Source organism: Carya illinoinensis, chromosome 3, assembly GCF_018687715.1.
Source record: "Carya illinoinensis cultivar Pawnee chromosome 3, C.illinoinensisPawnee_v1, whole genome shotgun sequence".
Classification (NCBI taxonomy): Eukaryota; Viridiplantae; Streptophyta; class Magnoliopsida; order Fagales; family Juglandaceae; genus Carya; species Carya illinoinensis.
Genome location: NC_056754.1, coordinates 10,399,200 through 10,465,071, shown reverse-complemented (window position 1 = coordinate 10,465,071; position 65,872 = coordinate 10,399,200). Strand labels below are relative to the sequence as shown.

The 65,872-nt window shown below is 35.0% G+C and overlaps 3 protein-coding genes, 2 long non-coding RNA genes, 1 other non-coding gene and 1 pseudogene across 12 annotated transcripts; 5 read left to right on the top strand and 2 right to left on the bottom strand.

Moving 5' to 3' along the window:
- The first annotated feature begins 6,768 nt into the window (after positions 1 to 6,768).
- LOC122303204 (F-box protein At4g00755-like) lies at positions 6,769 to 10,499 on the top strand. Of its 3 annotated transcripts, XM_043114848.1 has the most exons (7): positions 6,769 to 6,938; positions 7,103 to 7,139; positions 7,240 to 7,407; positions 8,221 to 8,634; positions 8,741 to 8,919; positions 9,310 to 9,428; positions 9,900 to 10,499. In XM_043114848.1, the coding sequence occupies exons 3-7, from the start codon at positions 7,272 to 7,274 to the stop codon at positions 10,153 to 10,155; spliced, it is 1,104 nt and encodes a 367-aa protein (XP_042970782.1). In that variant the 5' UTR covers positions 6,769 to 6,938; positions 7,103 to 7,139; positions 7,240 to 7,271; the 3' UTR covers positions 10,156 to 10,499. The 3 variants fall into 3 exon arrangements, with proteins under 3 accessions (XP_042970782.1, XP_042970781.1, XP_042970783.1); XM_043114847.1 differs by having other exon boundaries at positions 7,103 to 7,407; XM_043114849.1 differs by having other exon boundaries at positions 7,103 to 7,407; positions 8,210 to 8,634.
- Positions 10,500 to 11,253: 754 nt separating this feature from the next.
- LOC122303205 lies at positions 11,254 to 14,975 on the bottom strand. The gene is made up of 2 exons (XR_006240634.1): positions 11,954 to 14,975; positions 11,254 to 11,870 (listed from the first exon to the last, which is right to left on the bottom strand). It is a non-coding gene; the product is annotated as an uncharacterized LOC122303205 (long non-coding RNA).
- A 685-nt stretch (positions 14,976 to 15,660) lies between these two features.
- Positions 15,661 to 23,463, bottom strand: LOC122303203 (probable transcriptional regulator SLK2). Of its 5 annotated transcripts, none has more exons than XM_043114843.1 (11): positions 23,305 to 23,463; positions 21,387 to 22,666; positions 20,815 to 20,946; positions 20,220 to 20,268; positions 18,747 to 18,961; positions 18,588 to 18,656; positions 17,438 to 17,538; positions 17,203 to 17,296; positions 17,030 to 17,099; positions 15,905 to 16,841; positions 15,661 to 15,785 (listed from the first exon to the last, which is right to left on the bottom strand). In XM_043114843.1, exons 2-10 carry the CDS (start codon positions 22,332 to 22,334, stop codon positions 15,943 to 15,945), a joined length of 2,577 nt encoding a protein of 858 aa, XP_042970777.1. In that variant the 5' UTR covers positions 22,335 to 22,666; positions 23,305 to 23,463; the 3' UTR covers positions 15,661 to 15,785; positions 15,905 to 15,942. The 5 variants fall into 5 exon arrangements, with proteins under 5 accessions (XP_042970777.1, XP_042970779.1, XP_042970775.1 ...); XM_043114845.1 differs by having other exon boundaries at positions 15,661 to 15,782; XM_043114841.1 differs by having other exon boundaries at positions 15,661 to 16,841.
- Positions 23,464 to 28,864: 5,401 nt separating this feature from the next.
- Positions 28,865 to 29,003, top strand: LOC122305934. Its single transcript, XR_006241365.1, has one exon. It is a non-coding gene; the product is annotated as a small nucleolar RNA Z247 (small nucleolar RNA).
- Positions 29,004 to 33,995: 4,992 nt separating this feature from the next.
- LOC122304461 lies at positions 33,996 to 34,586 on the top strand (annotated as a pseudogene).
- Positions 34,587 to 34,592: 6 nt separating this feature from the next.
- On the top strand, positions 34,593 to 38,877 carry LOC122303202. The gene is made up of 2 exons (XR_006240633.1): positions 34,593 to 38,196; positions 38,448 to 38,877. It is a non-coding gene; the product is annotated as an uncharacterized LOC122303202 (long non-coding RNA).
- A 7,579-nt stretch (positions 38,878 to 46,456) lies between these two features.
- On the top strand, positions 46,457 to 48,934 carry LOC122303201 (BAG family molecular chaperone regulator 1-like). The gene is made up of 4 exons (XM_043114840.1): positions 46,457 to 47,356; positions 47,545 to 47,801; positions 47,921 to 48,067; positions 48,162 to 48,934. The coding sequence occupies exons 1-4, from the start codon at positions 47,128 to 47,130 to the stop codon at positions 48,573 to 48,575; spliced, it is 1,047 nt and encodes a 348-aa protein (XP_042970774.1). The 5' UTR covers positions 46,457 to 47,127; the 3' UTR covers positions 48,576 to 48,934.
- The last annotated feature ends 16,938 nt before the right edge of the window (positions 48,935 to 65,872 follow it).

Genomic DNA, 65,872 nt, shown 5'->3' with positions numbered 1-65,872 from the left:
AATTCAAGAAAGGATGGAAGAAGGGCTAGGTGTCTTACTTGGCTTCTATGGAGGAAGGTGAAATGAAGATTTCCTCCCCTCCACCCAAGGAAATCCAAAGGGTCCTCAGGGATTATGAGGATGTCATGCCTCAAGAGTTGCCCAAACAACTACCACCTAGGAGAGAGGTGGACCATCAGATCGAGATGGAACCCGGCGCCAAACCACCGGCCAAAGCACCTTATCGCATGTCACCTCCAGAGCTTGAAGAACTAAGGAGGCAACTTAAGGAGCTACTTGATGCCGGATTCATCCAACCCTCCAAGGCACCATACGGGGCACCCGTGTTATTTCAAAGGAAGCATGATGGGTCTCTGCGGCTGTGCATCGACTATCGGGCTCTAAATAAGGTAACCATAAAAAACAAGTACCATATTCCTTTAATTGCTGATTTGTTTGATCAATTGGGTCATGCAAAGTACTTTTCCAAACTTGATCTAAGATCAGGATATTATCAAGTGAGGATTGCGGAAGGGGATGAAGCAAAGACAACTTGTGTAACTCGCTATGGAGCATACGAGTTCCTAGTGATGCCATTTGGCCTCACAAATGCTCCAGCCACCTTCTGTACGCTCATGAACAAGATCTTCCATCCCTATCTTGATCAATTCATGGTAGTCTATCTAGATGATATCGTCATCTATAGTTCTACTCTTGAGGAACATGTGGAGTATTTAAGGGTTGTTTTCCGTGTCTTGAAGGAAAACCAACTCTATGTCAAGAAGGAGAAGTGCTCATTTGCTCTAAACGAAGTCCATTTCCTTGGCCATAAAATCCAAGGTGGAAAACTCAGCATGGAAGAAGGGAAAGTTGAAGCCATCAGGAAGTGGGATCCACCCACTAAGGTTACCGAGCTTCGATCCTTCCTTGGGCTTGTCAACTATTACAGGAGATTTATAAAGGGATACTCCACAAGAGCATCCCCCCTCACCGACTTGCTCAAGAAGAACAGGGCCTGGGAGTGGTCATCAAGGTGTCAGGAAACCTTTGACGATCTGAAGACAGCCATCACGGAGGAACCGGTCTTGGCCCTACCAGATTGTACTAAGCCTTTTGAGGTACAATCCGATACATCAGACTTTGCCATAGGGGGAGTTCTCATGCAAGAGGGACACCCCATTGCATATGAGAGTCGCAAACTCAACGAGACTGAAAGAAGATACACCGTACAAGAGAAGGAGATGATGGCTATCATTCACTGCCTCAGAGTTTGGCGACACTATTTGCTTGGCTTCCGTTTTGTGGTCAAGACAAACAATATTGCCACTAGTTACTTCCAAAGTCAGAAGAAACTAAGCCCAAAGCAAGCTAGGTGGCAAGACTTCTTGGCAGAATTTGACTTTATCTTGGAGTACAAATCGGGCAAGGCCAACCTCGTTGCTGATGCACTAAGTAGGAAGGGGAAACTTTCTGCTATCACTCAAGCTCAAGGGGAGCTACTTGATATGATCCGCGAAGGCATGGAGCATGATCCCTTAGCCAAGAACTTATTAAACATGGCTAAGGAAGGCAAAACCAAGAGATTCTGGGTAGAGGACGGTCTTCTCTACACCATAAGGCAGCGAATCTATGTCCCAAAGTGGGGAAACCTACGGAGGAACCTTATCAAGGAGTCCCACGATTCTTTGTGGGCTGGACATCCGGGCCAACGACGTACTCGAGCTTTGCTGGAAGCTTCCTACTATTGGCCTCAATTGAGAGACGAGGTGGAACTCTACGTGAAAACTTGTCTTGTGTGTCAACAAGACAAGGTGGAGAATCAAAGTCCTGCAGGATTGCTAGAACCACTACCCATTCCTTCTCACCCATGGGAGAGTGTGAGCATGGATTTTATAGTGGCTCTACCTAAATCCGAGGGTTGCGGTACCCTCATTGTGGTGGTAGATCGATTCTCCAAGTATGCCATGTTCATCGCGGCTCCTAAGGATTGCTCAGCTGAAGAAACTGCAAAGTTATTCTTCAAGCATGTGGTGAAGTATTGGGGCTTACCACGGAGCATCATTAGTAATCGAGACCCTCGCTTCACAGGAAAGTTCTGGTCAGGACTATTCAAGCTTATGGGGTCTGCCCTACATTTCTCTACCAGCTTTCACCCTCAGACAGATGGGCAAACTGAGAGGGTGAATGCCTTGTTGGAGTTATACTTGAGGCACTTTGTAAGTGCCAACCAATCCGATTGGGCTAAGTTATTGGATGTCGCTCAATTCTCCTATAATTTACAAAGGAGCGAATCCACAAACAAAAGCCCATTTGAGATTGTAATGGGCCAGCAACCACTTACTCCCCAGTCATTGGAGACAAGCTATGCGGGGAATTGTCCAACAGCCTTCAAGGTTGCTAAGTCTTGGAACGAACAACTGGATGTGACTCGCTCCTACTTAGACAAAGCAACCAAGAAAATGAAGAAGTGGGCTGATCAGAAGAGAAGGCACGCGGAATATCGTATAGGCGACTTGGTGTTAGTAAAGATCTTGTCGAGCCAACACAAGTTCACAAGAAAACTGCACAAGGGGCTTGTACGACATTATGAGGGACCATTCCCAATCATCAAGAAAATAGGGAAGGTCTCCTACAAGCTAGACTTACCCTCCAAGTTCAAGCTTCATCCGGTCTTCCATGTCAGCTGTTTGAAGCCTTATCATGGTGATGAAGAGGAGCCAACACAAGGAGGGTCCAAGCGTGCACCATTGGACATAACTACCACTTTCGACAAAGAAGTAGAAGAAATCTTGGCGGACCGTGTCATGAGGCGAAAGAGTCATATGCCACGCCAAGAATACTTGATCAAGTGGAAGGGATTACCCGAAAGTGAGACAACTTGGGAACCAAAGGAGTCATTATGGCAGTTTGAAGATCACATCCAAAGGTTTCATGAAGACACCGCGTCGAGGACGTCGCGAAGTTTGGTGGGGGAGAATGTCACCACCTAGATTTTTCTAGAGAATTTCCTAACCTTCTAGAAGCCTCCTAGTCCTTTGTAATCTTGTGGAATTGTGTAGAGTGATCTAGAAGGGGCGTTATAGACAATTCTAGAGTAGTAATCTAGAAGGGGCGTTATAGACAATTCTAGAGTAGAAATCTAGAAAGTTCTTTACCCTTAGATTGATGACAAGTGTCACAATCCTAACCATTCTTTGTACCAAGAGTTCCCTATAAATAGAGGGGCTCTCATTTGTGTAAATCACCAAGCAATAAGAGAAACAAGTTCTCTAGAGCATCTCTCTCTATCTTCTCTCTCTAGTTTGTTCTCTATTGTCTTGAGTCCTTTAGAAGGCTTACTTAGGAGTTTTGGGGAGAGAAAGCCTCCTAAGGCCGCACAGGTCGAGTGAAGAAATTCTAAGTCCGTGACACATAAGATGAGATAAGATATAAATGTGTTGAGAAATAAGTCTCACATTATATGTGGACAAGTCTTAGGTATGTTTATAAGATTAGAGTAAACATCTCTTTTTGAACCAGTTTAATGAGATGAGTAAGGCTCATGATCAATTTCTTTATGGTATCAGAGTCTGCCACAAGACGAATGAGATCCCACACTACTTACTATTTGATAAGTACAAGAAAAAATATTGGTTTACACGTGAGGGAGGGTGTTGATTAGGAATAAATCCAACATTGCATATGGACAAGTGATCTTGAACATGTTTATAAGGTTGAAGCAAACATCTTTCTTTGAACCGATTTAATGAGATGAATAAGACCCATGATCAATTTCTTCAAAATAAGATAAGATAAAAATTTCGTGCCTTAAAGAAATGTTCATGGACCAGGGTGGTGGTGGTCTTTAATTGTCAGGTAGTTGGATCGACTGTTTATGGTTTGAAAAAATGTACATGCATATATGCAAATTATCTATCTATAATAATAAATGTCTATCACATTGCTATAGGAATGAACAGGAAATTCTAATTCCGTTTTTGTTTCCGTGTACATAGAAGATTTAGGCACTGCTCCGTTTACATTCCGTACAATCTCCATCTTCCTCTCCGGCTCCATCAACCCCACGAACCCTAACCTCCAACCAGCTTTTCGTGGTTGAGCCGGTAGACGCCCGATCGTGCTCCTTCGTCGTAACCTACGAATACGTGGCATCGGAGGTCGCTCTGGTAGATCGCACGGGAACACCGTTGATTGGTGGGCATTCGGGATCTTCATCGAACGCCCTTCGTACGGCCGCACGCCCTTCCCAACCTCCACGCCCTCCGGACTGGGTCTCAAGCTTCATGTTTGGAGGCAAAACAAAGGACAATTTCAGGAGCCAAACAGATCGCGATTCAAGGGGAAAAAAAGAGAAAAAGTAAAGTTTTTACACCACAATAACAAGAAATACGTAAGACAACAAAGAAGAGGAAAGAATGTGCGAAATGAGGCTTCGGTCAACCTGCAGAAAATATAAACATAGCAAAATGAAAATACAAAAATGAGAGAAGATTTAATCGATTATGCAGAAAATTATAGAACCAAAATAAGGAGAAGTGAAAGGTAGAAATTACCAGTTGAAGAATGGTGGAAGAGAGCTGCAACAGTTAAAGGAAGAAGAAGAAAAATGTGAACAGCGCTGAGAAGGAAAAAAAGAAAAGAAGAATAAGACCTAAGGCATGCCAAGCGACGCCGTATTGCCAAGGGGAGAGGGTTGGGTTTCATGGCTCACGGGCTAGGCTGGGTTTCCGAATGAGCTTGGGCCCAAAATGAAGGCTCACGGGTTGAAGGCTCACGTGTTGGGCTGGGTCCAAAAGAAAACTAAAATACACTCAAACAGGCCCAGTCCGAAAATAGAAAAGTTTAACAAAAGAAAAATGCACAATAAAACAAATAAATAAGAGCCAAATAAAAACACTACAACTAAATATTAATAAAATAAAATAATTAAAGTCCAACATCAAACTAATTTAAAGTAAAGACCAATTTAAATGTAAAACAATAATTAATACCAATAAAACACATCAAAATAAATTTCACAACTTAAAATTCATAAAATAATTTTTTCATTCCTACAGTTTCTATACTATACGTGAAACATTTCAACTTTAAATTATAATAAAATACTAATTATTTTTTTATTTTACTTTTTTTAAAATTAATTATTTACACATTTATTTATTTTCTAATCCCATTAAATATATAACATATAGGAGCATACTAATTATTTTTTTATTTTGCTTTTTTTGTAAATTAATTATTTACACATTTATTCATTCTCTCATTCTATTAAATATTTAACATATAGGAGCATCTACCGTTTATAGAGAGTGTTACAGTACAAGTTTCAGAAAAACAATAAATGATTCAACTTGCTACAAATCTAAAAATATTCAATCAGCAACAACAATAAAATTTCAATATTCTCTCTATTGGCCCTGTGCAATATGGCCAAGAACTACAATAATCATGAAAAAATAAAATAAAATTCTATTTATATTTTTATTTTTTTGTTCAAATTTGCTCTGAACAAATATTTGTATAAGACAATCAAAAAATACAACTAAGCAAACGTGCACAATTGGCCTCCACTAGTATGTATATATATATATATATATTTCTTTTAAAATACAATAATCGAAATATATACATCTTTATATTCATAATTAAAATGTTTACAGCCCTTCTCCAAAACACGACCTAAATCCTAGACTCCTAGTATTTGTAGTCCCAGCCCACAAAATATATATAAACATTAATCTATAATATTCACAATTAATATAAGAATCGGATCTAATGATAGTTAGTTCGGTCGATCGCAAACTCTTTAATTTTCTGTTAACTGAAAGAAAAGTAATTAAATTATGAATCATATAAAATGATTTTTTTGAGTCTTTCTTTATTTATATTTAAATAATTTATATAAATTATCATAAATATTAAATACTACTCTTAAAAGAGAAATTCTTGATCTTCTACAAAAATAAATTTAGAGATATAATTTAATTATCAAACATTAAATATCTGTAATAAAATAAATAAATAATAATGTTACTTGGTCATCTATTTGATGTGGCACTGCCATATGATGCCACATGATTTATTTAAATATATATATAAACACAAAATAGGTAGAAGGAATTTAGTTTTTTAGTCTTAATATTTTTTATCTCTTGCAGCATTCTTTTGGTTTAAATATATATATTTTTTATTTTTATAATAAACTATGTGGCATTACCCAGTGGTACAACGTAAGTTTCGACGCGGTCCATTATAATAAGTAAATATATTTTACAATCTTAAATATAAGGTAATTTATTTTGAGTTTTGTTATATATAAGTATAGTCGCGTACTAATTTGTGTATCAATATTAATTTATTCATACTTAAAATTTAAATTAACACTGTTTTCAATAAAATCTACTTTTTGATCAATCACATCATATTAGTACACAGATTAGTGCACAATTGTGCTTACAACTATATTTTTCCATTTATTTTTATAAAATTGAATAATAATCATTTATTTTATTTTAAAATTTATTATGACCAATATTAATTCTTTTATATTTAAAATTTAAATTAGTATTATTTTATTATATATAAACAAAATCACGTACTAATCTGTATACTAATATTAATTTTTTATATTTTAAACTTTAAATTAATATTATTTTTAATAAAATTTATTTTTAGATTAATTATATTTAATTGATATATACGATTGGAACTAGATTTTTTCGGGTGGGAATTGCAATTAGCGCATTATCCGTACTGATAATGCGAGCCTGCAAAGTGTAAATAATTATCAGGATGACACATTTGCCGTTTCAGTTTCGCTCCTGCTGGGCATATTGTCATATACTCTCTTTACCGGTAACAAAGAAACCAAACGCAGTCGGTGGCTCCGATCTCTCTCTCTAGCTCTTTCTCTCTCTCTTTCTCCGTTGCTTTAGATTCATCTCTTCTCTGCGAGAAAGGTAAATATCTTTTCTTCCTGATTACTCTTTTTCTATTGTAAGGATTTTTTATGTTTTATAGAAAATTCATGTCACAAAGAGATTAAAAGAGATTTCCGCTGACTGTTTTTTGGATATCTCTGAATGATATGCCTTTTCTAATTGGTTTTTGCAATGTTAATCAGGTTTCTGAGTTGCTGCAAAGTCTTCGAGCATTGTTAGGTTAAGGATTTCTTTTCTTTTGCCTCGGAAAGTTAGTGATTTATAAAATTTTTTTCTGAAATCATGTAATATGCTGCTTATTGTGTTCTTCCTATATTAGTCGGGTCTCGAGTTGCCAGAACGCAATGTAATATGCTAAAAATGGATAATCGAGGTGACTTCCTTCAATTATTCGGACTTGATATGTCAACGAAGATTCTCAACCATTTGGATGACCCATCTGACGTTGTCCGGGCTTGTTCTGTTTCGAGATCTTGGCACCGATTTGGTAATCTTATTGGTTAAATAATCAAGTTCGATTGGGTTTACTAGTGTGTTGCTTGCGTTATAACCTTGGTGCTGATTTCGAACATTATTATATTTGCTCTTCTCTCATATCATTGCCTTAATTTGAATGATGACTATTACTTTTAAGTCGCCAATGCTTTTTATCATATCATTGGATTCTGTTCTTATGTATTTTCGATGTAGGCGCAGATTTTATCTTGCGATTTTGAGGGTATGGGATTTTATAGTAGGCCCGCTGTATATATGGATTTCATCCTGCATCCCATATCCGAAATTGCTTCTCTCACAGTATCCATCAAATTTAGTTATCTAAATAGAGATCTGCAAAAATTATGTCTTTGTACTTGTCATAAGCTGTTCTTTTTTTTTTCTTTGTAGTAAGCAGATGTGTCTGAGCAAGGAAAGCCTTTGCTCCAAAAAGTGAACAATGTAAATAGGTTATAATTGTGTGCATGACAAATTAATATATTTCAGAGACATCAATTTTTTAATTGCTGATTACAATCAGATACTGACTCCCCCCTCGTGGTACTTATGACAATAATAGAGGGAAACAAAATGCAAGCCCAGTAACTTTTTACAGCCTTGGTTCCAATATGAATTAATAAGAATGCATGTTGACTGTTTTCTGAGTTATCTTTTCATCGTACCCTTGATTGAGTTACAGCGATTTTTTTTAATATATATATATATTTGTTTGATAAGTTGTTTTAAATAATTATGCTATTGAACAATGTTATGTATGTTTTTCTTCTTGATTGGTACCAATGTAAGTTTGTTAGTCTTCGTGCAGTGATTGAAAATGGCCTTTCCAGGCAACTTTGCTTGAAAAGTTTTCCTGAGATATCTAATGCCACACATATTATTGAAGTGAACAACATGATTGAACCTGCAAAAATCAGCAGTGATGATTCTGCAGAATGGGAACGCCTTAAGAGGGATCACAGAGTATATGCCTTCTTAACTCGAGGCCTGACCCCTTTCATGAGACGTGATTGTATATCAGAGCCCATTAGTGCATCAAGCACAGATCATTATCCTGGCGAAAGCATTCAGAATACCTTGGAACCAAGAGATAGAGTTGAGGACAGAGCTTCCTACTGGTCAAGTAAAGGGGCAAGTGATCCCAAAGTTCCTGAAACATTGATCTATAAGTTGGTTGCCAATTTGTGTGTTGTTACTGAAATCCATGTTCAACCATTCCAAGGTAATTCTTATAGCCTGTATATATACTTGTGTTGTAACTTTGATATTAGTTTGACTCATGAACATTTTCTATATAACTGACCAAGATGATTATGTTTACATATCAGCATCTTTTCAGTATGACTTTCCTATATATTCATCTAAGGCTGTTCGATTTAGAATGGGTTATCCCAGACATCCATTGAGGTTTGATGAGGACGACAGAGATGCTTTTTTAGCTGCACACAAATGGATGGATGATGAGTTTATTTGGACTTATACATCGCCAGAATTTCCGATGGTTCAGGTGAGTAGCACTGTCGAATTTGATTAGCTCATTGTTTAGTGAGAAAGGGGGGTGATGGGGATTTATTGGCACTTTCTTTTGTTTACTTAGACTCACCAAACAAGAGGTCCTAAGCTTTGTATAAACAATAATAACTTTTTGTAAGCTGTCTTCGTGCTTGTAACATCTTTTTTCCACCCAAAACATGTTAGATATGTCTATTTTGATGCAAGTATAACTGTAGAACGCTTGACCTGTATTCTCATCCATGTTCTCTATTGTATTTTGGTCTTTTAATCTTGGAATTTCCCATATAGGTTATGTAAAATGAATACGTATTGATCAATAGAATATAGTTGTCACTTACGTAAGCAGGCACATCTTGTCATCATTGACGTAATAATGAAACAGGAGAACTGCTTGCAAAAGTTCAAGTTACCAGAACCTGTTCTTTGCATTGGAGGGATTCTGCAGGTTGAGTTATTGGGTCGGGTTCAGAGACAAGAAATTGATGGATTATACTACATATGGTCAGTTTCTAACCATTCTTGAGCTCTCCCCTCCTGCCCATAAATGATAATTATTTCAGTAGTCCAAGCAAAACTCAAGCCTGGAAGTGAATGTTGAAACTCTTTCTTACTCGTAAAAAAGGGTACTCGATCAAAATTTAATTTGCTTTCCAAGGAAAATAATGAAACTCAAGACTGCAAGTAATTACTTTCCAAGGGGGAGAGAGACACTCTTTTGTCTTAAATAATAATTGTTCTTTGCCGCCTATATTTCATCCGTTGTCCATTTAGTTATAGGGAAAAAGAACCTTCTATCAATTGTTGTCTACTTTCCTTTTATGCTATTAGCCTTGAATGCATCTCAGTAAGTCTAAACTAATCATTGACACGTTACGCATGATATGTTTGTTAACAGAGTGCTTATTTTTTGTTGCATTGTCAGATTTTTTTGGTTGGTTCTTACTTCCACTGGCTCATTTTTTTGTGGTGCAGTGTTTCCCATGTTCAAGTTGTGGGACGATCGCTCTTACTGCCGTTTGATATTCAAGTGCTTGACCCCTCAGGATTGTGTGCCCTAATATACAAACCGAAAACAGAGTGTTGCAAGTCTTCAACACAATCATCTGTGACAGAGGCAAGCAGGCCTTCTCACTTCCACGCATTAACCGAAAGATTGATGCAGCTGCTGAGGAGTAGGGTTGTTGTTGCCAACCGTGAATCAGACAAGGACCCGTCATCTGGTGTATGATATCTCGCTTTCCATTGCTTTCTATCTTCTATATAAATCCAGCTGGGTCTGGAGAGACATTAGTACTATCTGGTACTACTGAGATGGTGTTGGATCAGTGATAAATATTGTTGATGCAAAGAATTGTCTTCATAAATCAAGCTCTCAGCAAGGTATATTGTGCGGTCTGTGTCCCGTTTGACCAAGGTTTTATATAGTCTATGTCCCAACTCCTAAACAAGGTCTTGAGAAATTGTCTGCCTATTGGGACCTACTCAGAGCCATGCAGGAGCAAACTGCCTCCTATTTCTGAATTTCGATGATAGTGTTTTAGCATAGAGAGCATTTTCTTCAGCGAGCCCAAATTACTTTCTTCATCTTGTATTTTTTTTTTTTTTTTTTTTTTGAAATTTGATTAAAAAGAACACAGAATCGCGTGACATAAATCTAAACATGTCATGATTAGTAGAAGATAAATAGTTAAAAAATTAAACAAATACATAAGAGAGTAGATAACAATTACTATTTTCCGGGCAAAAGAAATAACAATTGCACTTGAGAGAAAAATGAAGTTGAAGATGATGGGGAATTAAAAAAAATAAAATAAAATAAAATAAAAATAATGAAAGATGGAAAGAGAGATAAAAACATTAAGTGGGCAACAGACATGGTAAATTATAATATCTTTTTAAGAAAAAGTCCAGTGATTCACAATTTTTTTTTCACTGTCCCATTAAACGACTACAACACAGGATAAGATTGACCACGGCTCTTGCATCCCATGAAAGACACGACGAACCGCATTAGCTAGCGTCGAGCGACGACTCCAACCAGTCCTACTTTGAACGATAATGTGCCAAAACGAATAGAGCATCTCTCTCTCTCTCTCTCTCTCTCTCTCTCTCTCCGCCTTTTGCTTCTCCGCGACCACTCCTTTTCTTGCTCACTTTCTTTTTAAATAATTTTCAAGAATATGGGAATCTGTTGTTATTCTATGTAGAATAAAAAGCTTTATTCTTTTTGTTTTGGTGAATTATCACATAGCACACCTTAAGTGTTTGGCAAAAATACACAAAGAAAAGCTCACTTTGAGGGGACCTCAAGAAAAAAATGAGGAAATGAGGAAAGAGAGAATAACTTTGATTCAGTTTTTGCATGCCATAACTAGTGTGTCCTCCCACTACAAATACTGACACTCCTCTAACTAACTAATGGGCCCAACGCCACTTAACAAGACGGTGAAATAAAGACAGTTCAAACAATTCAAACAAATAGTAAATGGGTCATGACCTGGCTCTAGAATAACATCCAAATAAAATAAATGACGTCGACACAACGAACAGTACCGAGACCAAAACTTCTAAACCTTTATTACTCAAACCAAAGCCCACAATAAACTTCAATCCACTACTGTTGATGTAAACTGAACTGTAATGAACTTTACTCCCTTGGATTGACAATAATCTTCATAATAACTTGCAGACTTGGGAGTAAATAAACGAGCCCTGGAATTTTCTTCCGGAAAACCCCTCGTTACATTTATTTTATTGATCGCCAAAAATGCAGCCCACTCCATTCCAATGTAGCCACCTTCTTGTTTCATCTTTGAAATTAGTTCAATGGCTTCCATTCCATGACCATGAGCCGCAAGTCCTGCAGTCAACGTATTGTAGGAAATAGCATCGCTTGTCACCATTTTTTGGGATATCCTCTTGGTATCTTCCATGCTCCCATATCTAGAGTTCATGATATTAAAGAGTTGTAAATGAGATGCTGAGATTAATGTAGTTTTTATCAAGGATGTTCACAACCCAATTACCTAATTTCAACGCCCCCAAGATTTCCACAAGTTGGGAAAACACTCATCTGGTTTTGAGTCTTTAGAAGTAATCATATCTTTGAATAGCTCAATTGCCATAAATGGCTGCCCATTTTGAGCATAACCTAAAATCATCGAGTTCCAAGACACAACATTCTTTTCTGGCATCTTATCAAATAGCTCTCTAGCTGAAATCAAATTCCCGGCCTTTGTATATGCCTAAATCATTGCATTTCATGTTATAAAGTTCCTATACGCGTCCAGCTCATCAAAAAAATTTCAGGTAGTTTTGAAGCTCCCGCACTTTGCGTGCATGTTAAGCAGGCAGTCTAGACAAAGCAATTTAGCTACATCTTCTTCTGATCGAATTTTCTGACAAGTGAATCCACATGGGAAGGATCACCGCGCAATGACGACAATGAAATAACAGTAACCCCGTTGTTGCATTTGGTTGAATCCCCACATCCAGCATATCATCAAACAATATTAAAGCCTCCACAGGAAATCCCCCCACTTCCGGTACCCATAAAGCATCTAGTTCTAATCCGCAAGAGTCTTTTCAGGCATTTCATCAAACAATATATCTGCTCAAACCAAATTTGAAATCCCTACACCTTCCCAACAACTTTATGTAAACATTCAACATAATCAAATCCTTTACAGCTTCTCTGATGGCCCTGACTTTTGTAAAATTCTCATCAATAATCCCAGGATACTGCACCATTCCAACGGACTATTTTATCATTACCTTATCTTCACTTATACTAGTTACTAGTGCCCAGTATCTCTTTGTAATTTTTCTTACTTCACAGATCTCCAAACTGGCTTTTCTATTGCCTTCAGTAGTACTGTCCCGTGAGCAAAGTATGCTACAAGGTATTTTTGGCAAGCTTCGTCTTGTTGTTCCTTTCAAATGGTGATCATGCTTCTTCATTTAAATGGGATATGTGCTCTGCAGTTGCAACCCTAGGTTTGACAACTTCCCACTTTTCAAAGGGGGTGGACAGCGGGGCTCCTCCACCAGCCACCCCTTTCGGCCTCTACAGACCTTTTTTTTTTTTTTTTTTTTGGCCGCGGCGGGGTGGGGAGGCGCTGGGGGGGTGTGTGCAGGCAAATGCCTGTATGGGAATTGAGGACAAAGCCCAAGCTAGATCCTGACCCGCTCAAGATTTACCTTGTCCACTCAGCCTAGTTATACACACGTATATATATTTAAAAAATTAATTTTTTTTATAAATAAAATGACTTCATTTTATCTTAGATTATGTTTTTTTAAAATAAAAAGATGACGCTTTACACTAGGTTTGGTTTACAACTTAACTCTCTCTCTCTCTCTCTCGTTGGATTTTGAGTTTTGAATTTTTATTTTTATTTTTATTTTTTTTCGATTTCTTGCCGACAATGGGAGTTTTGGGTGGGGTGGGCGGACGGTTGTGGGAGCTAATTGACCCGGTTATGAGAGCTAATTCACCGCTAACACACAGACAAGTGCACCCATCCATGGAGGGCGGGGCCCTACTTCCCACACCCTTGTCCATGCAAAAGGGGGTGGAGCCAACAGCCCCCCTTCCAAGGGGTGTGGGTAGCACCTTTAATTTGTAATCATCAGAGTATAAAGAGTGACTACCATCAGTCTACCAGAAATATTGAGATACTGAAGATTTTTTAATGTGGCTTTCTCTAGCAGAGGACCCACTAGCAAAGAGAGAGGGCAAGACAAAGTTGTTGCTGGCAAGCAAATCGTAGAGGACAAGGATGAGAGACTTCAACTAGGTGTACTTGTCATCGATTGTGGGCTACTGAGACTTCTTGGCCTCCTTCACCTTCCAAATTCCTCTTTTTTATAATCCTTAGACTTCGACTTTCGACCCCCGTCTCCTTCTTCATGGCCTACAGCTGCAACTCCATTGCTGCACCATCTCGTGCTCATGCTTGTTCTTTATCTTCCTGCATCGCACAAACTCGACCCATTTAAACTTGATGTCCTAAATGGGTCAAGTTTTCGTTAAATTTGTTCTCGAAATCCTTTAAATGTTGTTGGAAAATTGTGATTTTGATTTATTTGTTCTACTAGCTCCCTGATTTTGTTGATTGATACAAGAATTTCTTCCAATCTGATTTTGTTGATTGATACAAGAATTTCTTCCATGATTGATAGCATAAAGATCGATGTCTCTACGATACCAATTTGTAACACGCCCCAAGTGTTTGGCAAAAATATACAAATAAAAGCTCAATTCGAAGGAAGCACCTCCAAAAGAAAGGAGAAGAAGGAAATGAGGAAAGAGAAAATATCTTTGATTCAATTTTTGCATATCATTACAAGTGCATCCCACAGTCCGACTACAAATATTGACACTCCTCCAACTTAACAAGACGGTAAAATAAAGACAATTCAAACAATTCTAATAAACAAATAAATGGGTCATGGCTCAACTCGAAAATAACACGTAAATAAAATAAATGGTCACAGGCCGACACATAACCAACAGTACTAAGCCCAAAACTTATTAACCTTTATAACCAAAGCCACAATGACTTCGGTCCACTATTGATAATGTAAACTGAATCGTGACATCCGAAGATAAAATGTAAAATGGTAGAACAAATACCGTGGGTTAAATATCAGAAAGTAAAACTTTTTGTTTCGGCATTTGGTTTGTTGCTCTATAGAAACCCCTTGCGCGAGAGAGAGAGAGAGAGAGAGAGAGAGAGAGAGAGAGAACTGCATTCATGAACGGTGAATGCAAGGGCTTAAGATACCATATAGGGGACATCTGTTATGAATAAATATGAAGTTCTGAGTTTATAAACGACTAAGAGCACTAGCATTGGCTTCATCAAAAGTCAATGCATCTTCAAATTTTGATGAATTTACTTAAAATGAACCTACATTAAATTCATCAAAGAGGTATTTGGAAAGTTTTGAGTTACAGTAATTGTTGCTCTTCCTTCAAATTTGAAGGTCTACTATTCAACATTCAAATTAAATATTTTATTCTAATTTTAATAGGCAATAGTTTTATTTTATTTTATTTTAAATTAGTTGGAAATCAATTATTTAAGTACTAAATTAAACTATTAATGTCCATATGGTTAGTATAATTACAAAATATGAAGAAAAAAAATTAAAAATATTATTATTTAAAAAATAATATTATATTATTATTTTGATGAATTTAATGGCTAATCCAATGTTGTTATAGATATGAAAATTTTGAATTTATGAAAAATGTATACTTTTCATCAAATTTTGAAGATGAATTTGATGAGTCCAATGCTAATACTCTAACTGGACTTTATGGAAGGCCTTATCAAGGTGTACATTTTTTGTAGCCATGGAACGAGGCCTAGCCTTTATTTCGCAGTCTCATAACGAAATGCATACGAATCACGCCTACAGGAATGCAGCTTACTCGCCACGTCAGATTTTACATGTATGCGAATTAGTAATGATACTTTTTATAACTCTTTAACAAATCTATCGTAAGAATATGGTCATTCTGCTACCTAAACATGGTAGCCAACGCATCCAGAGCCGTGGTTCAGGAGCATTTGGTTAGCAATGCAGTCGAGTATCGAAATTATTCAGATCAACCCTTTCTCACATGAGCTCTGAATGTATATTTTGTCTCAATCTCTTCAGAATCATGATTTAAATTGAAGCAACTATAATGTTTCTGACATACTAACACAACATGAAAAACTCAGGAATGAAACATGTAACTATCATATTAATACGAAATTGTTGTTGAAGTTCTTGGCCACTAGATTACACTTGCAAGCTTTGGATGGAGACAGAAAGCCATCGAAATAGATGTCAAAATACCTACTGCGAACAAGAGCGTGATGTCACAAGAAATTCTGCAATTGAGAGAGAGAGAGAGAGAGAGAGAGAGAGAGAGAGAGATTTCAAATACCCTGTACAAAAGATATATGGTGGACACTTACCCACAGAAGCGAACAATTGATTGGCCAAATTATGTTAGTCACCCCTTCCAGCCATAACTCATATTATCATCAAAGTCACCATTTAAAAACCCGTTTTCTGTGAAGTCGTGGGATATATCCGGTATTACCATATCATCCTGCAGATGGAGATTCTGTGGTAGATCTGGAGATCTCTGGTTGAATCCATTATTGCCACCAGCTGCAGAGTCACTGTTTGAAGCAGCTTTGAAACTGTTACTCCGACTTGGAGCAGGCCCATTACTTCCCGACGCATTAGCCATGGCTGCACCTGTAGGGTTGCCTCCAAATCCTAATCCATTCCTTGCCACACTTCCATTTGCATTTGACCCAGCAAGGGATTGTTGTTGCACTCCACTGTTAGACATCTGCAGCAGTTGCTGGATCATCTGCTGTTGTAAGACCTGGTTGCCTTGGGAGGTCTGTGGATGATTTTGTTGCAACATGTTATTAGCACTCAGTGAGCGTTGCTGCAGTTTCTGTGGTTGCTGCGGCTGTGTGGGGGGTAAATGGGGACTTGAGAAGCCACTGGAAGGTAAATTCTGAATGGATCCAGGAATTAAAGCAGCTGCCCCTTGGAGATTTGAAGACGGACTCTGATTAGAATTATTTAAGGAAGACGAAGCCTCCTGTTGAAGCGAGTTAGGATTTGAATTCATAGAGTTCTGCCTCATGAGCATATTCTGGTAACTGGTCAGAGCCAGAGCAGCTTGTGCCGATCCGCTTAAAGCTCCTCGACTGACCATGTTATGACTGTTGTTTATTTGGTTATTTAGTCCAGGATGCAATGCCATTAGCTTATTGAGGGTATTCCGGTCAGTTGGGAGACCCTGCACGTTTGCTAGTTGCTCCATCTCCTGCATCTTTTGCATCTGGAGCTTGGCAATAGAGGCATGTCGAGGATAATTTTTCAAGCCCTCTGCAGAAGCGTTGCATTAAGGACCCAAACAAACAATGGATACATGGTTTTAACATGGTCTTGCACTTCTATCTTTCCTAGGCTTCCTATCTTCAGTCTCGGAAGATAGGAAGCCTAGAAAAGATAGCTAGAAGTGCAAGAATATGCTGACTTCCAAAAATGATAGGTAAAAGCCACAAAGGAATTACCGATTGGCCCGACTTTATGCTCCCGGCTGAAATCTATCAGTTCTTTCATGCTATTGACAACTTCAGAGATCTATAAAGAGTTGAAGAAGAACAATAGGAAAACTCAAGATGAAAGTAGAATAACATGTCCTTTTTAACTGGGTTTCATGTCAGCTATAGATAAAAATACATACCTGCAAACACCTCACATATCTTTTTGAAAAGCCCAAGTCATTCAATGACTGTAACTCCAAACTCTTGGCAAGCTGACGCCCTGCTGTCAGTACCCTGAGGAAAAGCAATTGAAAATCAGTGCAACCTCTCTTCTATTTGAGCAAACTATCCATTTGATGAAATGAGCTCCAGCCAAAAAGTATTAAAGAGAAATATCAAATCGCTGAGGAACTTTCTATGGTTTGATTCACTCACATATTACTGTTTGTTTGTAGATCCTGCCGAGAAACCCCATCAGATCCACTTTCAGCAATCGTACTCTGGCATTTCTGTGCAACCTGAAGCAACTGATTCACCTGCAAGAGAAGTGACATTAGTACTCGTATATGTTTCTGTTTAGCAATCCAATATGAGTAACCCAAATAAATTAAATCAGGACCAGGGGGATACTATGAAGTGAACGGAAATAAATACATTTCTTAAGACTCTTGCCTACTTAAAGGTCAAGTTTGTGTCAGAAAATTTAGTTTTATTCATGATAAGCATTTTGTGGCAATTAGGTTGGGAAATTATAATGAATAGAGACGTCAGCATGATCAAAACTCATATTTTTCACTTTTTTCTTTTTTGCATTGACAGCAGTAAATATCTTTTTTTGATAAACTTTTTGACTAACCCCATATTAGGAAATAACTGAAACGTTAACAATGAAAGGAAGCTCACTTCTATTATTCATTGCATTCTTTCAATCAAATCCTTATGTCCCATGTATTTGGGCTGTATGCCCATTTCTCATAAAAAATTCCTATTTACTGATAAAAAAAATTATTAGAAAAACCTTTACAAGTTGAAGATCGTAGTATATAATCCTATAGGATTGAACTTCAAAACTTTTCTCGTCAGCTTTTTTAAGATGTTGCTTATAGTACATTTCCTATGTTTACTGGAAACAAATATTACATAGCATCTCTTGCATGCGTTCTTGATAACTCTTTTTTTATTGGCACCGGATGTCCGGGAATAGCATCCCAACTAATCCCGGGGGTGCACAGGCCCTCGGCCAGGAGTTTTCCTCAAGTGCACCTTGGGTATTTCAAGGAAAAAATCCCTCAGTCCAATGGCCCCTAGAGATTGTTTGCACGGTTGCACCCAAAGGGATTTCAACCTTATACCCGGAAGGAGCATAACCCAAGTCCAAGGCCCTTACCACTAGAGCCAACCCCTAGGGGCTATGCATTCTTGATAACTATCAAATACAGCTCCCATTTTAAAAGGTCACAATCTAATGATCTATTCTTAGTAATAACAAAATCAAGATTATTACCAATCCAAGGATGCAATAGTTGACAGAATCATATTGTCAACCAAAAAAAGCAACAGTTCATGAGACATACAAAATTAATACCTGCGGTGCAACCAACCTACGAGGAAGAAGTTCTTCGTGCCGCTGTGCACAAAATTCCCAAGATAATATCTGCAAAATTATAAAATTCCAGCAAGTAATTTGCAGAACATATATATAGAGATTAAGAACACTTCAATTGAGATTATAAGCTTTATTAACCTTCAGATCATGGGTGAAAATGATACGAAGCTGACCCTCGCGAACAACACGAAGTTGCTCATAAACACTCTCTTGGACTGCTTTTCCATATTCTAACATCATTATTCCAGAAGGAAATATACATTCCCGTGGCAAGTCCAAAAACAGAAGCTCATCTATGACCCCACTACCAAACTTGATCTCATTAAGTCTGGGAAGTACTTCAAATGTTGCCTCTGCAATGAAGAAATGTACTTAGACTTGATCAGAAATCCTCCCAAAGATAAAATCTTCAAATGCAAACATTTAAAGCAACTTTCTCATTAAAGGTGAAGCTAAATTCAAGACCTGGGCATGTTGTGAGACTATTAAAAATCAGTTGAATTAATGGACTAATTTTAGCAGTGCTCATCATGGTTACAAGTGAATGTTAATCTGATGCTATTTTTTGCAACAGAGTGATGTCTGTACATGTCACCATGGAGTTCATTGAAATTTAAGAGTAAAGGGTTTTTTCCTTTGAATTTATCAAGAAGTTGCGTATAGGAAGCAGTAGTAATCCATGAGTCTTGTTAATATTATTTAATGCTTCTCCGTAGCAAGTTTCAATACTCAAAAACTTATATTATAGTCACAAAGTCCAGATCCTGGTCCAATTAGAATAAGGAGTTTCCAGCAGCCTATAAATATTATTTAACCAGTTCAATCCAGAGGATTTTACTTGAAGTGTCTTCTCACGTTATTTCCAAGGACTTATGTAATTCTGATCCTAGGTGCATGGTCTAAGGGAATCCAAGCACAGGGCCTTGAAACCATTGGGGCAGCAGTCCAAAAATATTAGTGCTGCTCTTCCAATTCGTTAAAGATCGAGTTTAAGTAATTTTCCAGCAGCATTTATGCCGCTGAATGATTGCATGATGCAATTGTAACCCTAGGTGAGAGGCCTAGAGGAAGCCAGGTGTGAAGCCAATACTCTATTGTAATTACCCACACTACGTTGACTCTTTTAAACACAACATCAAAGCTTGATAAGTACTCCAAATCTTAAACATCCCACATGACCCTGTCATCCATCAGTTATTATGAACTATTAGTTAACATACAGATGGTCATAACTTTCATGCGACTGTTCTTTACTGTGCTTTCTCCAGGACAATCCTAACACCGTACTAATATATCTTAAACTTCAGTAAACTTCCATTTTAAATATGAAAATCCTCCTTGGGCTTCCATAAATTCTTGTAGACATATTGAGGTTTCTCTGAACTTTCATTGACTAACTTTCCTTTAAATTCACACTCATATGCATAGAGTAATAAAGTTATGACAGATGGACTTATTGACCAAATAATAACCATTAATAATAATTCTAGCAGTCATTAATACATAATATCTTAACCCCACCCCCTCCAAGACAAAATAGAGTTAATCAACTAAATCACCTAAAAAATCTTCCAATTAAAGTGCTCTCTACTGTAATTCTAATTTCCTTACCAAAGCCCCTTCCAGATTTGGAACCACAAATATCACACTGCCATGCATCCTGGAAAATAGAAGAGTAAAAATTAAGAAAATAAATCGTCACTGTGATAAACATAATCGTGCAATTCAAGAAGTAGAACATAGACACTGAAGACTTAACTAAATACATGCAATGAATAAGTTTTAAAGTACGATTTATATAGAAGCATGGATATAAGGTCATTGTTGATTAATATCAGAATCAAGTTGTGACTACAAAGACAATATTTCGGTATTCATCATTGGATAAAATTTATCTGAGGTAAGTATAAAGTTTATGGAGCGAGTTTATGTGCAGCTAGGGGATAATTAATAATAATTAGTTAGTATAATTTAGGATTATTTTTTTTTTTTGATAAGTAAGTATAATTTAGGATTATTTACCTAACTTGTTTAAGACTCCTAATATTTATCTATTCCCTTATTCAAATGACCGATAATATAAAATGCTAATAAATAATCCTAAGTTTTCCTAACTAATTGTTATTAATTATCCCATAGTTGCATACGTAACATTATGCCTTGTAGATAAAAACAAAAGAAGGCTAGGCCAGGGGAAAAAACTGACCATGGCTGCCTGGGGGAAAACACCAAGTGCATGGTGCCCCACGTTAGCATATAATGACAAGCACCATCTTTTCTTCGCGCGAGGAGAGTAATACTCTGCCACAAACTTCCTCCAGTACATAATACTATTTTCCTGTGAAAGGACAAAAAATGAGAGAAAAAATATAAATAACAAGCTCTTTGACCTTCAGAAGCAACTAAATTAACAAATAACTTCAACATGAAGATTCTTCATGTTCAGAAAATGCTTGATCATTACAAACATAGAAATTCCATACGCGAGGAGGATATTAAGAACTTCATGTACAACAGAAAATATGTTTTATCCCCATATTTGAGATTCATAGAACTTTTATGATATTGAAGATTTAGTTCTAGAACCCTAGATATTATATGCTTTAGAAAGAATATAAATAAATTCTCCCAGTTACAGATATATATCCTATATATACCCCACCGTATACAAATACATATATGGATCCCAACACATATCAGACCCAGTTATGGAGCATATTTTGAAGTATCTGTGATTTCTAGCTCTTACTAGATGAAGAAACAAAAGCAAGTACTCACATGTGGCCGTTGCCGCTGATGATAGAGGTATTGCATCAGCCGGCGAGCACAAACACCACTATCATAGGGACGCTTCATGCCTGATAATGGTGGCATTGCCTGTTGTTGCAAATGATGCCTCAACTGCATCTGCTGCTGCTGCTGCTGCTGATGCTGATGCTGCTGCTGCTGCTGTTGCTGCAACTGGGCTCTCTGTAACTGTGGCATAGACTGCAGAATCTGTTGGTGCTGCTGTTGTAATCTCTGCTGCTGAAACAATGCTTGTAACTGTGGATTACGGCCTTGGAATTGCATAGGGTCTTGTCTCTGCAGTAGCTGTTGTAACACCTGCTGCTGCTGCAAGATGTCTTCTTGCTTGATATCCAACCGGGGTTTCTTCTGCACCTGGGATAAATTATTTGGATCCTGAATGAAAGCTCCAACTCGTGCACCGATGGAAAGGGAAGCTTGGCCAGTTTGGGATGCAGGTAGTGATGTAGCACTTGAAGCTCCCTGCGGCTGCTGCACATGTTGTGCATTCCGGTCTTGATGGGAATTTTGCTGCACTACAGAAGACCCGTCCATAACTGATGAGCCCGAAATACTAATGTTATTGGACGAGAATGACAAAGGCGAAGCTGGCAGACGCAAGTAAGACTCTGTATTGATGCTTGCACTTCTTTGCAAATGGGGACCTCCTGAAAGTGCAGAGTTTGCATCTGTCACCAACGAACTTGCCCCGACACTTGGTCCAGAGTTTGCCACACTGTTCATCGCAGCATTGCTCATATCCCCCGAAACAGGACCCAGATTTGAACGCCCAGGTCCAGGAATTGAATTAGAAGAGTTTCCAAAAGACGAGCTCAAGTGAGAATTAACTACAACCTGGGATTGCCCATCTCCCTGGAAGAATATTCCAGAACTTGAGGAAGATTGGGTTAATCCTCCAGCCACTCGAGAAGGTGCCATGGGGGGCACCACCCCTTGGTGGCTGGAGTCTAAGTAGCTCTCAAGAGCCAGACCTTACTAGGGTATATATGTACCAAAACAATTACGCTCGACCCAGTTAATATGATCCAAAAACAAGACCCGTGTTAGAAAAAGGCCCAAAATAGCTGCACAAGTACAGCATGGAAAGAAATTAATAGTAGTTCACCAACCAAAGGTAAAACACAATTCGATCCCTTGTATCTCAGATTTCACCAATAAGTACGGTTTTTACAGATCTACAAGCTCTAGTGCGTTCGAACTGCACGCAAAGTTTTACTCTGTTTGAGCTTTCAACAATTTGTCATGGGGATCTAAAATAAACAAACCAAATAACAAATTAGCTGTAGATGAATACCCTAGTTAAAAATAGAAACCAACAGGAAGCTCTATAAACTGTCTTACCTAGTTTAATTAAAGACTAAAAACATCTAATCTCTCACATACTAGACCTTGGAAAACAAAAAAACAAAAAACCTTCCTAAAAATTGCAACCAAACCCTAATTTTTCGCCATAAACAGTTTCTTTAGCAGAAAGCGAAAATCTTCCCAAAAAAAAGTACACATTAAAAAGCGCAGAAGCGGTCAAATTGCGTGACCATAAAATTAAACTAAAAAATATTATCATTAATCAAATTAAGCCCGGGATATACTGCTTTAAGAATCGTAAAATGCGATCGAACAACGAAATAGCCCAAATCGGCAAGAAATTAGAAGATTTCGGAACTCTGAAACCCACTTACTAAACTAAACTAAAAAAATCCGGTTAACGGGTGAAACCAGAAGATCAGAAGCTTACAAAGAAAACTTTAGAAAAATAAGTATAAAACAAATGAGTTTTTACAGTTTCATAGATCGATCAGTACATAAAAAGATATAAGTTAAATAAATTATAATCATAACTTAGATTAACAAAAACAAACAAGAATTAGAACAAGGAGAAACTACTGACCTCTGAAACGGGAGCTAAGAAAAAGCGGAATGTTTGGCTTTCTTAAGCTTAATTATGAAACTGCGAAATCGCGAGGAGAGAGACAGAAAGAAAGAAACAAGAATTCCGACGAGGCTGGCTATATACCTAGCGGGAATCGTAGAGAGGTGGGATTACCGGCTGCACTGGTTTCGAGCCCTATGCCACCGGTTGTGCCCGGTGAGGCGTGGGACGCGTGTCATATATATGATTGCAAGACGTAGACGGTGTTAGATCGCCACGGTCGCTGGCGATGTCTTCAATGACGTGGCAGAATACCTCGGAAGTTGCCTACCGTAGATCATGAGGACTTCACCTGAGTTCGGTCTCCGCGAGATATTATAAGCTACAGATGAGGATTCAATAGGTGATAGGACAGCAGGTATGCCACGTCACTCCAGGGGGGACAAATGCGGTATTTTGGCAGAACTCAGGGGTAGCGAGGTACATAAAACTCAACAAAAGATCTGATCTGGCTATGCCTTGGCATGCCAGCCAGAAGGTGTAGTTATACGAGACAATCTGTGGATGTAGGGGGAGTTTTGGGCCTTAACGGATAGGGACGGACCGTCGGATTGCCACGTGTGAAATCACGAGAATAATAGAATAGAACCAAACCAAGATTAACGTGTTGCTTCTTAAGGATGCCTTGTCTTGGTTGTCTATGCACCTAACCTCACCTAGCTAATTAAAACCTCTTGGGGCTACACCATAGAGTCACAATGTAGTATTGATATGTATTATTCTTTTATAAGCAGTAATGATATTTTATTATCAATGCACTTTTATTGCTTAGACCCCTTCCCATTAATTTATTTAGGTTGGCCTATTGCCTGCGGCCCCACTATTCACCATCTTTTGTTTAGTACCATAAACCTTCCTATGTTAAGCTATTAAAGAACATGGATTAATTTATATATATATATATATAATTTAGATAGAGTTTGAATGTTATCCATTATTATTATAGATCTTATAAAAATAAATTTACAAATTTATATGCTTAATATGATACTGATATATTAGATTGTAAATATATTTTTATTATAAAGTAGATTGTATTATATAAAATCGTATCAATTTATAAATTTATTTTTGTGATATTTCTTTATAATTATACTACTTTTTAAAATATAATATAATTTACATATTATGTCTGAATATTCTTTATATTATTAAAAAAAAAACTCAAATAAAAAACTTATAAAAACTCACTCATCCAATTATATTAAAGTAATGTTAGATGTGGGTTCCAATGGCATCAAATTAAGGGCCAAACATAAGCAGCTACCTTCGAAATTCCCACCTTGCTTTTAATTATTTTTGCAAATGTAGGAATCAGAGGCACGAATAGATTAATGGGGGTAATGGGTGAGATGACCCACACGGAGACTTGATATCGGATTAAGCAATTTAATTTTATTTAATTTATGATGTCATTAATAATTAAACTATTGTATTTTATTGATGCATGATTGATTGAAAGTGATATTTTGATGAGATAATTCCGGCTGTCTTAGTGAATTCTTTGACTGTCACTGTCTGTTTGGGCATTACACTCAGAGACCAATCCAATCCAAGCAAAGCTTGCGTTCGTCCTTTAGCTTGCTTGGAATAAAGGGTGCACTCCTGTTTTTATACTCAACCCTTAAATTAAATTAAAATTGCTACCACCATCACCAACACCACGCTCTCACAATCTTATTCTAAAATCTTTTTATTCAACACATACTATTACTAATAATATCTAAGTAATTTGGATTTCCGTTTCTCTTTTTTTATTAATATTTTTATATAAATTGATGAACTATTTATAAAAAAAAAAAAAAAAATCTCTTGTGCTAAATTAAAAGATAAATAAATAAATAAAGTATAAAAAAATTAAAAATCAAAACACTCTAGTATACCAACCACTTTTCCTTTTTGTAAAGTAAGGAAAACATTGTCCAAACTCCTAAACAGTCACGCTGTTTAAAGGAATATTTGGAGACTTGCTTTTGGACCTTATATCTCGGCAGAATATGAGAAAATTGGTACGCTTTCATATCTGTTGCCTGTTTTGTGCCAGAATGACCATAGATTTTGTACCTTTATTAAAAATATTCCCTCCTATTTTTTTGCTAAAACTGTTGTAAAGTCCTATATCTTCTTCTATCATCTTAGCCACATGTGTTTAAATAGGGGAGTATCTTGGCTGGAAAAGTATCAAATGAAAAACAAAGAGGAGTGACGCACCCAGGTGAACCAAAAATCTTGGGAAAGAAATCTCAGATATATTTTATCGCAAAAGTGTTGGAAAATTATGTAGGGAGTTAAAAATATCTGAGGTGATATTTTAATTTATTAGCACATTGTAGCTTAAAAAATAATATCAAATAAACATTAAAAAACCAAAGTTTATTTTGAAATATCTAACTTTTAAAAAAAGTGAATTGATTGAAACATAAAGAATGTTTAAAAAACTTTAAAACCCAAAAATGAGAATTTAAAACAAAAATGAAAAATTTTGAAAAACATCCAAACTTTTTTTCTTTTTTGTGAAAAAAAAAAGGTGGCTGAACCCAAAACTTTATGAGGTGGTTTGCACTTCCTAGGCGTGGCCCATGACAGCCCAACCATCACTTTGGTTGCCTTAAACCAGTCCCATGTTCCACCTGTTAATCGTTTTTTTTTTTTTTTAAGTTTCTAGTATTATTCTTACATCATCCATATGTTCAAAAAATAATAAAAAATAAAAACAAGTATACTATATAAAAATGATGAGTAGAATAACTCAATTAGTTTAGTATAAATAAAATAAAAAAATAAAAATAAATACGGTGCGTGGTGTATGAGATGATAAGTAGTAAACTCTAAAAATTAAAATATTTGTGTATGACAGTCCATGCAAGTCTATAAATACAGGATTTTTCTATACATCATCCTACACCACATATCACGCATATTATTAGTGCTAGAAATGTAAAGTGAATGTAATAGTGTTTATTGATACTTATATAGTTTGTTTAGATTTTTTTTTTTTTTTTTTTGAAAGAAAAAGATTGGCTTTATTAATACTCTCTATAGTGAAAAATGAATACAAGAGAGATAATTATCTAAAAGAATACTCTCACTCTCCTCATGGAGATCAACAGCACTTTTAGCCAAAACATGAGCAACATTATGGACACTCCTTTGGACATGCCGTACTAACCAATCTTGCAACTTGCTCAAGATTGTCTTAATATATCTAATAATTAGGCAAATCCAACTAAAAGCATAATATTGTTGCTTTAAGAGCTACAATGGCTTCACCCAAAAGAGCATCAAGATAGATAGCTTGATTAGATCTCAAAGTATCTATCACTTTCTCTTCCTAATTGCTGATGACAACTCCTGTCCCCACCCTATATTAAACTTTATCAATTGTTGCATCCCAATTTATTTTGTAGAAGTTCATTGGAGGAGCTGATCCATTGGCTATGTATCAGTTTATCTCTACCTACATTTGTTGGAGTTGAAATGGCATAACTCCTAAATTCTGTCACAACTTCTAATGAGTGATGCACCAGTATACTTGGAGGAGTGAATTTACCTTCAAAAACCCAAGAGCTCCTTCTTTTCCATATATGTTGATCTATCCCTGCAACTTTTAAAAATCGTTCTCCAATATTATTTGAAAACAATTCAGCTAGAACTTCTCTGAAAGATGTAACTTCAATACTACATTGCTGAATCCTCCAAGAACTTAGACTCCAAATATGGTGAGCTATATGCAAGTTCAAAGAGCATGAGCCATTGCTTACAATCGTGACAATTAGGAGAGTCCACCACCTTTCTATAATAAAGATTATGTTTAGTGGGAAGAGCCTCATGGCTAGCTTTCCTCAAAAACATTTTAATAGCATTAGAGACCTTAAGCTTCCAAATCTATGACCAAAACTTTGAGTTGGTTATGTCATATGATGCTTGTCCTTTCTTTATCTCCATTAACTCTCCTTAAAGATAATATGCACTTTTGACAAAGAACTTGACATCTGTTGTAAACCTCCATATTAAGATATCTAAATTGCCACATGGATTAATAGGAATCATGCTGATATCCTCCACTTCAAAATTAGAGAAGATGTCCTTTAATAAAGGAAGGTTCCAGTACTTAGTATCATCATCTATTAGTTCTTTAACTCTTGCATCAGTATCTAGGATACTAATTGAAGTTTAGATTTTGAGTAAAGATGGTATTGAAATCCATTTGTCTCTCCATATTCTCACTTATTCACCATTGCCTATTTTCCATAACAAATCTTCTTCTAGAAGTTTCCTTGCTGCCATTAAATTTCTCCAAATGAAGGAAGCATTATTCCTTAGCTTAGTCAATAAGAAAATTTGATGTGAGAAAATATTTAGCTTTCAAAGTCTATGTTGCCAATGAGTTTGGATTATGAATAATCCTCCAACCTTGTTTTACCAATAAAGCAAGATTAAAGTTTTCAAATTCCCTGAAACCAAGACCACCTGCATTTCTTGCTTTGCCAATACTATAAAATCCATTTTACATGTTTAAATCTTCTCCTCAATAATTTAAAATTTGGAAAAAAAATAATCTAAAGTTTTCAAATCCATACCATGAATCCAGGCATCTCTACAATGTCATCATTGAACCCATCCGAGGCATATGGTTTGGATATTGAGTTAAAATGAAAAATATTGTTTCATCTTGATAGCATACAATCTGCCCACATATCCTCTCTAGTAAATGCTAACATATCCTCTCTAATAAATATTGTGGTCAAAGGGTCACCAACTTATCAGCATGTACAAATTTTTTCAGATCATGCACCTACCTAATGTCTAGCTTGCGTTGTCAATTCTCCTTTTATAGTCATGTTTAACTCCATCAATCACAGGATATACTTGTATATATATTGTAATCTTGTACTTTCATACTCAGCGAATAGAAACAATATTTTCTCAATTTATTTTATGGTATCAAGAGCCTTTTTCAACTAATGTCATCAATTTCTTTTTTCTTTCTTTTCCTGTCATGGCTTTGTCTTCAACAACGAACTCCAATACCCCTACCTCCTCTTCCTCATCTCTCCCTCTTATTAATATCAATCAACTCATTACCTTTAAACTTAATCGATGAAATTATCTCCTATGGAAAGCACAATTGGTTCCCTATCTCAAAGGACAACACTTGTATGGCTTTGTTGATGGCTCCATGCCAGCACCTCTTTTACTACTTCCTGCCCCTGCAAATGACCCCACTGGTTCAAACTTTCTTTCTAATCTAGAATATCATCATTGGCAGTAGCAAGACCAACTTATTCTTTCAACCCTTATTTCTTTCTTGTTTGAGGATATCTTGGCTCATGTAATTAGTCTTCACACTTCCCGTGAAGTGTGGCATGCATTGGAAACCATGTTCTCTGTTTAATTCAATACTTGGATAATTAACTTGCGAGTAAATTTATCATCTACCAAAAAAGGCAGCAACTCCATTGATGAATACTTCCAAAAGATGAAGTCCTATGCTGACACCTTGGTAGCCATAGGCCAACCTCTCACTGATTGTGAGCTCATTAGTTACATTTTTTCAGGGTTTAGTTTGGACTATGATCCATTTATAACCTCCCTCAAAACTCGACTTGAATCAATGACCTTCCAGGAGACATATGGGCACCTCCTCAATTATGAATTTCGACTGGAACAATAGCAAACAACTTTAAATCTTCTTAATGCTATGGAAATATAGTTTCTCAACAACCATCACACCACAACAATGTACATGGTTTAGGATTTGCTTCAAATAACCAGTTCAATAATCGTGGTTCACGAGGACGCAGGTGTGGATGCAATTAGTACTTCACTGGATTACGATCAATTTGCCAAGTTTGTCATAAACTTGGCCATACTGCACTCAAGTGCTATCACATATTTAACTTTGCTTATCAAACTGAGCAAAACAATAGCCCCTAGGCTCACATGACCATTATACCCACCTCAACAGATTCAAGTTGGTACCCTGACATTGTAGCAACACATCATCTTACCTCTTATCTCAACAATTTAACACTCCAAGCTGATGATTATGCTAGCCTAGATCAAATGGTGTTGAAAATGGTGCAAGTTTGCCTATTCATCACATTGGTGCTTCTCAATTTTTATCTCCTTCCAAAAAATTATTTCTCAAGAACCTTTTCCATGTTTCTTCAATTAAAAAAAATTTAGTGTCGGTTACTAAATTTACTTGAGATTATGGTGTATTTTTTTAATTTCATCCATCCTTTTTTTGTATGAAAGATCTCAATATAAGAAAACTCCTCCTCCAAGGACCAACTAAATATGGGTTTTATATCTTTCCACCATATTCATTCATAACTCCATCCAAATCTGTCTTTCTTGGAGAACGAGTCTCGCTTGATACTTGGCACAATCGACTTGGGCATCCATCTCTTTGCCTAGTCAAGCATATTTTTTTTTCCAACAAACTTTCTATTACTAGCAATAAGACTTTTGTTATTTGCAATTCTTGTAAACAAGCAAAAAGTCACAATTTACCATTTTATATGTCACCATCTCATTCTCAAAAGTCTTTGGATTTAATTTTTTTTCTAATGTTTGGGGCCCTTCTCCTGAACCTTCAATTGAAGGTTATCGTTATTGTGTTATTTTTCTTGATGATTACAGCAAATTTACGTGGTTCTATCCATTAACAAACAAATCTCAAGTCTAACTTACTTTCTACATTTTTCAAAAGCTTGTTGAAAGACGATTTGATTGCAAAATCAATCGGTTCAAACAGATTGAGAAGGGGAAAATAGAAAATTACATAAAATTTTTCAATCTCTTTGTATTCATCATAGAATCACCTGTCCTCACACTCATGAGCAAAATGGCTCTTTTGAACACAAACATCGTAATCTTATAGAAATTGGACTCTCTCTCGTGGCTCATGCTCAAATGCCTAAAAAATATTGGTCCTATGCCTTTTGGACAGTTTGTTTTCTTATCAGCCAACTACCTTCTCTAGTAACTTAAAATCAATCCCCTGTTGAATATCTCTTTAAGACCAAGCTTAATTATAAATTTTTGAAGACTTTTGGATATGCGTGTTGGCTCAACATTCAACCTTATAATCGTTTTAAGTTTGACTATAGATCTAAATTTAGCATTTTTTTTTTTTTGGTATAGTCTTTCTCATAAAGGTTATTATTGTCTTCATATACCCACTGGTCGCATATACATGTCTCACCATCTACAATTTGATAAGAATCGATTTTCCTTACAAGAACTTTATTCAGCCTCATTAGAAAATGCGAAGATGTGCCATTCTCACAAGGCCTCTCTTCCTATTTGTCTTCAGGTTCCAATTAATGGCCCATTTCCACAAGTCAGCTCATCACCATCATTTGACTTAAATTCCACAGGTGGCCAATCTATACCATATGGCCCAAATCAAACCGCATCATCAGATCCACCTATATCACTAATTCCACCCACAATTGTCTCACGTTCAACTACAATATCATTGTCCTCAATAGATGTTTTCAACACCACGAGTGTTCTTGCACCAGCCACCAACTCCAGTGCAAACCAAGCTGCAGACTCTCGTACCCATCAAATGCGCACCAGATTTCAAAATCAAATCCGGTGTCCAAAAACAAGCACTAATGGGACCATTCCCTATCCGCTGCATACTCTTATCACAACAACCGAATCTGCTACTCAATAACCCACATGTTTCACCACTGCTTCCAAGCATCAAGAATGGCGACAAACCATGAATGCTGAGTTTGTTGCTCTTTTACGCAATGACACTTGGCAATTAGTTCCAGGCACTCTACAAATGAATATAATAGATTGCAAATGGGTATATCGGCAAAACGTAATGCCGATGGAACCATTCAACGGCACAAGACTCGATTACTGGCTAAAGGACTTCATCAAATCGATGAGAGTAATGTGTTTCTACATGGCAACTTTAACGAATCAGTGTTTATGGCCCAGCCGCCTGGCTTTATTCACCCACAATATCCTCTCCATGTTTGTCAACTAAAAAAGGTCATTTATGGTCTTAAGTAGGCTCCACGATCGTGGTTTAGAAAGCTCAGCTCTCAGCTTCTTGAATTTGGTTTTATCTCATCCAAAACTGATAGTTCTCTATTTATTTAGTGCTATCACAATTTGGAGCTATTTGTTTTAGTCTATGTCAATGACATACTTATTACATGCTTCTGATTACATGTAGTTGACTCACTCTCGCAACACCTTCGCAATAATTTTCAATCAAAGATGTTGAATAACTACATTATTTTATGGGGGGTGAGGTTCATTGTGATTCTAATGGCATCTTCCCATCTCAACATAAATATATCTTGGATCTCCTTCACAAAAAAAAAAAAAAAATATGACTAGTACCAAACCCATAACCACACCAATGTCTTCATCGCACACTCTCACTCTCTTTTATGGTGACGCCTTTCATGATCCTACTCTGTATCGTAGTACAGTGGGTGCTCTCCAATATGTGCTCCTCACTAGGCTTGATCTTTCTTTTGCTATCAATCAAGTGTGTCAATACATGCACCTCCCACTGTCAAACATTAGACAGTTGTAAAACGCATCTTTCATTATCTTAAGGCCACATTCATGCATGGTCTTCGTATAGCACCCAATTCAAATATTCTTCTCCAAGCCTACTTAGATGCATATTAGGCCCGTTGCTCCGATGATCGACGCTCTACAAGTGGCTACTTAATTTATCGACGCTCTATAAGCAAGATGTAAGTGTTTAGCATTATGAGAGTGGTAAAATTGGGATATTAACTTTGATGTGGCTTATAGCTACATTATAAATCTTTTTAAGTCAAAAATATCAGAATTTATCAACTGACTCAAGTACTATAATCTACTGTATAATTAAGTGCTTAATTCATTTTTGGTTAAACAATCTATTCACTTATCAGTTTAATCATGCAGTTTTGACACTTTATCAATGCACACACTAAGCATGTGGCTATTGACTTCTATTTTGTACGTGAAAGAGTCAGCCTCGGAGAACTTCAAGTTCGTTTTATTTCTGGCGAAGATCAACCCACAGACGTCCTCACCAAGTCCCTGGTTGCACCAAAGTTTGCCACTCTACCTTCCAAGTTCACCGTCGTTTCCTCCTCGATGAACTTGCAGGGACGTGATAGCATACAATCAGCCCACATATCATCTCTAGTAAATGCCAACCAATCCTCTTCGATAAATGCTATGGTCAAAGGGGTACCAACTCATCAACATATACAAATTTAAGCAGATCATGCACCCACCTAATTTCTAGCTTGCATTGTCAATTCTCTTTTTATAGTCATGTTTATCTCCATCAATCACGGGATACACTTATATATATTGTAATCTTGTACTTCCAAACTCAGTGAATAGAAACAATATTTTCTCAATTTATTTTACATCTTATCTCATCTCAAATTCTAAATACTTAAACACAAATATTTTTAAATTTAAAATTATTAACTTTTTTTTTTATCTAATTATTACAACTTTTCCAAATTTCAAACAAAACATAAAAAATAATTAACTTTTTCAAATTTCAAAATAAAAATTGTATTAAAAATTATATTCTAACAATATTTTAAGTTTATAATATTTTTATTCATTTTTTATTCTCATTTTTTAAAGTTAAATAAAATATCTTAACTTAAATCATTTTCTTACTGTTCACAAAATTTTATCAAATCTTTATATCATTCAAAAATTCAAATGAGGCATTATTATTAATAACATCATGTTTCGTACGCCATTAGGCCAAGTTCCAAGAATTCGGGTCTTTAGTAATGGGACTGTAAAACTTAGAGAAAATGAAGCTAGAGGAGGGTGGCCTGTGGTGCCTTCGATGCCAAAGTTAGTAAGGTTTCTTGGATGTTGACAAATAAACAATAAAGTAAAAAAAAAAATGCAGAGAGGGTAAGAGAGCGTTCCTCATACCTGAGGGTGGGTATTTATACTGGCATTTGAGGAGGGGGCAGATCTAATTTGTCCTCGTGTGTCCCTTGTCTTCATCATAATTTCTAGTTCAGTCTCCTTAATGTGGCATGCCTTAGCGGCGGCACCATTAATGCGACGCTTAGTTTGGGCTAGGTTGCCATATATACGGCTTGCTTCGGTAAAGGCACCATTAATGCAGGTTCCGTCTAATGTGGCCCTTTTGATTTCTCTCCTAATCTTTGATGAAACAGTATCAGAGATTGAATGGCTAATCTTTGTTTCATGTTCAACCATACATATAAGTACTCAAGGGCCGGGAAGAGTCCGAGATGCTAGATGACCGGCACATCCCTCCCGGGTCTTGACCATGGGTTAGTCTGATGGGACTTTAGTCTGATAGGACTCTTGTCTGCTGGGCCTTGGGCTCTGCTTGCTTCTCGCTCTCCGGGCAGGCCCCTCTTTGGCCCGAGAGTAGAAAGGAAAATCTCCTTACAGTTATGAAACAAGATCAGAAAGACGTGTCTGATGAACATCCTTTGCTCCTGACTAATTTCCGTTCTGCTAACTCGATGGCCCGAGTGACCAAACTCTAGACATATCGAACGTTTTCTCAGCTTCCAAACCCAGGCAAGAAAGAAGGAAGAAAATACGTAACGCACTCTCCTTTAAACCATTGTTTCAGTAGAAAATGATGATAATCCCTCCTCAATTCCCCGCCAAAAAAACTATCACGAAGTCCGCATCAATCTCCCGCCCGTCTTCAAAATAGTCAGACTCCCTCGAATCAGAAACAACTCAACCTCTCTGTTCTTCGTTTCACTCTCGGTATCTCCCTCTCCTTTACGTGCAATACTGTATGTATGTCTGTATGTATGCACGTATTTGATATCTAATGTAAGATTGTGTTTCGGTTTCAGGGATACCTGGGCTGGACGAGTCCTATTTACCCCGATGGATTGGGTACGGGTTCGGCTCCCTTTAGATTCTGAACCATTTCGTGGGTTCGGATTCTCTACTACCACTCCGGCGCAGCTTGTGAGCAACCCATTTTTATGAGATTGCTTCTGATTCGATTCTTGTTGCGCTTCTGCTACTACCTCCAGCGCAGCTTGTGAGCAACCCCTTTTTATGAGACTGCTTCTAATTCGATTATTGTTGCGCTTCTGCTAATTTTCTTAATTTTGTCTTATTTCCTTTTGTTTTTGCCTGCTCCATAATGAACAGAAGCTATCGGTCTTTCTTTGGCTGCATTCTCCATTTGAGTAGCCTATGTTGGAAAATTTCTTAAGGTAATCTTCTTTTTAGTTTTGCTTTATTTTTTCATCTTCTTTTGCATGCGTATCATTGATGAGTATGCCTGATTTAGTAATGGACTAATGCAATTAAGCTTTAGAGGTACTGTTCTGTTTTACGACTCTTTTCTTTTTATTTTTTATTTTCTTTTATTTAATTCACGGAGATACTCTTTGCCCGGGTTTTACAGATTGATTGTTATAGACACGAACAAATCCGTTTGATTTCCATTAACATATTCTACTTAGTTGACCTGTGTTTGGGGCTTAAAACTCTTTCTGGTGTTTATGATAAGTTAGGGTAGCTCCATCCAATTTTTTAAGATGAAATTATTTTAATTAAGCACTGTTATCATAGCTTATGCTCATTCTGAAGTTGAGAATCACTTCCCTAGAAAGTTATCTTCCTTAGGCTCGAGATCTCTCTGATAGCAGAAATTCATGATGTGTTTTACGTTGCCAGGTCCAACCTGAAGAATGTGACGAGTCGATGCCATTGTTTTAAAATTATTGGCTGAAGGGTCATAATCCCCATGTTTAGAGCCACATGTTCTCGAAACATCTAATATATCGATGATCACTGCCAACAATTTGGTTTAATGATTCTATTTTATATTTCATGATGATGGTGCAAATATTGAAATTGTTTCATGTTTTAGACCGGTTTTTCTAGCATCTCAATAGGAAAATATTAAACAAAAATAAAAAAAATATTGCCCCCTTTTGGGCAGCATGAATGTCCAAGAGTCGAGAATTTTTGTTGGTTGAAAATTCTCTTGTTAAACTGGAGTGAAGTAGTTATATATCTGTAATATCATCAATGATAGTAATTTGAGAGATTGAACCCAAAAGTCCGACCCCCCGTCTTCGTTGATCACCAGAAAAAATATATTCCACTTCGAGCTCTATGCGTGCCATATTTCATAACCTGCTAAGGTGGAAATTTTTGCAAGGTGTTAGTCTAGCAGATCAAGCAAATATCCCCAAAGGCACTGAGCAAATATATCATTGATGTGGTATATCATCCCATAGTCATGTAGAATCTAAGTAACCAAACACTTACTTTTCAAGTTATCAATCTTTCTGCAGCATTTATTTTCTCACCATTTCAGGTTTGAGAGACAAATTGAAAGGATTGCCTACAAAATCTGAAGGATAACCTTTATTTTTCTCAGAGATCAGGTGGCCATGGGTTGGACATTATATTAGTTGTACAGCAAATAACATAATCTGCCATTGGATCTAGTTTATTTGACATGTTGGCAAAACACACGTAATAGTTGGGGGGCATGTCAAATTTGCATTTGCCTCCTTTGAGGTCTGTCGAAATTTACATTTGGCTCCTGATGGCCACCGAAATATGGTTGGTAATAATTTTACTTACCATTTGGATTTAAATCATTTTTATTTTAAATAATTTGATATTTCCAACTTATATCATCACCAATCTATTACTCCTCACGTTGTTGGAAGTTTTTGTTATTTTTCTTAGAATTAGACTCAGCATTTTGCTTATTGCGAGGACAAACATGATTTTTAGATTTAAGGTGGAAATGGGGGAATCGCGGGGGGGGGGGGGGTAGCTATTTCCTTAGATTTTATGTATAAATCTACGCTAATTTGGGTATATTTGTTTTTAGTGCCTTGCGTATGACTGGTGTGTACGAATTTCCAATTTAACAGAGGCTCATGTGTAATTTGAAACAAGGGAATGTGGTGTCACTCAGAACCTCAAAGGAGATCAATGCAAACTGTCCTTAACAATAATCATATATTTTTCTTCCTGTTGCTTATTTTCTTGAATTATGGAAATTTAAATGAAAAGATGGTGAAGAAGTTTGGCTGCAATAATTTTAATATTTATCCTTTTCAACTTAGTGTGCTGTATGGTTTTATTTACATGTAAAACGACTTTCTGATCTATAAGTCTGATAACCTTTTACCCGTAAGGTTAGTGGTTTCTTTTGGTTGTTAATGACGCACAAATGTAATCTCCTTGTCAAGTTGGAAAAATCAATTTGAAATACTATATATGCATTTTTCTCAGTGATTCAAAACTAATAGAAGCCAATTTGGAGTATTGCATACCAGAGTGCTTGCTCTTTGTTTGGATTGTTTACATACAGTAGTAAAGTTGGCTCTATTTAGGTGGGGTTCTTTAAACTCTTTCCTGTAGTTTTCTTAGGTGGGGTGCTATGCATATGCTTTTCTTTCTTTTTTTTCTTTTTTCTTTTTTTTTTTAATAAGAGATAAATATTATTGATATGAATGAAATAGGCATGGTGCTATGCATATTCTGATACATATAAAGCCTGGATAAGAGCTTCTTGCAAACAAATTTGGAGGTAAGCGCTTGTTAAAGGTTTTTTAAGGAATTTAGAACTCATTTTCAATGTGTAAATCAGTTCGCATCTTCTATTGAAAAGTTTGCTTTCTCATTACTATGTGGATGCTAGTTTAATGCCTGTTTACGCCACTGCAATCTGTTACCTATAAAGTATAATCAACCATTTGCTAGTTTTGCTCCCTTTTCAATCTTATAGAAAATTAGTTAATAAGCAACTGTGCATGACTTGCTTAAGAAGAAAGTGAAGTGTCATAGTCACTATCTCCCTTTAATGTTTTTCAGCATTAAAAAAGGATGAAGAAAACGAAATAAAGGTCTGTATTGCTAGGTATATACCTGGAACTTCAATAGAAGTAGAAACAAGTGACATCTTATGAACAAAAATAAGTTTCAACAAATTTGGTTTGTTTGATGTCCATTTATTTACCTGGACCTTGTTAGGGTACAAGACCTTAAAAAAATAGCTGAGGACTAAAGCTGATTAGTTATACCCTATCTCAAAACGAGGTTTAGTTTCTTATTTTTAATTGTTTCTTGAATAATTTTTTAATAAATATAGATATTATTCAATTTCAAGAAGTGGTAAAATTCCAGAAAGTAGCATATAGACGTGTGAATGTGTTATTATTGTATTGGCTCTTGCTTGAGAAAGGAAATCACTTCTAAAAATTCTATTACTACAGCTGCAATTATTTGCCATGAGGAAAAGGTAAAGACTTGGGACTTCTATACTTAGTTGGTTAAAGCAGTTCTTGTAAAGTTTTGATCATTCCTCTAGTTCCAGGAATTTAGAGCAATCACACGGAACACGGCCACGCAACATAAATTTCCAAAAATTTCTGCTTGGTCATGTACAAAAGAAATTGGTCTTCATCTTGTTGGATTCCGACTGAATATCGCAAACTTTTAAATTCCCTCAACAAAAGTTTACTGAATCACATTTCTTTGAAATGAAATACAAGATATTTTTCCCTCTGCTGTTTCTTGTGGTCAGAGGCTAGTCTTTGTAATTTATGTTTACAGAATGATATGGTATATAGATCTTTTATTGATCAACACCCGGGTCAAAGTTCCAGATTTTGGAGACAGAAGAAGATAATTGTGGAAGGGGCTCAATACCACTACGAGGCCCGTTGGGCTGACCAGTGGGCCTGGGTTACAAGTTGGGCTACTAACCTAAGGTCCCATGAGAACTTGATCCATCCTCAGAGCCCAGTCCATCTTAAACATCGGGAGAATAACTGTCTGAGAATCCTCCAGGTAAGGAAAGCTATCCAATCATTTGAGTAAAGATAAGTTTTTTCACCCCAAGACTTGAATTTTGAATAGCGGATAAGCCCATTATCGCATAATAATATAAGTCTCACGGGCTTTAAATATACAGACAACCCAGGTACCTGACAGCTATCTGATTCATTGGTATAGAAAAGAGAGTTTTTCATTGTGATTACTAATTTAGGCATTGGAGGCATTCCCCCGAACCTCTAAGCCACTCAACTCTTTGGTTGCAGGTGATCGTGGGTGAGTAGTAGTGAAACGCGTCCACAACAAATTGATTTCTACAAAAAGTTATCCAAGCCATACAACACCGGATTCTGCAAGAATAATGAACTTTTGGATGACCAAAATGCTTGAAGACTTTAAAACATGGAAGGGAATTTGATTGGTTACCTTGAGTCGCACGACCTTTCTGATGGCCAAGATTAGGCCTGTCATGAGACATTGCACATCACTGATACTATGTTTGAGAGAGAATCTGTGGTAAGCAGTTTTATGGATTAAATTGCTATTGTATTAAAGATGCACCATTAGAGTCCTTGCTTCTGAAAACAAGAAAAGGAAAACCGCTCACAATCCTCTCCTGGGCCTGAGAAGTGGACTGTTGTAGATTAGGGGCCCAAAATCTTTTTTTTATATATATAACTTTCTAGTTTTACACTCTTTTATCTTTTATCTTTCTTTTTCTTTTTGGTAAAAAAACAAGCAATAATCTTATTAAAATATTATGTTACATCTGACAACAACAAAAAAAAGTATAAAAGGTTTTGAAAAAATAATTAGAATTTCAATTTGAGACAAAGAATATTATTGATTATGGAATTATTGCCTGGATTTTTGTTTAATCTCTTCTTGATTTGGTAGAACAACCACTCTTTGCATGGGTTTGAAATCTAGTTAAGTAATTGAGCGAAGAAATGATTTTGAGTGCTACAATTGAGAGGGATATATACCATATCATACCAGTTAATGATGATTGGACGTTGGTTTTTCATGGACATATAATTATTGAAGTGTCAAAATCCCAAACACAGCTTAGCACCATTAAAAAACTAATCAATATGCTGTGTCGTGGGACTGGCTTATTAGAGGCTGATTTTCTTAATCAAGGATTAATCTTCCACGCAATACTAGCAGATTTTAACGATGCTGACTTCGATATTTTTTAAGACATCTCAAGCACTTAAAACCTTATTATTATAAACTGTTTCATATCCGTAATTTCTTAATTAAATAACTATGCACTGAATTTCTTGGTGAATTTGAACAAATAAATCTGACTTTTTATGTACACAATTAACAGATCATCATGCCACGACAAACAACGACAGGGTGGACTCCCTCAATGGACGATGAGCTGGCGACCACGTGTATTGAGACAAGGTGCTGGTGACGATAAACTATAATTAATTGCAATGCAGAGAGAGACAAGTAATTATCAACCTCACAATTCATAAAAGGGCCCTAAAATAGACATACAGTGTGGAGAGACACCAAGCCAAGCCTTCCACCAAATCGATAGGGTCATTTTCAACATCGCATTATGCTAACATGATCATCATCTACATATCTCTTTGTCAACAATACATAGAGGCGGGTCAGCCCAAGGTAATGGGGTGTGGGCTGACGGGGCAAGGTAATGGAGTGTGGGCTCCTGCTGCCCACCTCGTCAATACATATACATAGGGGCGAAATCAAAAAATCTAATTTGAGGGGAGCAAGTTACAAAAAAATAATTTTGAAAGGTCAAATACTAATATTCATATAATTTATTTTATAAAAATATCTTTAAAATTGTAATGATTTTAAAAATTTTGGGGGGGCTTAAGCCTCCCGACACTTGGTAGTTCCACCCCTGCTGATATACATGTATTATTTACACACACAAAAAAGAAAAAGGAATGACCCGTATTCAAACAAAATTTAGGTTTATGGTTAGAATTGACTTGGAACCAATTTAGAAAATATTTATGAATAATTTAATGTTAAGAATATAATATAAATAATAAAATTTATTTATTTTTATAAGTTTAAGTTTTTGAGATAAGTGTCGATTTCATGAGGCATCAAAATAAAGATCTTGAATTCGAATATCAACTTCACAGTACTCTATTTTATTTAATTAAATATTCTACGTATTTGACCCACTCATTAAGAGAGAGAAAAGCCTACTCATTAAGAGAGAGAAAGGCCCACACATGAGGGATAAATGAGAGTGTCAAAAATATAATATAAATAATAAAATTTATCTTTTCATATCTATTTAAGTGTTTAAGATAAATAATAATTTTATATTTAACATAATATCTCAAATTAAAATAAGGAAAATTGCAATATGGCTGGAAAAAATGGGCCATTATGTTTGTCTATATATAAATTGCAATATGGCTTTTTTTTTTGGATTATAAATTAATCGATATAACTTGGGGGGGTGGAACTCAACAATAAAGAAACTATAGTTAAATTGTAATTGTATTATTTGCACTATATCAGATTACAAGCAATGCGTCATAATCGGGTCGATAATTATACGTGACTTGCTAACTAAAAGGAGGGTAAATAAAATCAGGGCGATGTTTGACCTGATGTGATACCAATTAAACTGCAAGTTGCGTGTTAACAATGGCACGCATGCACAAGCTTGCCTATGTATGAAGCATGCATACATTTATATATATATTATTTGCCATGCATGCAACATCAACGCATGGTGCCCCATCATTGTCACGGGCCATACTTAGCTAGCTAATCAAGAAAAAGAAGGACATGAAAGAGGGAGGGAACTCAGTCGATGGGTTCATTTGGAAATTTCTTTGAAAGGAAAAATATTTAAGCATTATGGTTTAACTCTCAGAAGGTATATTTTTTACTCTCAAATAATTTGAAAATTTGTATTTTGCATTCCCGAAAAGTTCATTGTTGAATTGAAAAATGTTTCAACCATAAATTAGAATCGATTTTATTTATAAAATTAAACTTATAAATTGACACAATTTAATAGTATACGTTAAATTGTAAAAATATTTTTATTATAAAATAGATTTAATGTATCACATAAAATTATATCAATTTATAGATTTATTTTTATGAATTTTTTTTTTTTAATAATTGTAGCACTTTTCTTTACAATTACACTTTCAAATAATAGGAAAAAAAAATTTTAAGTAACGTGGTATAACCTTGTCGATAAACTCTCAACAGATAGCCTACATATATAACAACTTTTTGAACAAATTAAGCTGGAGAATGCAGAATTCTCAATAATTTAACGTTGCAAATATATACATTACGAGAAAAATAAGTGTTTATAACGAGTTATTTATAATAAGAATTATTTATAACTAGAATAGATTTATTTTGATAAAAAATAACTGATCATAAATAAATAGTTCTCTTGTATTGAATTGAATATACTTATAGATTAATACAAAAGAAAAACAAAAACAGTTTGAGCGTTTGCTAAAAAAACATATATATTCTAAGAGAAATAATACTCGTAATCATAAATGCGTAAATATCATATAATTATTTAAAAAAATAATAAATATAAAATTTATATTAAAAAAATTAATTTTTTTTTTTTTTTAAAATAATTACATAGACTTGCACATTTTACAATTCCTCGCCGCCTTATATTCTAAAACCGAAAAAGATGAGGAATACTTTATGTAGCAGTCCACATGTGGCTTAGGTGAAGAAAATTCTGATTCTACCGACAGCCCCAATTGTAGACGAAATTTGTGTGGGCAGCTGGCCGCTAACATGACATCCTTTGTCTCTCACATTTTACATACTATATATATTGAATGTCGGTTCTCATATTGTTTAATTTATTGAAAAAACATGGAGTTGTTGGATTTTCATTTTCAATTTTGTACATATATATATATATGCTCATATCATGCATAATTAATTGAATTGATTAAAACTAATTAATAAAGCGACATTCCACCATCATCTCGATTTATGCATGGCGTATTCATGGAGTACCCATTTCCCCCTGAAATTAAGTATGGTTTATTTGCAAATTAGATAACTGAAAAATGAAATAAATTCCAAAGTAAATAGGCTTGATAATGATGCGTCGTTTACGTATTATTCCACCGACAGCCATTTAAACTTTTAGCAAATGGCAACAATATTAATAGTATAGGAGTCTCATCAATATTCCTCTCTATGGTTGCCTCCTGGTCTTTATGAAAAATGCCACTTTTTTGTTTTGTTTTGTTTGTAGACGTAGATGCATGCGTATGGTCTATAGTCAATAATATTTAAGTCGATGGGTCATGGGTTGTTTGTTGCGTTGTTATTCATGATCACACTGTAAAAATCATAATATCTTTGCTATCATGTTAACGTGTCACTCTAATTTATTTTTCATTATAAATTAATATAAAGATTAATTAAAAAAAAATATCAAATCAACGTAGTAAAATTATTCCGAGTGGAAAAACCGAAATGAGCTCATGAAGTAGTAGTAGTGTGCACAAAGAAATAACAGAGGTCCAGAGGTCACCTCAATACATAGATCAAGACCTTCCAACACTTTCCCCCCCACCAACTATGGATTGCACCATCATACCCTTACTTAGGGTCCCATGCCCTAATTAGCTAGGGTCCCATTTGAGCTTTTATTCTTTCTTCTTTCCCCAAAACAAGAATATCAAACTTTCCACAAATAAAATTTTTAAAATAAAATCTATTAAATTCATAAATTAAAATTCCAAAAGAACAATAATATCACCACCGTTGTTATAATCATGGTCATGATCTACACGTATTGATCGGTATTAATTTTTCCGTAACAAGTTAAGAGTTTATGTTCCCATAATGATCTCTTCACTCTTGCAAGCTCCAAAAGATATCCAACGTCATTATATATATATAAATGATATTTAGTGCAAATTTTTTATAATTTTTTAAAATGTAAATAAATTTAAAATTTATATAAAAAATATTTTTTTTAAAAACTGTATTTGTAATTACAATATATAAAAATATATATACCTTCTAGACAATGCAAGGAGGCATAGTATTAAGCGCTATGATCATCACGACTTGGTTGAAGATGCTTCCAAGTAACACAACTTAAATCATTACCTCTAAATAAAAAAGACTTGAATCATGAATGCAATTACAACGTACGTACATCGTGGTACTACCTGTTCCGTAACCCATTAAACGTGATAACATATTTAGCAGTACGTGTATATATATATATATATACAGCATCAATCCTACTCGTTGCAAATTTTGTGATTCTTGTCTTATATATTCACAGATATCTATATATAAATATTCTCTCTACCTTTCACATAAAAAACTAAAAATCAGAATAATATCTAAACGAATATTAATATTTTAAGAAATGTTATAAATAAATCTTACGCTCTATGCATCCTCTTAACTAACACATGATTTGTTTTTTTCATTATTTTATTTAAATACACATATATTTAAACATTAAAATAAAATAATAAAAATGAAAAATCGTATATTAATTAAATAAATATATGTGATATAACATTTTCACGTAAAATTTCTCATTAATTTCCTCTATTTTTTGTTGATATAGTTTAGCATACACCCAATTTCTAAACCTGAAGAAAAACACTTGTTATAATCCAATTAATTCCTTCTCAAAATAACATTTATTTTAACGAATTTTCACTCTTTATATTTGTTAAAATACCTATTTTCTCAGATATTATTTTAGGCCAAAAAAAAAAAATGATGTGGAAGTCAACAAAACTAGAAATAATAGTTTCATTGTCACGTACCTTAATTAGACTTTGGCCACAGTCCCACAGAAATTCCATAAAACCACTGCAAGCAAAGCTATTTCCCATGACTGACAATTTTTATATTCCATTTGGTCGGTATGTTGTCAGCCAATCAAAAAATTTTTTTTTAACAAACAACAATAAATAAACTATTTTAATAAACTTTGGTTTTGAGACAACAACCACAATGGGTTGCACCGTCTGCATCGAACTACGTATGCATGGAATATATACCCTCCCACACACACACACACACACACAAATCCCACGTGGGATCACTGCGGTCTGCCGACAACGCGCTCCGAGTCCTAAACAAACTCGTGTAGTCTGCACGTGTTCGAGAATCGGTGAAATGTGAAGCGTACCTAGATTTTGGGGTCTGTCGTCGACGGTACCGATGCGCGCCACGTGTATTTTACTGCAGAGTGACGTGAGCGAATTTTCTTTATTGTCACGGAGAGTTGGACGTGGCCAAGTAAGGAGCCGCGTGCGGTCATATAACTTTGTTAAAAAGGAAAAATATAATTACATATTAATTTATACATTAATATAATATAATTAATTAAAAATTTTTTTTATTAAAAATAATATTAATTTAAATTTTAAATATGAATGAATTAATATTGATATATAGATTGATATAAGATTGTATTTGTATATAACAAAAACTTTTGTTAAAAGTACTAAAATTATTTTTTTTGTCATATTTTCTCAATTTGGCATGTACCTCTTCTCGAATGACGTCTGTGTCCTCCATATGGTAGATTTCTTCTATTTTATCCCCCCAAATGGAAAAGCAGTATCAGGCTTTCCAAACTCCTCTCAAAGTACTTGGGAGGGGTTTTTGGCATTTGTAAGTACATTTTTTGTTTTTTAACACTTGTGTAATCTTTTTTTTTTAAATAACACACAAAAAAGAATAAATAAATGCACTTATGTATAGTTCAGATGGAAAGATAAGATAAATTAATTTTAAATAAAAGTTAAAAATTGAATAAAATATTATTTTTTAATATTATTATTATTTTGAGATTTAAAAAAAGTTAAATTTTTTATCATATTTTGTATAAAAATTTAAAAAAATTATAAAAATAAAATAAGATGAAATTATTTTTATATCCAAACTAAGTGTTAAGGCGCAATTTTCGATTATTCTAACAACATCAAAGCTCTCTAGGCATTTGGTTCTATTTCAATGATTTTGGCTTTCTATAATGGAAAGACACAAATTATTAGCTGGTGAACCCAATTTCTTGAAATCCACTTAGACCACAATGTCAAGCTCGTTAAATTTAGAATCTAATGGGTCCATTGAGGAGAACATTACGTCTGGTTTTGGATAAGACCTAGTAGATATACCTAAGAAGGGGATTATGCATGTATCTATGAATTTGTTATGATTTAACTAATTTAGGAGAAGTTTATAACAATAAAATATGGAGTACGAAACAAAATAAAATAATGGATAGATGGATGTGAGAGTTATGTCATAAAGACTATTTCTTTTACATTAAGAAACCCTCTAAATACAACCATTTATTTAAGTATTATATTATCTCAATGCAAATGCAACCATCAAGAAATTAACTAAAATTAATTTGATTATTTTATAAATTTTATTTAAATTTAAAAATTTCAAATTAGAGATCCGTATATAAATTGAATATTACAATATTTATTATAAAAATTTTTGCATGCAGTTATTTTTATATATTTTTTACACATTCTATTTATGAGATTGATTACTATATTTTTTTAATATAAAATAATTATTTTAACTAATAAGTAAATAAAAAATATATAAAAATATTTATATGTAATATAACTTTATTTATTATTGTTTATATGATTTTTTTTTATAAAATATTAATTTATATGTTTATTTATTATCGTGTAAGAACTTTAGAGAAGTTTCCATCTAAAGAAAGAAATTTCTACACGTCCAACCATTAGGAAAGAGAAACATGTGGGTGTAGCTTGAAAGAGGGAAAAAGGGAGATGCCTAGAGGTTTCGCTCTCTGTTTACCATTGCTTATGTAGGTCACTGCCACGTAGATAATACCAGGCTGATGACTTTGACCTACCAACTAAGCCCACACATTTTTTTAAAATATAATTTGGGAAGTCGCCGTACATTTAAGGGAACAATTATTGGGCATCTGATTCCTAAAACACCCTTTATTGAAACGTGTCAACCGAATAGAGTCAGTCCCAAATACATTTCAATGAATCGGGATGTACGTTGTACTCTCCCCTAGAGGGGTGAGACTCCGTGAGAGGCCCAAGTTTCCAACTTTTTTTTATTTTTACGCTTTGAACAGGAAGCTTTGGCGGCTTTCGCAGCTTCTTTCCCTTTTCTATTTTTCAGTATATAATTTTTTAAGTGAACCAATAATTTAGAAATAATTATTGCTTATAAACATTAAACATTTTATATATTTAGGTCACAGCAGCCGGGGTAGCTGGCCACTCGTTTTAATATTCATTTTCATTTTCGTCTCCTTGCTCTCCTTCCTCGGGTTTTCCAGAACAAGAAGAAAGAGAGATAGAGAGAGACAGAGAGAGAGAGAGAGAGAGAGAGGATTGAAATTTTAGTCCTTTGATATTCCGTTTCTTTAGATTTTGCTTCGGCATTGAGTCTCTCGGCACGTTCTTGAGAAAAATTGTACTTTTCAGATTCTTGGGCTTTGGTTTTATTTCAGAAGAATTTGTTTGGCCAAGGAAATCTACAGCTGGTTGACTACATTTTTGCTCAAGAGATCTATTTTCTGAGCCTTGACAGGTTCAAGATTTTTGGGTTGCAGCCGGTTACTTTCGCCGGCCCGCGATCTCTTGGAGGCTTTCTTGGAGAGTAAGCTTGAGGGGTTCGATTTTTTCTTATGCGAGACGCCATTGATTGTGCAAAGAAAAGAAAAAAAGTTGAAGTCTCTCTCTCTCTCTACGCGTGGTTGTTGTGGGGTTGGACTCGTGTAATGCTGGGGTCAGAAGCTCCAACGGGGTCTAACAACCTTTGTCTCGATTGGGTATCTCTGATTTTCGACGCAGATCGCCCATAATCGAAGTTCACCGAGATCTGAAGTTCTTCGAAACATCTTAGGGACTAAATAACAAAAGAGAAGAGGAGCTAAAGATGATGAGAATGCAGACTAAGACCACGGGGGTGGAACCAATGAACGGTCGAGGTGGTGGTGCTGAGCCTGGAGGAACTTCCGAGTGGGAGCTAAGGCCCGGAGGAATGTTAGTCCAGAAGCGAGACCCGGATTCCGATCGCAACACGGTTCCGGCACCGACAATTAGAGTTAAGGTCAAGTACGGGTCAACCTACCACGAAATCTATATCAGTTCTCAAGCTACATTTGGTACATTAAACTCTCCTAACTCCTTAATTATCTATCTTTAATGGCATCCTTATTATGATTATTATTAGGATGGAATTGAAATTGAATGAAAGAGATACTGTTCTTAATCTTCAGAATCTTTATTTACATGGGAATTGAAAACGAATGGACATTTCAAAATTATCAATGATATTGGATTCTTGTCGTAGGAGAGTTGAAGAAAATGTTGTCGGGGCCGACAGGGTTACACCATGAAGATCAAAAGCTGATTTACAAGGATAAAGAGAGGGATTCAAAGGCGTTCCTCGATACTGCTGGGGTGAAGGACCGATCAAAGATCGTGCTAGTTGAGGACCCTATTAGTCAAGAAAGACGATACATTGAGTTGAGACGAAATGCAAAAATGGAGAAGGCATCGAAATCTATCTCAGAAATCAGCCTGGAGGTTGATAGGCTTGCTGGCCAGGTATCGTTCAAAACATGAGTGACGAGTTTTTCTTTTCTTTCTCCAGTAAATGAATGAGAAATGGAAGTTTTTAGTTTGTGATTTTCATGGGAATTGATCCTTGACTTGGGATTGCCTAGGTGTCGGCTCTGGAATCCATAATCAATAAAGGTGCGAAAGTTGCGGAAACAGACGTGCTTACTCTGATTGAGCTATTGATGAATCAGTTGCTTAAATTAGATGGAATTGTGGCCGATGGAGATGTGAAATTGCAAAGGAAAATGCAGGTATGCTTTAGATGTTACTTACCTAAACGATAAGGAAGTATGTTATTTCTCTTTAATTTGTGTTTCACATTGGTTTGTCCTGATCTTAATGTAGGTGAGAAGAGTGCAAAAGTATGTTGAAACTCTAGACATGTTGAAGATAAAAAACACAACACCGACAACCAGCAATGGAGGTCAAAATCCTATGCAACATCCTCCTCAGAGGCAATCAAACGGGCAAAGACGTGCCCCGAACCATGAGCGGCAGAGGAATTCCAATGGGCAGAGACTGGCACCAATTCAAGAGCAGCAAACGAGGCGTTCCTTTGGGCATTTGTCGATCAATCAGCAACCACAACAAGAGGAGCAGCAGCAATCAAGGCATTCGACATCAGGGGTAGTTGTTACGACCAAATGGGAGACATTCGATTCCACTCCTGCATTGGTTCCACTTCCTTCCACATCCACATCCACCTCAGCCACTCATAACTCAGACAAACCAAAGTTCAGTTGGGAATTGTTCGAGTAAGCCACAGGCCGCGTATATTTTTTTTTTTCCTTTTCTTTTTGGTTTGTGTGGATGCTGTGATTTGGGCTTGTCTTTTACTTGGGTTTGGTATCTTTTTCTCATTCTTTTCTGTATCTAGATTTTGTTGAGCACCCCCTTTAGTCTGTCATCACAAATAAATGGGGTCAGTACCATATATTGATTATTACAGACCTGCTGTTCCCTTCCTCTGTTTTCCTACCGCCATCTGAATGTTCAGTTCCGATAGGGATGTTTCCATGTAGATTCGTTACTTGAAGATTATAGGCTATAAGACATTCAGATGAAGGAGATGTGTATCTTGCAATCACTGTAATCCCATCCGGACAATGTTCTCTCTCTCTCTCTCTCTCTCTCTCTCTGAACTATTAGTTTTGTCCTTATAGTTGTGGGTTATTCTGTATTTCCATATCCAATGAGTGGTGCTTCCCAGTCGAGACAAGAAACAAAATCCTGTGTTTATAACTAGCTTCCAGTAGGGGCTACAAACTCACAAAAAGAGCGGTATCGACCAAGGGGATTTAGTTAATCAAATAACTAATCCACATATTAATAATAAAAATATTACAAATAGTAATCCACCCAATGATGGATATACAGGTCTGAGCAAAGTGGAGGGGATGAAATGATCAATGTAGAATAGGTTAGCAATTTAGAAGGAAATGTGTTTTGGCATATGATTGAGTTCTTCCACATTTTCGAATTCAGAAAGAATACCCTTTTTCACCTCCAGGCGAGGTTGGAGGCTATGAAAACTGCTACACTTAGGAAACACAGAGGGCCACCTTATGGTTGTGGGCGGAGTAATGATTCTATTGAATAGGAATATTTGATCTTTGCCATCGAGGCTATCGTAAACATATTATGCCAGCTAAGATTCTGATCAAGACCGATACTGCTGCTATTATTGGCATGTGGCCATCATTCTTGTTCCAGCTTGTGTTGGACAACTCACTGTGATAAACTTCCTGAGCCACACACATTGGCCAAGCATATCTTCTCTCTCATCCCCCTCAAAATGGCCAAAGTATGAAAAGTTATATTGATTATTATTTTTATCATCAGTTGATGTGACATTGAATGATTAAAAAACATTATTTTTTAGTGTGGCATCTCTTCCTCAACCCTTGTTCAGTGCAAGGTTGGTGTCAAAGACATTCTCCGACCAAGAGTAGGCACATTTTGTTCGTTTTCCTTAAAAATGTTCGCTCTAACCATCCGCTAAATGCATTAGATGCCTAAACAGAACGAAAACAAGTGCATGTGATGGTTAACTAGGAGCCAAACAGTACAACCTTGACATTTCTTTTAAGAGAGGGCACGAGAAAGCAAGGGCTTATGTTGAGGTGACTGAGAAGAATCATGACGCATTATGGTTTCTTTACATTTGAATGGCCAATAAAGTAATCGACTCTTCCACGAAGAAGCGTATCTGATTATGAACATATGATTAAACATGTAAAAAGCAGCCTATACCATGAATAAAACTCCACAAGGTACCTATTATTTTGAGAGTGCAAAATATTCCAAGTATAAATCAAATAACAGGTCAAGATGATTGACTATCCATTGAATTAAAAATTCGAAAGTACTCCTAAGAAGTTTATGCCTTATCACAAAGAAAAATTCTACTCATCATTTTTGTAATATTACACATAATTTTTTTTTAATTTTTTAATTTTTTCTCTGATCAAATGTGTGATGTATGGATAATAAGTAGAATAAATCAATTAATTTAAGAGAAAAAAAAAAACAAATGTTGAGTGTGGAGATGATATTTTCAGCCATAATTAATGTGCACAAATCCTGTATACTCTCTTTTAAAAAATTTAGACCACAAAAAAATTTAATTTTTTAATAGTGCACATCACTATTTTTTAAAAAGAATACACATATTAAAACTGTATTTAATATTATTCATTACATTTTCATCTCACTTTAAATTCACTATCGATGATGAACTTTTATTTTGAGAATTATATATTAAAGGTTGATGAATTATGCCATATCAATATGATAGGACAGAGTGGGATAAAGACATAGAATATAACATTTAAAAAAGAAACCATGGACAATGTCGAGAATGAAACATCTTCTTGTTGGGGAAAAAAAAAATTTGAAAATAGCACAAAGTTATTCTTGAGATCATGGACCTAGTTTCCAATGATTGTTTTCCTGCAAAAGGCATGAAAAAAAAAAAAAAAAGTGTGTCAAGATTGAGGCCATTGTTAGTGGGACTGGATCGTCTTGCCTAGATGGTACATGTGTCGGCTAAAAGGAGAAGATCATAGGTTTAAGTCCGATTCATAGATTTAAGTACAACATGATCTCCCTCAGTATTATTACAGCTACAATCTTTACTGCTCTCTGAATAATTTATTATCTTACCCCATGATCTGTAAAATTACCTGGGAATCGTACTAATGAAAAATCTGAGCATATATTTTCTTCTGTCACGTTGGGTGAAATGCATTGATTACACTGCAGTAAATAAAAATCATATTCGCTCGGGACGATCTCATCTGCAATCATGTATTAAAGTTTCCAACAATATAGACTTCACGTGTTTAATTATTTAATGTTGTTTTTGTCGCTTTTCAAATCGAATCATATAACTTGGATTAAAAAAATTAAAAACAATCTCAACCCATTTCTTATTTTAAAGTATAAGTTTAGGAGGTGAACAGTGACGATTTATTTTTAATGAGTCACTATTCATCTCTTAAATTAATTTTTATATATATTTTATAAGAAATAGTTAAAGATGTAGAAATAAAATAATAGAAATAATAATATAAAAAAATAAAAAATATTATTTTAATATAATAGAGAAATAATAAAGAATGATATGTAAGAAGTTTTTAAAAAATGAGTAAAATATCGGAAACAATTATAAAAAGTATGATTTTCAGTTAAAATTTAAGACAAATTATAGAACATCAAATGTGAATGTTTTAAAAGAATAGAAAAGAACAGGGCAAGAATAGATTCGTAATTTTATTTCGGCTTCGAGAAATCATTTGCCAATTGCCAATAAAAAGGCTAGAGTTCATAAAAAGTGCATAACCTTTAAAAAAAAAAAAAAAAAAAAAAAGGGAACTGGGTCTTAGAAGACCCTTTGAATTTTTCAAGTCGGGCCTCTGGTTTTACATGTTAACCTAGATGGACACCGAGTAATGAACTAACCAGTCCATGATGGAGAATGGGCCAAAAACCAAAAGAGCTTGGACATGATTTCGACCTTCCGCAGCTGTCTATTGTCTGTAAATCACCAGAGTCACAAAAGAGAACATTTATCATTTTGATAGGAAATAGTCATTTTACTATACATAAATAAAATCATTTGTATTTGTAGTGTCCACCACCTATTGTTTTTACATCTCATCATTCCAAGAAAAGGTAGAAAAAATGGTAAAGAAAATTGCCAGAAAAGACATGCAAGCAACTTATAACAACTATACTCACTATAATATGGAGATACATGATACATTTATTTGATGACACTTGGGAATCAGTTGGGCCTTATTTCGGTTCTAAGCCGACCTTAATAATTAGCCCGTGTACCATGGATTGGATATTGCGCAGAAGTAGTATTATGGGCTAATCTCATCTTTTTTGGATGACGAGAATGTCGGGATGGTAAAAAGAAAAAAAATATTTACAGTTAATTTTATGTATTTTCTTTTAAAAAATGAGTAAATATAAAATTTATATAAAAGAAATTATTTTTTAGAGATGGACCACTCTTAAAAAAAAAAAGTGCGCGGAACTCGCACATCCTAAGACTGTATGTAATATTACTTTAGTACAATACGATGAATATTGATATTAGAAAAATAATATTTATAGTTATAGAGTATACAAGTCCTACACACTTGATTTGAAAAAAAGTAGATAAATTTAAAATTCACATAAAAAAATTAATTTTTTAATAATAGATTTTACTTCTTTTTTTGTTTTTTTTTTTTTTAAGTGAGTAGGCGAACCTTGCCCACGACTGGCCCCCCATGTAGGATATTATATAGGAAAATTCTTCTTGTCATCCTCACACTTCACACACCACACTTATTTTAATTTTTTTTATTTTTTCTATAATAAATATGTAGTGTGTGGATGATAAATAGAATAATTCAATTAGTTTAATAAGAATAAAATGAAATAAAAAATAAAAAAAAATAAAAAATAATATTTTAATATATAAAGTGTGTGGTGTGGGATGATGTGTAACATTCCTCTATTATATATGGTTAGTGGTGAGTACTGTAGTGAGGTATATAGAATGCAGACTTGCACTAGCTTTCTAATATATATGGCTACCTTTCCTTCCTTCGATCCCAATTCCCAACTAAACTAGTAGTAGTGATCTCCTCGATCGATCACGATCTCCTGGTGAGATTGGCAAGCAACCCGTATGCATGCCAATGGATCAAAGCATATTCTACCAATTATCTCATAGCATTTCAACGTCATAGAGATGATATTATATCTATAATTTATCGGTTGAGAGTTGAGGTGATATTATATCTAAAAAGACCTTAATTAGACAGAAAGAAATAATAATAATAATAACGCGCATGGTCAAGTACTGGTGCATGGCATCCATATTTTGCGAAGCAAGAAAGTTAAAGATCAGGCTTGCGATAAACGCAATTGGGCGGAGTGGGAATTGACATCCATATTATATCATATATACTTTATAACATGAGCAGTACTGATTCTTCATTCCTGGCCGGCCTAGTCCCCCGTGCATGACATTTAAGTTAAAGGGACATCCAAGTTGACACGGAATCGTGTCCCTTGCATTGCATGGCTGCTAATTAAAGTACCTAGCTAGCACTTGTCTCACAAACGCATGACTACAAAGTCCTAGATCTCGGAACCACTCCGGTTCGGGGTCCGAGCCTGCTACGTACATTAACTATATACTACTACGGCTGGTTATCGATAGGTACGTATTTTTTTTACCATGTCTCCATGCGAGGGTTCCACCCCCTCTGTTGTTGCGATTATTCCGGTAACATCAACGACGCCACCATTATTCTTCTTCGCTTATCTCTCATTCTTTTTCTCAGTGGTCCACTCCTTTTTGTGAAAGGGACCGTATCACTTATCCTTTCAGTACATTGTTTTACGAATTACGACAGCAAATCTATATATGCATGCCTTTCTATGGTGCTTTCTTAGAAGGATAAAAGCAAGATCATGATGATCATCCATCTCGATCGTAGCCATCATCTAGTACTACACTATGGCATGTCAAGTACTACTACATGTCACATATTATATTCTCGATCTCCTTTATGCATATATAATATTCTTATAATTTCTTCGAGATGATCACCTTAATCAGTGCAAATTATATATTAAATAAAGTCGAGCGATAAACTTGAGAATGACTCAACTATATATATATATATGTGTGTGTGTGTGTGTGTGTATGTACATGTGCGTGTGTGCGCGCTTGATCTTTTTATATAAATAATGATCTTCTCCTAGACTTCCCTAAATTATATATAGGATTATTTTCCATCATTTTATCTCGATGTCCCTAATTAATTTGTTTTAATATAAATAGAGTACAACATAATACACATATATTAGAGTTTTACAATTCTTTATTATTTTTTGAATATCAACTAAATACCCTATATGTATGTAATTCGCAGAAAACTGGACGTATACATTTAATGCGAAAAACTATATATATTCCTATAAGTACAGTATTTACAGATCAGGCGGCCTTGATCAATTCCTTGATCTTCAAATTCACTCTTTCTACGTCATGTTAAGTTCCTTGAAAAGGAACTACGAAGGACAAATTAATGGGATATATATTGCATCATGCAATTAATACTGCAATCTTATTAATTAATTTATTTTTGTATACGATGACGAGTGATCATTACGTTTTTATACGAAATTCATGATCATGATCGATGATAATCAATATTCATGGGCCGGAGCGAAGAAATTAGAAAATGTTATTTCCAAAATATTGATCAATAATTGTGCCTCAACGAGGGCTTACTAATTAATTATTAATACCTATGTACCATTTATAGATTTCTGATATAGTTTGGTACGTACGTACGCTGGCAAAAGTACTCGTTGTATATACCTCCTAGGCTAAGGTTAATGCACCCTTAGTTATAGATAGTACTGATACAGGGGCTGGCCTAGTATGTTGTAGGACTTAGAAGGGCTGGCTCAATACGTTGTAGGGCTTAAAGAAGGAAATTTTGAGCGACACTTTTTTATTTAAAAAGTAAATAATAATTTTAAGTTTAATTTTTATATTACCTTTTTATTTAAAAATAATTCCTATCCTTCTGCAAAGTAAATTATTGATAGAATTTTATACCACATTTTCAACTAATAACGGATTTAATTTTTATAATTTAATTTTACAAGACGTGCTTTAGATTCTTAGGGATAATTATAATTATTATTTTTAATAAAGTTTTATAAACAATCTACGTATTTGGAAAAATTTTGGCCCTTATCTTTTCAAAGGATAATATAAAAACTTTTTATGAATATTCGAAAATTAGATTTTGCTATTTATAATTTTTACATTATATATTAAACTAATAATGATAAATGAGAAGTGTATTTTTATAAGAAGAGTAAGAGAGATAATTATTATTTGAAGATACTTTTAAAACTAGTAATGACGTGATATCTTTTTGATACTTTTGATATTTTCTCATTAAATTAATTAATTTATTTTTAATTAAGTCTTTTTTTCTTTTTAATTAATTTTATTTAGATTTTTTTTTTAATCTTCTTCCACTAAGGGCTTAGGCAATTGTCTAAGTCGCCGAAGAGCTGGCGGTGTACTGATATATAGTGCTTTGTGTGTGAAAACTACTTATTATAATAACTGCCGATCCTTTAATTTAATGAAGTAGCCCTTTTAATTATAATAATGCAGGGTTGTGAAGTTTTTATAAATATTTCTGTTTAATTGGATTATATGTATATATGTTATATATCGATCGTACGTATTTACATACCGTACGTCTTGTTGCATTTTAATGTATAGTACTAGCTAGCTTTTCATCGTGCGCTTATTTATACGTGGTTGAATCATCAGCTTAATTGCTCCATATGATTTCAACACTAAATTTAAATGGTGGAAGCTTCTCATGTACGTACGTAGCAAAATTGGGTACTGGAACGTAACATGAGATGACTCAAATTTGGGTCTTACATACGTACGTGTTTGTGATCGTACATTCGTGATAATTGAATCATCTCGCATGCATGGTAGCTAGAGTAGTACTCTTGATTGCCAGCGTGTCGTTTTGGCTTTGACTCTAGTGCTTACGCGTATATATATATTGTAGGTGCTATGTGTAGACTTTTATCTCCGGATAATTATACCTGCTCCCTATTTATTATAATTTATGATTGACTTATTATTTTGATCATACTTTATTGTCTTTTTTTTCTTTAATTATTTGCAAGGGTTGACTTTTTAAATTCTCCGAATGTAGTACTTTTTCTGTTTCCGGTTGAATGACAATTTGTTTTGTTGTCATTTTTTTAGGAATAAATAAGTTTTTAATCCATCGGCAATAATTCATATGTATGAATTGACTATATATTGAGATTCTTCGATCCAGCTGATAATGATATAACCGCGATGATCTACCCTATGTTTTTAACTATAATAACTAATTAGCAATTGAAACGATTTTGTGTTTGTCCCCTCCACAAAATCCGCATGCAATATTTAAATGAAATTAATTAAATGGCATGGGGTACTCATGTATTTAAGTATTGATGTAATTTGATATTACGAGGAATCAGTCTGGCCGGCCTCGATCGGACATCCATCCATCCTCGAGAAACGGGGGGAGGAAAATGCCATCAAAGGTCGTTGACAACTTTTGGTTTGCAATCATTTCTTCGAAAACACTCGAGTGTTTAATTGGAGTCTACGCCGGTCAACACGTACGAACTACCAGGACACTTGATATATATATATATATATATATATATATTTAGGCAGGACACTTGATAATTGATTGGTCTTGTATACATGAATGTTTTCTTCGTATATAAATAAGTAAATATTGATCGAGTTATATTCCATGGAAGCTTTATAAGAGATCAGTGAAGGAAAAAGAGGTGTTTGTATAAATATATATATATATATATATATATTTTATGTTTGTTTTTGACTATAACAGTTATTTCGTATTTGTTTTATGAGTATATATTATAGAATTTTGTTACGTACGAGCAAATTTGCATACTAATTTATATATTAACACTGCTGTCTTAATATTTAAAATTTAAATTCATATTATTTTTTTTATTAAAGTCTAACTTTATAACCAATCTCATTAAATGAATATTCATATTGATGCGCAGAATAGTTTATAACAAGATTTTTTTCTATATTATATATATTAGTAGTTGGGCAACGTCCAAAGGACGTTCACTCAGTGTATAAAAATGTTATTTTTAAGAATTAATATTATTTTTATTAAGGAAAAAAATTCGATTAATAATGTAATGGTTTTAGGAAAAAAAAATATAATTTCTAACATCAAATAATAAGATAGACTTAAATTGATTTTAAAGCATTTAGAATTAAAATTTTATTATTTACTACTGCATGTGCTCCTGGGTACAGCTAAAAATAACAAATATGTGAAAAAAAAGAGAACCTCTAATCAAAACTGTGCAGTGCATGAGACAAACCGCTAACAGTAAAGTAACATGCAGAGCACATTTTCTTAATTTAATAAAACGATTATTTTTAGAAAGTGATATTATTTTTATAAAGAAATAAAATACTAAGTTTTTATAAGATATTATTATTTGATTTTAATGTTTCAGGATGAATTTAAATTGATAAATAAATATATATTCATAAATATAGTTGGTAAATAGATTTAAACTTAAATTATTTTACATTTCTCTTTGTTTATATAAGAAATGAATAGAAATTTTAAATCACATATATAAATTTATATAGAAATTATAATTTATATAAAATATCATATATATAATACAATATAAAATATATATTTATATAGATATATATAATACAATATATATCTAATATACCTCATAAATAAATTATCATCAATGCATGAGTTCAGAATCGATACATGTTGCATGAGTTTTGATAATTATGAATTTATTCATAAGTGATTGAGAAAAGAGATTAAAAAAATAAGAACTTTTAAGAAGAGAGAGAGTCACTTTAATTTATTCATGTAAGTGACGGCGTTAATTTTAATAATAAAACAATAAAAACCATTAAGCGAAGAAAATTTCGTCAAATAACCACTTTATATATATAAAGATATTAGATTTTTAATCGTACATCGTATGCTAATTTCTTTTGTCCACTTCTTTCTTTTTTATTTTAATCAAGGAAAAACTTTTAAACATGCATATAATAGCATTGGAAATGATATTGCATGTGGAATCTTAGAAAAAACTCCTTATAACTAGCTAATAAGTATATATATTAATTATTATTTTAAAATTATTATCTCGTCCAAAAAGAAAAGAAAAATGTACACGTGTGTATGACCATGGACCGCACTCCACAGTGTGCATTTTTTGCAGGTTGCAACTTTTGTCCCAAAAAAAAAAAAAAAAAGATTATTTACTATTATTAAAAAAATGTGGTGGCTGTCGTTCGTTTATTATGGATGTTTTCAGTTTCCACACGCACGCGCATCTGTTGATTCCTTCAAACTTCCGCATGTCGCAGTACGAGCATCTGAATGAAAGGACTGCATGATCCATTTAGGTAGCGTAATTATCGTAAGAGAAGAATATATCCGTCATAGGATCCCTAGCTAATATCTTGTACGTACGTAATATATATGAATAATGCTTTTCTGTTATATATGTACTTCTATTTTCTCCTTTCATTTTGATAGTTTATATATTTAATTTATTTTTAAAAAAATTATTTAATAATTAAAAAAGTGATTATTATTGTAGTAATTTTTTTTATATTTTAAAAAAATTTTTAAAAACATTAAAATAAAACAAATAAATAAAATTAAAAAAATGAATTTTGCCTAGCTACACTCTTATAATATAAGAGACTTGTCGTTTTTGGATACGTGCCGTATTGTTTGAACGTTTTTGATCGATTGTAGTGCTTGAAACAGTCTTGTAATTATATAAAAAAAAAAGAACCTTAATTTTCAGATTTACGCCACCTCCATTTGGAACGAGTCTAGCAGCTTTTTAATTGTACGTTGAGATGGTCTAATTATATAGCGGTCCAGTATTCAAACTCATTCTTCGAGGTATCATCTCCAATAAAATAAGATCTATATATATATATATATTGCATGCATGACCATCGAACAGTTTATCCAACAATCGTCGATCTCATGCACGGCGCTGATCATCTTGGCATATGGCCGGATTAGAAACTAATTTAATTAAGCACATCGTTGAATATTTTTTAACGAATCTTCCAACGCGCGCTTAATTCCCTCGAAACATATCTATATCTTCCTGAGTACAGATATAAATTAGAAATATTAATGTCGATATTTTTATTTATGACAACACATGTACATCGGGGCCCGGGGGTAAGCACTTATGTGTTTTGTTCAAGTTTTTCTTAAAAAAAATGTCTTTTGGGACTAAAAACTAATATTTTCTCCGACCTACTTGAATCCACCCACATGGTGGGTTCTTAACCAATATCTAAAAATTATATATCGTGCTCGAGCTTGTGTTGAAAAGTTCATAGCACGCTCAGTTATAAATTCAACATAATAATGTTTATATTTGACTTACCCAAAAGATCAATTGTACTTTTCCTCCACTTTCTCCCAATCTACGGCGGCCATGCACCCATTGTATTTCTTCGATCCTTGGCTTGGCTTTAAGGAAAAGAATCTCTTTTTTATGTTGGGTGGCAAGGAAAAAAAGAACCCCTTCCCTCGAAAGGAAACGAATCTTAAATTGTTCTACATAGACATGCAAGTGTATGTGTTCCAAGATATTGTTACGGATTTACTTAACTATGCACCTAATCCATGGCCATGATCATGAAAAGAAAGAAATAAAGAAAGAAAGAAGGATTGTGTGTGTACTGCTTTTCACGTACGATCCCCAAGTGGCCCAGGTTGACACGGCAATTGCGGCTATTGAAATTCTTTAAAATCTAAAAGTTGCAATAATATTATTATATATGCATATATGCATGGTGACTGCCGACAGGTCATGTGTGCTGTACGTGGGTGGGCAGAGAAGAGGCAAATTACCACCAAGTGGAGGGTTTTTGCTTACGTATATACGTGCGGCGCCGCTAGCTTGTCTCCTGCATGGTGAGGGTACTGCTACCTAACTATTTCCTCTTTACCTAGCTAGCTATATGGTCTAGTACTAGTCAGTGCATGCATGCCCACCTGATTTTTGACACTACTGACTACCCAAGACATATATATAAATATATATAATATATATGTACGTGCATCGATACGCCCCCATTATTCCACGTTTTCTAACAGTCATTTGAATGCCAATATTACATGGAAAATATTAGGGATGTAAAACTTTTTCTTTGGACCGAGAAAACCAATTGGACTGAAACGAATTTAATAAATAAGTTTTAAAATAATTTATTACATCTTATTTATAATTTTTTTAATAGTTATATAAATTAAAAGCAAATAATTGTGTAATTTTTTTTTCTGACTAATTATAAGTAGTTATTTGATTATCTTCTAACCTAATTATTTATATATGCTTAGATTATATAAAAAAAATTAAAGGTTAAGAATTTTAAGACAAAGTATTAACTATTAATTATTGATAGTACACATATATACTATTAGAATTATCAATTTATTATCCACAATTAAACTTTTTAATGAGTTAAGTATATACTTAGTTGGACAACTTAGATTATATCATTCATTTCATTTTTAAATCATTTTATATAATTCTTAGTCAAAAACTTGGAAAAAAATGGCATGGACCGAAATACCCCAATAAGACCGATGAGACTGAACCAAAGTCTTTATCGGTCCTATTGGGACTTTTGGTGGATCGGAAAAATCGGTCCAATCCAAAACTCTTATCCAAGACCAACTAGACTGAACCGATTATACCCCTAAAAAATATGCTATATATATATGTTTGCCACATACGTTGATCGAGACTCGCGATTAATAGAAGGGTACGTATTGGCTTTCAATATCAAATATTATGGTATTGCTGCCAAAGTCCTTTGGACTAGATTCAAATTTGCAAGGGTATTGACATATATGAGGCCTAGTCTCCAAATGGGAGAACTAGGTTTGAACTCCCTCACCCCTGTATTAAAAAAATAATAATAATCTTATGGTGCTGTTAGCTTACTTTCTCATCAATTAAATAATTAACCGACAACTACACTATAAGAGCTATTAAATTTAATAGTTTAAGGAGCAATTCGTTCGATATTTATGCTGGTAAAATATAAATGCGAGCAACAATAGATAATGAAGGAAATTAAATAGAAATTAATGTTATGATTAATGAACCAAGCATTTAACCGCTCATGAAGTCATGATAAGTTTTAGAAATTTATACATTCATCGAGAAAATGAAGGCATATGATGTGTAGGGCAAACAGAATTGAGAAGAAATTCAAAATAAGAAGATGATGATCGAGTGAATAACTGTACCAAACATATTAATAACTGCATGCATGTACGTACGTACGTAATAGTACAAAAAGGAAACTTAAAACTGCTAGAGTAGCAGGTCACAATATTTAGGACTTTCTATTTAATTGAAATCCTACACAAATAAATTAGAGATAAAACTCTAAAAAAAAATATAAAAATTTCAAACCTAACTTGACTGATGTCACTAAACCTAATCCTCACTGAACTCTAACAGTGGCCATTTATTGAACAACTACTCCTAAAGTACTATGGCATGAAAAAATAGCATGCAACTCCTAATGGGACTCTAACAGTCTCCATTATTAAGCACAAGCATATATAAATTAAGCATATATATAAGAAACATGCTTCAAAGTTTCACACTGCCTCCACTCACACACACACAAAAAAAAAAAAAAAAAAAAAATCTTACTTTTTATATTTGGTCAACGTGGGCTAGTCGCAGATGCAACTACATAAGCTTGCTCGATCTACATGAGTACGGTCGATCAACGTAACAGCGCCCGCCGTGACATCAAAGATGGAATCTAAAGTTACTTTCAGCAGTAATGCGGCGTGCTGTTGAACCTTTCACCAAAGTAAGTAGAAAAGGTGATAAAGCTTAATCTTTAAAGAGAAAATGTGGGCTATCTAAAGATTTGTTAAGGCTTTTTGGTATATAATTAATGTAAATTAATGGACTCGTCATCTTTGATTGCTTTGTTCGATAAGGACTCGCTAATGTGAAGTCAATAGTGCCCTTTGACGCTATTGAGTGTCAGCACCTATGTCACCAAATCGGCAAAAATAGTGCCATTTGAAAGTTTTTTACATTGCACATGATCATCCACAATTCCTTTAAAAAATAACAGCGATTATGGGTGCTACTTGCACCCCCAACGGTGGTGCCTTTGTCCCACCCTTACGCCTGCATGAATGGGGGAAATTTGGGCCTTCGAACCTTGTCACTGCCCCCTGTGGGAGAATGCCCCCGTCTAGATGCTGGGGGCGAATTGGCTCCCCACAGTCGTTTGCTCCACCCTATCCATCGTTAAAAAATACAAAACAATCGTAAAATAGCAATAAATCTATAGACCTATCTTTAAAATCCATTGATCTATCATTCAATAATAAATCTAAGACATTACAAAGTCAAACACAGGGCAACAAAGTCATGGTCACGGCAAGGTCGTGCATGGGTTTGAGCAAAAACTACAACCATGAATGGTAATGGGTTTGCAAACAAACCCATGGCCATTTGTTGTCATGGTTCGATGGAAATGCTTTACGAACGAGAAGAATAACTGAAAAGTGGAGGAAGAGGAGGAGAAGGAGAAGAGGAGGGAGGAGAAGTGGAAGAGGAGGAGGAAAAGAAGAGGAGAGGAGAGAACGGTAGAGGGCCAAGTGAGAGAAAAGATAGGAGATCAGAACTGGAGAATTGGGGTTTCTGAGTTAAATATACTAATTCATAAGTATAAAATGTCATTTTATACTTATGAATTTGTTTATAAATGTGTATAAATATATATTTATATATAAATTTAGGTTGGACAGACGAGGTAAATCCCGCCTAGCCTAGGCCAGGGCCTGTCTCTTAGTAGCCAAAAGCGTTCGGGCATCCTTTCGCACTCCCCCTGGCTGCAAATGGGGAACCCCACTTGGGCTTGGTGGGGGCTAGACAGGGAGGGTGAGGAGGTTTGCAACACTTGACGTTATAGAAACTTAAAATAGTTTACGTGGGTTACTTTAAGAAATGCCTAATGGTGTACTCCAAAGTCGAATGTCATATATGTGTATAGTATACATATCGTTTCAATTAGCTCTTTTTTTTAATTGATCGTTTCAATTAACTAAATAAATTAGATGTAACATTTTAAGCAACTAATTAAGGGTTTAAGATAGCCCTGACCAATCGGCCTAAGCTTACACAAGCATGAAAGAATTGGTCTTATTTTTCAACTGAAGTGGATTACACGACAAGTGTGACACATTAAATTAGCCTAATTTGGCTATTACCTCCAGCTAATAAAGTTTCTTGGAAGCCTTAAAAGCGAATCCATAAATAAAGCTACTTTCACAAATTAAAATGTGAATAATTATGGTAATGGTATCCACGGGGTATGAATTTAATTGGAAGAAATTATACTTTGCTCTAGTTTAAAGATTTTGTTCATGTAGATTAATCGACGGATTAGAGGTGGGGGGGTTGGGGTTGGGGTTGGGGTTGGGGTGGGGTGGGGAGGCGTGGGGGCCGGAGATCAATTTCTTTCCCTTGAAAGTACTTATTTATCATACAATATTCTAAAGAAAACATGCATCTAAACAATATTACGATTGACTTGAAAGGGAAGCGTGTTAATTTTTTATTTAGTTGATATGCAGATGTTGATATGTTTAGCACAACAGCATGTTATAAATATATATATGTATATATATTAATGTTATAAACTATTTTGAATTGTATGACCACATTTAGCTAGTCATCAAATGCATAGTGTTAGGGGTGGGCAGCGGGGGCCCGCCCCCTGCTACCCCGCCCCCGTCCGCCCCGCCTCCGCATGGGCGGACGGGGTACCCCGCACCGCACATGCCGGGGCGGGGGACCCCGCCCCGCATGAAAAACACTAAGCGGGGGCGGGCAGGGCTCAACCCTGCCCCGCTTTTCCCCCGCCCCGCATTTTATATTTATAAATATATATTTTTATTTTACAAATTGTATATATATATATATATAATATTACAATTTGTTAAACTTGTTCACAAGAATTACAAGAGAGTGAGACTTGTTCATTACAAGCTTGCATATGATCCTTATATGATCTAAAGCAATCCAAACGCAAATGGAAACAAGCTATTATTGCAGTTTATATATATGATTTAAATGTCATTAAAGCTCCAGAAGATCTCATGAAAACTGAAACCCTTGCGGCTTCAAGGGGAAGATGGATGATGTTATTAGTCATGAAATACCATCTTTTAATACAATTAGTATTTCAGATTCATATTATGGGTTTGATATGAAGTGTGCATTATTAAAGAAGAAATAAAAGGGAGCACACAGAACATCTACCAAAAGATAGAAACACAAATATGAATATTTGTGAAATATTATTATCTTGAAGCAAGAATTACAGAAATTTGAGGCACTTTGCCTCATTCTTCAAACGATCTTATTCTTCAAGAATCTGCATGACATCCCTATCTAAAGGGGTGGGCAATCGAAAAGAAAATTTAAGCAAGGATTTTAAATTCCTATTATCTTGTTTTATTGATTCTTTCTTCATGTTGGACTCCAGAAGAAGTCGCTAAAGTATAGCAATATTCTCGTGGAGATTGTCAACTCCACAAGTTCTGGATTGCAGTCGCTGAGAAAATGCGACAATGGATGATGAGTATCGGGTACCGAGACTCACAAGCTCATAGATAGCTTCATTATCTGACTTATTAGTCAGATCATTACTATATTGCATGATAGCACCTGTGGTAGAAGCAGGAACAGCTGATAAAAAGGTGCAGAATACCTCATATATTGACCCTGAGAAGATTGCTGAGCCATTGCAGAAAAAGATTGCAGGATAAGAATGCAGAAAGAGATTGCAGAGTAAAAATGCAGTATGATTACAGAAAAGTGAAGAAGATGAGATGCGAATGAAGATGAGCTGAATATCTCTTTTATAGAGAAAATTATGATACAACATCTCTCGTGAAGCAAGAGAAAAGAGACGAAATATAGCTTCATAGCTCTGCGGCGCCTGACAACACGCCTGACAGCTGCGGCACCTGACAGTACGCCTGACACCTACAGAGGAGTTGAAAATCCGCGATGCTTGTTTGATCTTAAAAGGCTGGCCACCGTTTTTATTAAAAAATGAGGTTAGCGGTTTAATATTGATGAATTCTCCACTAACTGTGTTATTTACAAAAACTCCAGAAGAGTACAACTTCAGAAGAGTAGTGATGAGCAGAAAGATCCAGTTGTGATTATTTTATCATCATGGATCAAGTCCACAGTTAGTTGGATGTACAGATGAGAGTTATCTTTCAGATACACACAAGAAGATCATTGCAATTCATGAGAAGAAAATTGAAATTGATATCAAGAAGGTACGGTCAAGTAAAAATCTAGCAGATTTATTCACTAAAGCATTACCAACTGCAACATTTAAGAAGATTATGCAGAACATTAGAATGCGGTGGTTTGAAGACCTGTTATCATGCACTTTTCAGGGGAAGTAATGTCTTGAAGACTTGTGCTGATTGTACTCTTTTTCCTTTGCTAAGGTTTTATCCCACTAGGTTTTCCTTTGCAAGGTTTTAATGAGACAATCCTAAAGCACTTGGCGATACACATGAATACTGTACTCTTTTTCCTTCGCCACTGGTTTTTTTCCCACAGGGTTTTTCCTTGGCAAGGTTTTAACGAGGCATATTCTTTAAATATGGTCATCCAAAGGGAAAGTGTTATAAACTATCTTGAATTGTATGACCACATTTAGCTAGCCATCAAATGCATAGTGCTAGTCGTCAAATGCATAGTGCTAGTGCGTAGTGCTAGTCGTCAAATGCATAGTGCATAGTGCTAGCATAGTGGGTTAGTCGTCAAATGCATAGTGCATAGTACTAACA

What these genes read in the sequence shown, in the direction of transcription:
- LOC122303204 (XM_043114848.1), top strand. Translation starts at nt 7,272, where the DNA reads ATGCTAAAAATGGATAATCGAGGTGACTTCCTTCAATTATTCGGACTT. An exon ending in GAGATCTTGGCACCGATTTG is followed by an intron (nt 7,408 to 8,220) that starts GTAATCTTATTG and finishes GTCTTCGTGCAG; the next exon opens with TGATTGAAAATGGCCTTTCC. An exon ending in CAGAATTTCCGATGGTTCAG is followed by an intron (nt 8,920 to 9,309) that starts GTGAGTAGCACT and finishes ATAATGAAACAG; the next exon opens with GAGAACTGCTTGCAAAAGTT.
- LOC122303203 (XM_043114841.1), bottom strand. Translation starts at nt 22,334, where the DNA reads ATGGCACCTTCTCGAGTGGCTGGAGGATTAACCCAATCTTCCTCAAGT. An exon ending in TTTTCCCCCAGGCAGCCATG is followed by an intron (nt 20,269 to 20,814) that starts GTCAGTTTTTTC and finishes TCTATTTTCCAG; the next exon opens with GATGCATGGCAGTGTGATAT. An exon ending in GTAGGTTGGTTGCACCGCAG is followed by an intron (nt 17,539 to 18,587) that starts GTATTAATTTTG and finishes CTTCTCTTGCAG; the next exon opens with GTGAATCAGTTGCTTCAGGT.
- LOC122303201 (XM_043114840.1), top strand. Translation starts at nt 47,128, where the DNA reads ATGATGAGAATGCAGACTAAGACCACGGGGGTGGAACCAATGAACGGT. An exon ending in TTGATAGGCTTGCTGGCCAG is followed by an intron (nt 47,802 to 47,920) that starts GTATCGTTCAAA and finishes GGGATTGCCTAG; the next exon opens with GTGTCGGCTCTGGAATCCAT. An exon ending in AATTGCAAAGGAAAATGCAG is followed by an intron (nt 48,068 to 48,161) that starts GTATGCTTTAGA and finishes ATCTTAATGTAG; the next exon opens with GTGAGAAGAGTGCAAAAGTA.